Source organism: Peromyscus leucopus, chromosome 4 (assembly GCF_004664715.2).
Source record: "Peromyscus leucopus breed LL Stock chromosome 4, UCI_PerLeu_2.1, whole genome shotgun sequence".
Classification (NCBI taxonomy): domain Eukaryota; kingdom Metazoa; phylum Chordata; class Mammalia; order Rodentia; family Cricetidae; genus Peromyscus; species Peromyscus leucopus.
The window spans coordinates 128,992,547-129,062,933 of NC_051066.1; the positions used below are offsets into that span (position 1 = coordinate 128,992,547).

The following is a 70,387-nucleotide window of genomic DNA, read 5'->3' on the forward strand; positions in this document are numbered from 1 at the left end:
GACACTGTCTTCCCACTAAGGAATTCCCAGCTCTCTCTTGGGGTAGAAAATTGGCTGAGGACTGTGGAAAGACACCCAAGGACACATAGTAGAGAAGGATGGAGGGCAGGAAGGGCCTCCCAGCTGGTGCCCAGTGGACCACAGCCCCCCCCCACATCTTACACTACTACCCCAAGGCTCCCATACACACCCCACAGTGACCACCACCTCCCCAAGCTCCCACACCCCAAAGCTCATCATCACCACCCCAAGGCTCCCACACCCTGTAGCTTCCCACTACTGCCCCATAGCTCCCACTCCCCATAGCACCCCACCAAACCCCAAGGCTCCCACTCCCCATAGCACCCCACCACACCCCAAGGCTCCTGTGCCCCACGGCTCTGCACCATCACCCCACACTTGAGTTCTAATGGGGCCATGGGTGGGGAGTCCACATTCAGACGCCAATCAATAGTTCTCCTGCTGAGCAAGGGGCAAGCTGACATGGTACTTCCTTGAATTTTTGTCCCGAAATAGTATCCTTGAAGGAAAATATCAAAGTCCTTTGGGCTATAATCAAGGCAGTTGCTGATTATGAGCAATTGCCATAGTTTAGGAGCAGATTTTTCTCAGACTGAAAGTAACTTGTCCAGAGTTTTATTTCTAGGCCAAAAGAACAGGGTAGACACCTGAGATGAGGTGAGAAAAACTGGGCTCGGTCTGTTCTCCATACTGGAGCAGAAGCCGCTGCTCACTCTGGCCTCTTTCCTCACACTTGGAAACCTGTAAGCTCACAGCCATCTCTGCAGGAGGGTTTGGGAATGGGCCCATGGGCATTTACCGTTCCAGTTCCCAGGCTGCCTGGAGAGTTCCTGTCCCTAAAGAGATTTAAGCCCTGAAGTGCCTGTCTGCAGTCTTCTGGCCGAGGTGGTCTAGTTTCCCTTTGCCCACCTGAAAGCCCCTCCATGTAGAACGGCCATGTAGGACAGCCAGGGCTACACAGAGAAATCCTGTCTCATTTTTTTAAAAAAGCAAACAAACAGGGAAAAAAAATGCAGTAGAGTCTTAGGTAATGTAAACCTCCAAATAAGACTCCAGCCAGGCCGGGAGGTGGTGGCGCACATCTTTAATTCCAGCACTCAGGAAGCAGAGCCAGGCGGATCTCTGAGTTTGAGGCCAGCCTGGTCTACAGAGTGAGATTTAGGACTGGAACCAAACTACATGAAGAAACCCTGTCTCAAAAAAACAAACAAACAAACAAACAAAAAAAAAAACGGGTTGGGGATTTAGCTCCGTGGTAGAGCACTTGCCTAGCAAGCGCAAGGCCCTGAGTTCGATCCTCAGCTCCAAAAAACAAAAACAAAAACAAATGACCCCAGCCAGTGGAAGGGGAGTACTAGGTGGTGACTTCCAAAAGGTTTCACTAAAGAGGTGAAATGCTTTTTCAGATGTGCACAATGGTGCTGGGAAACCTTAGTGCAGCAATAAAACCAGCCATGTAGATATCTGGAGAAGGTTCCAAGCAGAGGAAACAAAGCAAGACTATGGCAAAGCTCAGGTTTGGAGACAGGTGTGGCTGGAAGGCTGTCTGAAGGAAGGTGAGCCAAGATCGGGTCTTAAGGGTCTTGTGGGCTGTGCAGAGCCAGTTTGCTTTTGTCATGTAAGATCTGAGCCCCAGGAGGGTTTGGAACAGAAGGACATGGGCTGACTTAGGTATAGAGAGCCACTCTAGATGCTGTAGCCATGGAAACTCCCAAGATACAGTAGGTATTCTGTAAGTGCTGGTGGCTATTGGACCCCTGAGCTGAGGACAGGGACCTGAACAGAGAGAGGGTGTTAAAATGTGTAGGTAAGTGCTCGCTTTGGCAGCACATATACTAAAATTGGAACGATACAGAGAAGATTAGCATGGCCCCTGCACAAGGATGACACGCAAATTCGTGAAGCATTCAAAAAAAAATGTGTAGATAAACAAACATGTTAGAAGCAAGAGTCCTGTGGGCAAGGCTCATGCTCCACAAGGGCAGGGCACGTGGCTAAGCAGTGGAAGGGAAGCCTGGCACAAACTAATAGGTAAAGCACATGTTTCACTTTAGTGCCACTGCCCAGGAACTGGGGGCACAAGGCTGCTAAGCCCTAAATTAGGCAGGAGCCAGAGTATGCCTGACAACCAGCAGGCACAATCAGGCAAATCCCACCAGCAGGCACAATCATCAGGCAAATCCCACCAGCAGGCACAATCATCAGGCAAATCCCACCAGCAGGCACAATCATCAGGCAAATCCCACCAGCAGGCACAATCATCAGGCAAATCCCACCAGCAGGCGCAATCAGGCAAATCCCATGGTGTGCTGGTCCCTACAGTGCTTTCCTCTGATTTCCAGCAAGGACATGTTTAGGGCATAAATGAGAAACCCAGATGGTGGAAGCCAGCCAGGTGCTAGTGCCAGCGTTTATGATGGACTTGGGAGGTGGTAAGACTGCTGTGAGAATCACCAGTGGTGGTGCACACCTATAATCCCAGCGCTTGGGAGGCAGAGGCAGGCAGATCTCCATGAATTTGAGGCCGGGCTGGTCTACAGCTCAAGTTCCAGGATACCCAGGGCTGCACAGAGAAAACCTGTCTTGAAAAACCAAAAAGTAAAAAAGGTTTCTGTGGGAATCATGGAGACTTCCAAGAAGAGCTACAGACTGGTGAGGATCTGGAATGGCCCTGTCCTCTCCTTGCTTCCTGGCTGCCCTGTGAGCCACACCTCCCTCCAAGCCACACCTGACACTCCTCATTGCCATCCACAGAATAAAGCTTCGGCCTGGCATTCCACCCGGCCCTACCCGTCTCCAGCAGGCAGTTGTGTTCAATACACTGCATTTCCACATCAGTGTCTGTACACTTAGGCTGTTTGCCCTGCTAGAAGGTCCCTTCTCCAGACTGCAGGTTTTTGTTGTTGTTGTTGTTGTTTGCATAGCTGGAGTGGAACCAGCGCCTCACACAAGTAGGTTCCTAAGGGCTCTCGCTGAGCTACAGCCCCAGCCAGAGCTCTGCTTCTTAAACTTCTGCCTACTGCCCCAAGGCCACCTCCAGGCCAGGCATGGTGGTACACACCTTCAGCCCAGCACTTGGGAGGCAGAGGCCGGTCAGATCTATATTAACCAGTCCCAGGCAAGCCAGGACTACATAATGAAATACTGCCTCAAAAGTTCAAACCAACAGGCCATCCCCAGAATTCCTATACCAGAGAAGTGTCCCGCCTCCTATTGCCTTCAGCTGGGGTGAACTGCTAGTCAGGCTGGACTGAATTAGGTTCTCCCTTGGAGGGAGCGTTGTGTACCGTGTGGCCTCTCGTCTCGGCGATTTCTGGGAGTGACTCTTCACTTGCGTAGGTGTTCCAGTGGGATGACATGTGCACAGGCAGCTCCCATCATCCTGCCCCTCTCCACCCCGCTGCCGTCCTCGGGGCAGGAGCCATGCCTCTTCTTTATCCTGTCAGAACCTCACCACAGCACTCCAGCACGCTCAGACGAGGCCACTCATCCTGCTGATGATGGGGCCTGTTGGACAGTGACCCATGTGAGCAAGACAGCAGATGCACCCCTGGTCTCCTGATTCATGGGAGCAAGGGAAGAAAGCGAGCAGGAAAACACCATTGTAGAGTTACATGTAATAAAGCAAATATAATATCTCCAAGGTAGTTGCAGGGAAGGTAGAGAGGGTATCTGAGACTTGAATAAGTTGAAGGAACCAGATCTGCATCTGAAGAAAAATCCAGAAAGAGGGAAAAGCAAGTGCAAAAATCTTCTCAGGAGTGACAAGATGTGTGTGTGTGTGTGTGTGTGTGTGTGTGTGTGTGTGTGTGTGTGTAAGTGTGCATTGGGGGAGGGGGAGAAACCAATGAGCTGAGGGAGGTGGTGGAGAGGCCACAAGAGTCAGCAAAGGCAGGGCTTGGGCAGCGGTGATAAGGATTGGGAGGTCCATGTGTTTGCCTGTTCGTGAATAGAAGCTTTTAGAAGGGGGATTAACATGGTCTATTTCCTCTAGATCGAAAGGTTTTTACTCCTTATCATTATTGTTGGAGATAAAATGCCACAAATCCTCTTCTGACTACACAGTCACCTAGGAACATGTCTCCATTTGGAAACAAAGATATCAGTTGCAATGTGGTCTGCAGGGCCAGGAGACCATCCATTCCAGGGTCCTTCTAGGGGTTATTCCCACAGAACACAGTAACAATGCCCAGCATTAAGTCTTGCAGAATCACCAGATTCAAACTGTATCTGTAAGGTGAAATTATAGCACCAGGCCACAACTTGATAACAACCGTGAATAGTCACAAATGTCCAAGTGCTACAGAGCGGTTACAGTGGCCATCTTATAAATGTCTTCAACTAAACAAGCAGGCCTGCACAGCTCAATTTCCTAGTAGGAGCAGAGAAGGAGATGCATGGGTCATACTCAAGAGGTGCAAAATGAAAAACACATTAACTTTCTGCCCCTACAAGCTCATAACTGGACCAGAAAAAAGCCCCAAAGTGACAGTATTATGTTCCTTCTAATTTACAGAATATATTGGTGAATCAAAAGAAAAGAGAGAGAAAGAAAGAAATGAAAGAAAGAAATGAAAGAAAAAGGAAGAAAGAAAAGAAAGAGAGAAAGAAAAAGAAAGAAAGAAAGAAAGAAAGAAAGAAAGAAAGAAAGAAAGAAAGAAAGAAAGAAAGGAAGGAAGAAAGAAAGCTAGCAAAGCCTGAGGGTTCTCCATCCCCATTTATTTTATGCCTCCAGGTCCTAGAGAGCAGAAAGTAAAGCCTTTCATGAGATAGAGACAACCTGGAGGAGACCCAGGGGCAGGGCAGTTTGGCCTTTTTTATTTATAAACCCACAAGGGGCGGGGGTAGCAGCGGCAGAGGGGATACTGGAGTTTCTTTAAAAGAACACAGTGTAAAATGAAGTGATTAGCTGTCCCTGCCCCAACCCTGCACTGCACACTCTGACTAGTCTAAGTCTTGCAAGGAGCAAGCGGGCACAGAGCATTGGCAGCTCAGAGATCAGGGCAAGCGGGCACAGGGCACTGGCAGCTCATAAGACAGAGTCTCCCTCTCTGGACACAGGCAAATTCAAGAAAGTGTCTCCTTAGCTATTTGGAAAAAAACTGCTTTTTCAGTTATTCATTTCAGAGTTGTCCCACTAAAAACCATGTGAGATCTATGCCAGTGTAAACAGGCCACATGGCCAGAAGGCCACATCTCCAGCAGCTGGCAAACAGGTAGGTGTAGGAAAAGCTGATGAAGAGTCAGGCTTCTGGAAGGACTCCCATCCTTGCTTCTACCTTGAGCACATGCCCAGATATTCCAGCCTGGTGCAATCTCTGGAATTAGGAGCTCTCACTACATTGGCAGGTGGCCCTTACGGACCTGAGAGCAGGCAACAGGGATGATGGTGGGCTGGGCAAAACTCAAAAAGGCTATGGCCAGGCATGGGTGAGGCACAGCATGGGTCTTCACAAGCCAACAGCAGTCTATGAGAGGGGCACACATAGGATAAGAAGAGAAGGGAAGATCAAAAACAATACACTGACCACAGATTGAGGCTTGGCCTCACCCATGTCTGATCATCTGGCTGCCCAGGCTGCAGATGCCCAACAGTCCAGTTGGTAGGGATTGCTCTGTGGTCCTGAAGCCATGGGCTACCCCAAGTCTGGTTGACCACTAAGACCAAATGTACCCACTTCATCTTGGGCGATGAGACTCAGCGGCGGTCAACACAGTTGTGAAGGCCAGCATATTGTAGCTTTGAAGCACTAGCCCTCAAACAGGCACTGGTCCTTGTGAAGCCTTGTAGGTAACGGTACCAAGTGAGTAGAAAGGCCACGTTTTACAGGCGGACCCAGGCCACGCATACAATGGCAGTACAAGTCCATAGCATTGGGTGCCCATTATCAGTGCAGTGGCATATGAGAGCACAGCATGAAGGTCACAGCCTTGGCCCTGAGTCCACCAAACATGCTGAAGAACCAGAATTCATAGGAGAGCAGACAGCAGAGCTCTGGCCTGAACGTAAGTAGGTTCACGGGTAGAGGAATCCTATGTAGGCACCATGCATTTGAGCAGAACTTAGCCAGACTGGAACCCATAGGGCCTAGGTAGAGCCTCTGGTGACCACCTTGCAAAACCTGGTCTAGCTCTGCAGGGCCTTTGCCCCAGTAAGTAGTGTTGCAAAGGGTTGGGCCACAGGTCATCTTTAGTTACATGGGCTGCTCTGTCAGCTTCTGCGAGGCTATGCTGCGAAAATCAGCTGAAGAAACTTCGCATGGTGTCCCGGTTCCTGTGCACCAAGGCCGGGGATTCCTGGCCTTGGTGCCAGCGGATGTGAGTGGCAATGGGCACCACCCTACCTGAGGATCTGCATTCGTACTCCTTCACTATCCTCTCATTTCGGAAGTAGGGGTTGCTCCCAAACAGGAACTTGAACTTGCAACCTGTTCTGGTGTGTCTGAGCTCCCTCACCTCCAAATTCATCAGGTAGCCAAGCATGTCTTCATCCCTAGGGCTGATCATGGTTGATAGCTGTGGAGGGTTCAGGAAGGCAGTGACCCAAAAGCCCGGAATGTTTTGGATGATGAAGCTCCTGCGGGCTAGGTGCAACCTGTGCATCCTCTCAAACTTGCGCTCCAGCCGGAGGTAAGCTCCGTCAGTCTGGGCACTCATGGCCTCTAGCTCCCATTAGATGGCCTCCAGCGGGTCCATGATGAGGGCCCCTAGGTCCAAAGGCCTTAGGCTCACCTGGGCCTCCGCGACCCCCTCCAGCTTCTCCCCCACCTACGGGGCTCTTCCTCTGTCGTCGCTTCCTCGGCCTTTCCTCCGGTATCCACCTGAATCCCCCAGTCCTGCATACAGCCCTCCGGGTTCAGAACGCTGGAGGTGGGGGCCTCTCCAGTGTTTTCTGGGGCAAGCAGTGTGGTCCTAGGCGCTGGCTGCGGGATCGGAGGGCCCGTGTGCCCCAGTGCCGAGGGCGTTAGACGCCGGAGCCAGGCGCTCATCTTGTTCTTGCCCGGGTAGTGGGTGCGCAGCTGGCTCCAGAACCCCAATTCCCTCTTCTGCCATGTCCTGCTGAGTCTCTGGGGAAAGCACCAGCAGGACTGTGGTCTGTTGAGGCAGTAGGGATGCTGGCAGCAGGCGGGGTCTCTTCTCCGGGGCGAGCTCCGCCCCTTGCACACACACACACACACACACACCTCCCCTCAGCCGCATGTGACTTGCTAGGGTCCCTCCACTGCAGGGGACGGGGAAGACCACCCGTGTCAAACAGAACTGGTTCCAGGTTAGTAGGGCAGGTGACGAAATGCAGGGCTGATGTGGACTAGGCAAAAGGACAACTGGGGCGGGCATCGGGGACAGGCCTAATCCTCAAACACAGTTATAACCTTCCATCCACAAGCAGGGGAGGACTGTTACCCTTGCCGGGCTCTTTGCAGCTTTAGAGCAGGCAACTAGGACACTTGCAGCCTTGCAACAGGATACTGGCACAGGCAGAGGGCTGCCAGATTCAAACTGGGAACTAAAGGTAAGCATAATTGTCAGGCAATCAAGCTGCTGGAAAGGAAGGCCCTAGAAGGACTTGAAGGCCATGAAAGATCTTAAATTGCTGCAAACCAGGAAGCAATCGTCACTAGCCTAGTTCCCAGAGGAGCTGGATCCAGCCTTGCTTCACATGGCCCAGGCTCAAGGCTCAGTGCCAGCCATTTCATAGAAGTGGATTTTAAAGGATACATACATGCTGGGCAGTGGTGACTCATGCCTTTAATCCCTACACTCAGGAGGCAGAGGCAGAGGCAGAGGCAGAGGCAGATGAATCTCTGAGTTTGAGGCCAGCCTGGTCCAGGACAGCCAGGGCTATACAGAAATTCTATCTCAAAAACCCAAGGGGGGCTGGGGGGTGGGTATGTACAAATTGAGGTCTTGACTCAAACAAAACAACAAAAAAGGGCCAAACAAGGTGCACTACACTCAGGAGGCAGAGGCATGGCATCTGAGTTCCAGGCCAGCTAGGGTTACATAACTGTGGTAGCTAATCTTGGCCATCAACTTGACACACCTGGGAACTTCAGTTGAGGAACTGCCTCCATCATACTGGCCTGTGGGCATATCGGTTGAACACTTTCTTGATCACTAATAGATGTGGATGACACAGCCCATCATAGGGGGTACCCTCCTAATCAGGTGGGCCTGGGCTGTAAGAAAGGTGGCTGAACACTGGGGAGCAGAGGAAGCCTTGAGTGAATGTGTGTTGCCTCTAAGGACCAATGCATCAGATCCACAGGAACTTCCCCTGGTCCTGTGTGGGAATGCTGACAAAGTTCTGAGAGCGTCAGCTTCAGCTTCCTCCTCCCAGACATTTACAGCTCGAGACTTGAGACTGCTCGCCACGGACCTCATACCAAGACGAGCTAGCCCTTCCTTCTCATGCTGTACATAATAAAAGCACTGAGGTTCCGACTGCTGCAGCTGGTTTGGCTCCCTGTGAGGGAAGGCCAACCTAATCCCAGCTTTTCATCATGTGTCTGTCCTTTCTTCATTCTGATTCCCTCATCTCCAGTCTTCCTGGAAACCCATTTCCAGGACCAAGTTGCTCATGGTCTCTCAGTTCCTGCCCTGCTTGAATTCTTACTCTAACTTCCCTCACTGATGGGTGGTTAACCTATATGATGAAATAAGCCTTCTCATCCCCAAGCTGTCTTTGGTCGCTGTTTTATCAAAGCAACAGAAAGCAAACTAGGACAGGGACCCGGTTGCTTACAAAAAAAAAAAAAAAGAGGGACTCGGTGCCGGGCCTGGGTGGAACTGCTCCTGTGCTCCACAGGCCTTCAAGTGTGGCTGCATTCCTGTGACCTCAACTCCCAACTATGGAGGTCAGTACACCAAATGCCTCCATCTCTGCCTACAACATCCTCCAGAAAGCCTTTAGCCTCATCCTGTCAAAGACACCACAGCTCCTTCAGCTGAACCCCCTAGTCCAGTGGTTCTCAACCTTCCTAATGCTGTGACCCTAGTAATTTTGCTACTGTATGAATCACAATGTAAATAACTGATATGCAGGATATCTGATATGCAACCCCTGTGAAAGGACTGTCCAACCCACAGGTTGAGAACCCCCTGCCCTTGACCTCTCCTAGATTGAATCCCTTGGGGTCCTAGCTGGGTGGGCAGTGGATATTTGTCAAGGGAGAGGCTAAAATAAAGGACCAGCCCCCTGCCTCTGTGTACCAAACACCTGCACATTGATTCTTCCTAGCCCCATAGCATCTTGGGCTAAACTCCCAAGTAACTGTTTGGCTTTGGACACTGGCTCCTAGATGGGAAGATGTCAGTGCAAGGGGTGGGGCCTGGGATGGTGAAGACAATCTGTTAAGAGACAGGCCAAGCAACAGTGTCTTACCTCAAAGACACTCAGTTAAGACCCACTGTTTGTCCCACCCTCACCAGCATCACCTTGGATGCTAAAGACGCCTACAGATCCCATTCTTCACAGTCTCAGGCTCACTCCAACCCTTCCCAATAAACAGGTTTGAAACTGCAAAGCACGTCATTCAGAAGTTTTTAATAAACAACTTCATTATAAAAACTTTTTTTGAAAATTAATTCTGTAAAACATTGAAAAAATCTACTTTAACAAAGATATGCCCTGTGCATTTTCTAATGGCACTTATATTTTACAATTAAAAACCTTGTTTTATATAAAGCCAAAAATACTCCAAGAGGTTATTCACTGTGTTTACAAAGTGCTAAAAGGTTTTTGTCTTGTAATTTTTTTTCTTTAAATAATCTGGCATTAAGAAAGAGCGGCTCCAAAGCTTCAACCAACTGGGAGTGAGAGAAGGGTGTGAAGTAGTGTTCAGGAATTCTAGTGCCAGACGCGCAGAGGCTGCGCATGGGAGAACTGGCAGATGACGCCAGGCAACACCTGAAGCAAGTTGATAGGAACAACTCCACACAGTCCAAGATTACACAGTGAACACCCTTTCCACACCACAGACCACACTCTCCAGTGGTGAAAGTCACAGCCACTTCCTTCCACAGCAGGTTCAGAGCTCCAGGAGAGGCCAGGGTGAGGTCCCAGAGAAATCTGGACTTTTCTGGCCAACACCTGCCTAAGGCAAAGTTTCTTATTACATAAATATCCTTGTTAAAAAGCAAAATATTGATCCTGTATAATACAACCTGTTGTTTTTTTTTGTTGTTGTTTTTTGTTTTTGTTTTTTTTTTTAATTCGTGGAGAAGGGGTGGGGAAAATAGCTACCAAAAGGGGATGGGAAACTTAAAAGGGTCCTAAGGGAGGTTTAGGGAAATTTCAACTTAGGATAATATCTACGAACAAAAGCAATCACACCTGCTTCCCCAGATTTGTATTAACAAAACACCATGTAAAGTCGGGGAGAGACACATGGGTGCGCCCTTCCCTGCCTCCCACCTGTTAAGACGGTGCTAGGATCCTCTGAGCTGACACCCGGGCATGCTAGTCCCTGGCCCCAGGACAGTTCCAACTCTGACAAGCTGCTGTGCAGGCTGAGGGGCACTTGTCCCCGGTGCCGTCAGTGCATTGCTGACAGGCTAGAGTACGTGGCAAGGAAAGGGGACATCATTCTTTTCTGGTCCCTGATTGGTTTGTGCCACATGCCATGGCTCCTGTCCTGGGCAGATGCCCCTCTGGCTCTCTTGGCCTCATAAGGGGTACTTCAATGAGTTTGGGCACCGAGTACAGAATAAATTATTCTTATCCTTTTAACAACTGGCCAAAAAGGCTCTTTTGGGTGGTAGGTTGGGGAAAGGTTTAAGAAACTGCAGGGTGGTTTGTGGTCCAAACAAGTGAAGGCAGATAACCAGCAAAGTTCACAGTGACAGGAAAATTCCTTAGAGTGAGGACACTGGAAAAGTCGAGAAACAGAGAGGATGATGAGAAAATGCAAGGAGAAAAGACTGGAGGTGGGGAGGTGTAACTGGACAAGGCCCCAGTTACAAGGTTTACGATAGGTGCTCTGCTGTCCTATGAGCACCAAGGGAGGGACAAGCTCAGGAGGACAGGGCCCCTCCAACAGCCCAGTGCACTGTATCTGGGGCTGGAGGCTACTGGTTTCTGAAAATGAGGCAACAGGGAGGTGGCAGGCAAAGGGAGAAGGGCCTGGGTCTAGTGAAGACCAAACACAAGGAAAACGGCAGCAGTGAGTTCCACTTGGATTCTCACAGGCCCCTTCCTGTAATACGAGTCCCAACAACATGCATAGCATGCAGGAGATGGTTGCGTACCAAGGCAGACGCTTTTAAAAACAAACCTTAATTAGTCCCTGGGACTCACTGAAACTAATCTTTAGAAGCAAATCACCTAGTCTGATTCCAATCCTGTCAGACATAACTTATATCCAGTTTTTTTTTTTTGTTTTTTTTTTTTAAAAAAGGTATTCCAAGCTACCTTGCTTACTTAAATCAAAACATCTTATTCACTCCACATTGCTTCCAAACAAGGGCCAGGGAGTTAAATCTGAAGGCTTTCACCTCAAAAAAGGAGTACTGGCCTGGGCTGAAGCAGGAGTCCAGGTCTTGGACCTGCACAGTTCCCAATGATAAACTGAAGTGAATCTAGACAGAGGGGAGGGGCAGGGAAGAACTGGTGGGAGATTGAGGCAGTTCCTAGGTAGTCTGTCCTGAAACCCTAGTGGAGAAGCCAGCAAAAGGAGCCACTAACAGAAGTGCCCAGGCTGCTGGCTACATCTGTAGGAGTTAACAGCAAAGAGGTAGAAGTGTGTTTCTGAATCAGAGAGGTGTCTCAAAAGGTTCCACAATAGTGGTCCCTGAGCTGCCTCCCTTCCGTGCATGGGAAAAGCCCATACAGAACCGAGATGAAATGGGATTAGGGATTCGGCTGTGCTCTCTGTGGCAGGGAGCCCCAAGTCAGCAGAAGAACTAACAACTTCTTTCAAGAAACACTGCTAGATACTAAGGGCAACTGAGGGGACCATGACAGGTGGAAGGTCCTTACCAGAGAGCAAAGAAGACAATGCACAGTGCCCAGAGTCCTTGGGGACTGCGAAGCAGGGAAGGCAGAAGGGACACTGTAGGTAAGAACATTTTGGTATGAGAGGCAACAATGATTTGATAGATTAGGACTCAACTATCTGCCCAATCCTAACTTTCTAGAAACTCTTCTGACAGTTCCATTATGTCCTGGAAGGACAAGCAGGAGGAAACAAACCAAGGGTGAATTCCCTCTTCTCTGCTATCCAGCCCAGAGCCCAGAACCCTTCCTTCCAAGACAAATAATAACAGCTCATGATGTCCAGGGTGGGGCTGGGGATTGGGGAATGGTAGATATTGGTGCCTTTCATTTCTTCCCCTCTCCAGTTCAGGAGAACGAAGGTGTCATGATGTACTTGGAGAAAAACAAAATTGCAGACCTGTGAGAATGCTGCTCCAATCTTCTTGCCTATCTCCTGTGGACACTGCCATGGAAGGCAGGAATAGAAGCAGTCATGGAAGATGGCAGAAATTGAAGCAGTCCAAAGTCAGTTTATTTCCCCACGGGGGAAAAATGTGACCTCAAGTGAAGAGAAGTCAGCAAGACCCGACTCCGCCTTGTAAACAGGGCTCCAGTTAACACCAGGTACCTAGTGGTTCAGGCTGGTGGCAACTGAAATGGACTGGTGGGAATGGATTCACGGTGTGTAAACAGTGTTCACTGCAATTACTCTAAGGCTAACAGTGTGGCAAGGGAGGTGAAATGGTGTGTCTGAGGAGAATGTGTAAACGGTACCGTTGCTGGACAACACTGACTGAAGTAGAGCTGCTGGTAGAGTAGGGTGGGATTGCTGAGAATAGAGGCCCTCTGTCCTGCTTGGTAGCTGGAAGCAGGTAATAGTCAAGAGATCTTCCACAGCAGGGACTCAACAACCAACTGCTGGAGGGTCTGCAGGCTGGGACCAGAAGACGGGCTTCTTAAGCTATTTCTCTTGAGGTCATACAAGGTGAAACCCTCTGTCTCCAAGAGGCTTCCCCTTCTCCAGATTGAAGGTGGTTCTGACACTTTGGAGAGGCAGAGGGCTAAAAATAGCTCCCAGTTCAGATCAAAAATAAAAGTAAAAATACCTGAAAGTCCTATGAAAGTTCACGGGGCTGGGTTCAAGGATCCCTCTAGATTGATCCTGGAGCCTGAGCCCCCAAACCAAGTGCTCCATATAGACACTGGAATTTTCTTTTTGAACCCAGCTCTGAAAGCTCAGCTGCCTTCATGGGGGAGGTGGATGGGGTGGGCACTTAGGCTCCCTTGCAGAACCAAAAGACTGAGTGGGGGACCTCCGTGGGGGCTACTGGAATGCTTGGTGGAAACGAGGCAGGGTGGTGGTACTCAGGCCAGAGGTGAAGACAGGAGGCAAGGAGTGCAGAGGCCCAAAGTTCAGGGGTCCCCCAGCTCCAGGGGAATCTTGAGGCTGAGCTTGCAGAGTGGTGAGCAGAGGCTGTGCCTCAGCTTGGGAGTAGCCCATGACCAAGCCTCCTGTGGCCCCTGGCGGGTTACATGGGGGTAGGTTGAGTGGAAGGAAGCCCAGTAAGTGAGAGAAGTCCATATTAGCAGCGCAGAGGGCCTCAGAAAGGTTGGCGGGACTCTTGGTGAGCAGGGCTTCGTCTAGGAGGGCTGCAGCTGCCGCCGCCGCCGCCGGCTGAGGTGAGGCGGGCTGGGGTTCAGCTGATGAGAGAGACAGACTTCCAGGAAGCTCTGCCAGAAAACTATCCACCTCCACTTTGGGCAGTTTATCAGGCAAGTATGAGGTAGATCCAAGCTGGTATTTTGGAGGGAGCTGAGCTGAGGAGGAGATCGGAGAAGATTCCAGAGGGTAGCTCATACCCATGGGCAGCGTGTTGTGCACCAGGGAGTGTGGCACGCCCGCACTGGGCATGGTAGGGATGTGGGCACCATACATACCCATGGGCAACATGCCAGGGAAGGCCTTGGCCCCCATCACGTCCCGAGAGGCCATGCAGAGCACAGGGCTCAGCTCTTCCTTCACACTGACTGCGGAGCTACAGCTGAGTAAGCCTAACATATCCACTGGCTCTGTCTTGATCTTGAGCAGCTCCTGTGAGTGGCTCTTCTTGACATGCCGTGTCAGGTGATCCTTGCGGCCAAACCTCTGGGCACAGTACTGGCACAGGAAGTCTTTACGACCAGTGTGCACCACTAGGTGCCGTCGAACATCCTTCCGAGTATAGAACCGCCGGTCACAGTGATCACAGGGGTGCTTCTTCTCCTTGGCACCTCCTGCTACCCGGCGTGAGTGAGCCTTCAGGTGCTCCAATAGGGCCTGGGTACTCTCAAAGGTCTGCAGGCACACCTTGCAGCTGAGATCACCACTGCTGGCAGCATGCATGGCCAGGTGGCGGCGGTAACCCAGCTTTGTATTGTAATTCTTACCGCACTCAGAGCAGTGGAGGGCCTCCTTGTTGGGGTCGTGGGTCTGCAAGTGGTTCCGCAGATGGTCCTTTCGGTGAAACATCTTGTCACAGTACATGCACTGGTGGGGTTTCTGGGCCGAGTGGGTGGCCATGTGCCTGTGGGTAGGGATGGAAGATGGGTAGAAAGCTGGAAGTTCAAAAGGGCTAACTAGACAACCAGATGTCTACAAACAGGAAACTATATATAAAAACCAATAAAGCAATGCAACAGAATACCATATCGACTATATTCTACCAATATCCCTACAAAATCATGTATGTATTGCCATGCTTGGCAGCATTGGTTTTAGTAGCAAAAAATCAAGAACAATCTGAATTTACTAATAGGGAACTGGTTATACAATTGCTAAGTCTGTAATATAACTCTGGTATTTAAAAGGTGAGCTTTATATGTACCTTCAAGGAATAAGCTTCTTAGAAACATTAAGAGGAAAAAGTGGGGGGGGGGGCAGTGGTGCATGCCTTTAATCTGAACATTTGGGAAGAAGAGGCAGGCAGATCTCTGAGTTTGAGGCCAGCCTGTTCTACAGAGCAAGTTCAGGCAGTCAAGGCTATAGAGAGAGAAATTCTGTCTTGAAAGAATTTTTTTTAAAAAAGAGGAAAAAGCAATAGTACACAAAGAATGGCATTTGCTACATAAAAAATAACGTATTGCTTGTATGTGCTTGCAATAAGAACCAGACATCACTGGGGGGGGGGGGGGGGCAGAGATCCAAAAATCGGAGTTTATAAATGGACTTGATGGAGAACTTTCATTGTAAGCCTTTTAATACCTCCTGAATTCTGTGTCATGTGAATGATTTCCTCTTCAAAAGTTTACATTTAATTTTTTTAAATGTTACAATAAAGGGAAAAATGAAATATGAAATGTATGTAAACTTCCTGATCTGTAACAAGTTCCCAAGATATACAAAGACAAGTCAAAAAAGGAAGTTCAACAGTGCACATAATACAACCCCCTTTGAAAACCAAAAGGAGAATACACATTTGAATGCCTCGAGGATTCCTAAGAAATGAATCCCACCAGCTGCCTTTGGGAGAGAAATAGTTGTGATGAGTATGAGAACAATTCATTATTCACTACAGATCCTTTTGTATCATTTCAACTGCTTAGTTCCTCATTGTCCCTTAGCTCACATGTCTCCTGTCTGACTGGAAAACAGCCCAGAGACCAGGAACTGGATCCATAGCTTCATATACCTTCAGAATCAACTCACCAAAACTTTAAGGCCTACTATTTGCCAAACTGTGGGTGAACTGTCATTAACAACATTCTCCAGTTAAGGACAGGAAGCACCAGGTAGCCCCACCCATCAGTCAGTCAATGGCAGAGGCTGTATTTAAACACTAACCCTCTTGAGATAGCACATCATAGCTGTGTTTAGTACCCCATGACCTTTTCTTTTTTTTTCGTTTTTTTGCTTTTGTTTTTTCGAGACAGGGTTTCTCTGTGTAGCTTTGCGCCTGTCCTGGATCTCACTCTGTAGACCAGGCTGGCCTTGAACTCAGAGATCCGCCTGCCTCTGCCTCCCGAGTGCTGGGATCAAAGGCATGTGCCACCACCGACTGGCGCCATGACCTTTTCTATATAGAGAATCACCTTGTATTATGTGTGTGCACTCATATTTATGGGGTCATTATCAACCTCCTGGCATGCTGACAGGATGGCACATTAGAGGCCGTGCTGAAGGACTCAGTCTGTTTCCTTCATGTCTCAGGTAGAAAACTAAGGCCTAAAGAAGCCCAGAAACTCACCAAAGATCATGTCAGGGCTCTTACCTCTTGGACTAGGATTTTTCTATCAGCCTCCCACTGGTACTCAGACCACCACAAAGGAGTCCAAGAGGATGTCCCTGACTAGGGTCCCCTAAGAATCAACACATTCCTAGGTCCACACAACCCCTGATACCTATCTTGGTTCCTTCCTACCAACTGTTTTCCAGATGAGGAACTAGGGCTTTCTGTGGTCATCTCACTGTATTTATGGGTTTGCTGTCTGTCTTCACTGTTGAGAAAGTATACTCAAAAGTTTTCACTATGTGTAAAAAACAAACAAACAGCTAGCCCCTCCACCCTTCTTACTCACTACCCTGCCCCTAGCAATGAGCACTGTTTGTGGTACATAGCAGGAGATTAATAAATAAGAGATAGATGAATGGCTAGATGCACCAGGTTAGTCTACCTCATTTGATCAGGACAAGTTCATGGTTCCTTTACTGGCAAGGCAGGGGATCAAGTAAATATAGATGGTTCTCCTCAGGTCCTTTCCCTAACAGAGCTGCTCTTATCTGCCCTAACAAGGGCTTTCACATTCTCTTTCACTTTAAGTAAGGGTTCTTGGGCTTACAAATTTCAGGAAAGGAGCTGACCCACTGAGCAGCAGGGACTCTACAGACAGAGAAACAACCCTCTGATTCGCAGGCTGAGTCAGAGCACAGCACTGCAGGACCAACACTCTGGTCCTGGCGAAGTCACAAGAGCCCCAGCTGGACAGACCAGACCAGAGGATCTCCTTGTCCTTCTAAACTTCTAAGACCAATTTCTAACTTCTGGCTAAGATTCTGATAATTTACCTGACAGGAATGGAGAAAGTACTGAAAAAAATGTTAAGTCTAATTTGTTCATAGCTGCCTTATACTACACTCATCGGAGTCTACTGTCTCAATAAAAATACCACCATTCTTGATGAGGAAGGAATTTTTTGAATTCTAGGCTAACCTGGGCTACATAAGGAACTCCTGTTTCAAAACAAACATACATTAATTTTGTTTGTTTGCTGCTAAAAAAAATTTGGGGGGGGCGGGCGTGGGGGGTTTCAAGACAGGGTTCCTTTGTGTATCCTTGGCTGTCCTGGAGCTAACTCTGTAGACCAGGCTGGCCTCAAACTCAAAAGACCCACCTACCTCTGCCTCCTGAATGCTGGGATTAAAGGCATTTGCCACCACTGCCCAGCTTAAACAAAATTTTATTACATTTATTTTGTGTGTACATGTATGAGTTTAGGGGCCAGAGACAACTTGCAGAAGTCAGTTCTCTCCTTCTACCATGTGGGTCCCAGGAACTGAACTCAGACTGTTAGGCTTGGCAGCAAGCACTCCAACCCACTGAGCTAGCTCAATGGGCCCTAAGTGGTTTGTTTTCAAACAGTCTCACTCTGTAGCCCAAACTGGCTTTGAACTGGTGTGATTCTTCTGCTTCAGTCTTATAAGTGCCAGAATTACAGGCATGCGCCTCCATGCCAAGCTAAACACTATTATTACTTAGTAGTGACTTCAAATGGTTAGAGTTCAGAGTACACTTACAGGACAATTTCGTCTTTCACTCTTTTGCTACCAATAAAGACCCATACTCAGCTGAGTCTCTGGTTCTATCCTCTGGGAAGCTGGGGGCTAAAAGAGGTATGGGAGTGTCACCTACCTATACAGCTTGTACTTGGAGGCAAAAGCCTTGCCACAGTGCAGCTGAGGGCAGCTATACGGTCTCTGCTCCGGATGGGGAAGGCTATGAGGCCTTAGCTTCTCCCCATTTGAGAAAGGTGTCCCCGAGATTTCACATTGGCACTTCACTTGACTCTCTGCCTCCCGGCCCCGAGGCCTGGGAACTAGTTTCCAGCCCACTTCCTCCTCCTGCTTTGCATCTTGAATCCAGGGAGGGACGCTGGTGAAAAATGTGGTCATGGCAAGGCTAATGGCAGAGGGCCATGTTATTCAGAAAGCCTCCCCATCAGTTCACATAGGCTCTGCTCGGTCACAGCCTCCAACGCAGCCTTCAGAAAACAGTCTCTTCACCTGAAACAGAGCACCTGGTGTTAGGAAGCCCCATACCAAGAGCACACAGGCTCCGCAGACAGCTCCCAAGCCTACTCCCACCCTTCTCCTCCCACTCACTAGTGGTGTGACTTTCAAACAAGCACTTGCTTCCCTGACCTGCTTCCTTATTTACAAAACAGACACAACCTCCAAAATCATGTTTTAGAGGTCAATGCAGCCATATGTATAAAGCTTCCATTGGTGCTTACCAGTGCTCATCGGGGTTATTACTGGTAACTCTAGACTAGAAGAGACAAAGTAATCTGAAGAACTAAAGCTCAAAGCACTAAACTTTCTCTTCGTTTTTTACATCCCTCCCTCCAAGGTTAGATAGCTTTCCTCCTCCTCACCCTACTTCCCTCCATTTGCTGTTATTCCCCTCACCAGAGGTGCTAAGGAACAATAAAATATCTAAAAGGCAACAGAGTTAGAACCTTTCCATAGGAAATTCAGACCCAAGAGCCAGGCCCTGTGCCACCTGCATTTCTTAGCAGAGCACTAACATCAGGAGGTTCCTTCTAGAGAAGCAACTGTAGCCTCCAAGAATTTTCCCTAAACTAGTGCCAGTCCCATCCTGACCTCCACCACCTTTCTGGATCTTTTGTTCTCCATGGTTTTTTGTTTTCTTTTAATCCATAAAACCCCAAAGTGCTGAGTGGTTCATCCTACAGACTCAGAGGACACACATGCAATTCTCTACTAGGACAGATAACATTCTTGACTTGAATGTAAGTCTTCTCCACCTGATGACCCTCTGAGGGATCCTTCTGTTTCTCTTTCATTTCCATATACCTAACATCTAGAGAAGGAACCTCAATTTCCTTTTAGATGAGTAAATTACTCGTTAAACTCAAGTTGATTCTCAGGGGCTTAACTTATACTCAGAAGCTCTAGTTTAAACTGGTTCTCCACCCTCCAGAGAAAGGAGCCAAAACCTGAAATCTGATCCTTCCCCTTGTTGGTGAAAGTGGTATAGTAAGGAGAGGAAGACAGAGCAACAGAAACACGACCCCTTCCTGACACCAACTCAAGAGACAATCCCAAAATTCAGTTATGAGGATTTTCCATGTAGAGAGCAATGATGGTGTATCTGGGGATTGGCTACAAGACTCTGGGGAGAGCTTCAACTGCACAAACTAGCTGTGGACCATGGAATGCTTGCTCAGCTAATTAGCACCTGCTGCTTACAGTGACCATTCATCCAACAGACTGGCCATGAACGAGATGATAGTATCAGCGGGTTCATGCCCCAGAGAGCTTTGCTCATCATAACATGAGCTACATCCTGTTCAGGAACCATTCCTTTTGTTGAAGAAACATTGCAATGTAATATGACAAACATTTCTCCATCACCAGTGGGGATTTGCCTAGAATCATCTGCACAAAAGTGGCAATATTTTGTACTACTCATGTACTGGAAAGGGAAAGAAATTACTGAAAACTGGACTCACTTGAGTTATCCTGGCACATCTCTGTCATATCTGCCTGCTCTCTATACACCTTAAACGCCTCCTCCGATGGCTGGCTTTCATTGTTCAAATTCCGCCCCCTTCTGCACAAGGTGGAATTACCTGTTTATAATACCAGCGATTACTACGTACCCTGGAACTGGATAGAGTGAGCTCCAAGTATGCATGTCTAGTTTAGAGAGAATTCCCCATACCTTCAAAGTCAAATTCTGCTCCCACTTCCTATCTAAATCATGCATCTTAGCATTTGGAAGTTGGGAATGGCAGCTAGAGGAAAGCAAGTCACATCACTCTGGCTGATGTGAGGGGGAGCCTAGCTCTGGAAATTCCGCACAAACTCAGAAAGAGAATGGTACATCCCCACCTCCCACACGTCCACCTCATCTGTTCTGTTGAACATGCACAAACAAGACACAGCAGTTTAGCTACTGAAAGAGTGAGTAATGGGCTTCTAGGAAACAGGCTGCTAGTGGCTAAGAAGAGCTCATGAGGATGCCCCGATAGAACCAAAGGAGGAAGGAGAAAACCATGTGCTTCACTTGATCAGCATTCATGAGGTTATGGCTTTAGAAGAGCCAACACCTTGATCCTACTCACCTAGGCCTCTGAAAAAGCACAGCAAGATCCTTACCTACAATCAGTGGCCACCACAGCCACAGTTGCTGGTGTTACCTAGGAATCTTTTGGGGATCTAGTCTCACTTCCTGTGTCCTTTGTCTGCATACTTCTCTGATCCAGAAAAATTCCTGGGTTTGATTCATACAATCAGACCTATTCCTTCAGACTTCCTGTCAAAACTGTGAAAGAATTTTGCTTCTCTTTCAAAGCTGTTCTTCTAGTCTCATAGTCTAACCGTAGCTATGGAGAAGCTGACAGAACCTGTTTCCATAAAACAAACACAATCCCTCCCAGTTACTGGTATAAGTCAGTGTATTTTCAGCCCAAGACTCTTCTGGCATCTGATCTGAAGGGGGAGGCAGCACGGAAAGAACCTTGGACTTGCTATCAGAAGAGCCACCACTCACTGGCTATGAAACCACAGGCAGGTTACTTTACTTCTCTGAACCTCACTCTCCTCAATTTCTGAAAGAGATTCATTCTCTTAACCTGTAAATATCTCCTAGAGGATGAAGTGAAATGGTACTGTGGAGAGTGACATAAAACATGAACACACGAAGCCCGTGAGGGCAATATTGCTGCTGCCACTCTTCAGCAGTGCCAAGTATAACTTCTCTCTCCCTCTTAGTGTTATTTCTCATGCCTCAAAGTCAGTTTCCTTCCCTTCCCAACATCTCAGAACTCAGCCTTCCTCTTTTCCCTCACTGTTAAGCCTCAGCACAAGCCCTTTACTTTCCTCCGGTACATCTCCTAGGCCAGAGTTTTCTCTTCCTGGATGGCCACTTTATTACACTCTCTTCTATTATTAAAGCTCCATACCCAAAGTAAGAATGCTTGCTCAGTACTCTGTATGGCCTTTGGAAGCTCCGGTCTGTCTTCTGTAGTGCTGTGATGTAGGCTGTCCTCTGATGAAACTATAGTTTTTATGGTGTTACATCATCTCTATAGAAACTGCGTTCTTTCTCCATTATTAGCCTGTTTCCTCATCTGTAAAGCTAAAAATACTTACCTCACAGTCTGGCTGTAAGGATTATTTTAGTCAGGTATGCAAAAAGTTCAGCATGGGGTTTGGCCTGCTCAAAGTGCCCAGCAAAAGAAAGCTATTATCTTGGTCTTTGTACTGAATTTTGTGTTCCCACCTTCGGCTGCCACAGTCCAGTTTTCCCAACTCTCCCCATCAAATAATGTTGAGCTAGCCGGCGGTCTCTACAGCAAGGAAAGGGTTAATCTCTGAGTGTTCTTAACTAAAGAGACCCACAGAGGATTAACAGCTCCACTTCAGTGACTACCCTAAAATAGCTTTTATCCTTCCTGCCCAAGAGCTACTTGGGGATCTGAAGAACTCAATTCAACACCTGCCTAGGAGGAAACACACCCAGAAAGGTTCTTGGAGGTGGAATCTTCCCTCAAAAGAACTTAAAATAGCAACTGGGAAATTATAAATAGTGTTAGAAGGGGAAAAAAAAAAAAAAAAAAAAAAAAAAAAAAAAAAAAAAAAAAAACAGGCCTTGACCTGGGCAACAGAAACAAATCCAAAGGCACACTGGTCGGCTGGAAAACAGCAAGGAGGGAATGAGGAATGGGAATAGCTGCCCACTTCCCGAGGCCAGCGCACACACAACACTCCGGAATGGTGGGAGAATTAAATTACAGGGAGGCCTGAGAGTCTCAATGACTTGCATCATTCCAAGAAACATCAAACAGGATTAACAGGGGTAGGATTTACTCTCGGGCTGCTAGTTCTTCTGTCAGTGTAGATGGGCCTCTTTGGAGTCCCTTTGATTCCCTATTTCCTCAGATTCCCACTGCCTCCCACCCCTGGGGAGGCCTTGAGCAAATGGCTGCAACTCACTCCAGCTTCATTTTCACCTACCCGCCCTCCCCCCCCCCCCCCAAGCCGCCTTTCCTTGAGAGAAGAGGGCTAGAAACCCAAGGCCAGACTTATCACGGCTCCAGGCTGACAGGTGGAAAAACACACAAGCCAGGAGTCAGGGTATGCTTGCAGGTGAAAGCACCATCTCGCCGCAGCGGCCAGGACCCCTTCCCCTTCTGTCCCAGGGTAGTCCACAGCATGGAGCTGGAGTTGTAGGAAACCGGTCCGGCCCTCAGGCCAGCCGCTAGATCACCCCATTTTGTGGTGTGAAATGTTAAATTCCCCCTACGACTGGAAGGTGGGAATGGAGAATGGGGAGAAAAGACGTGAATTCAGAAAGAAGTCTAGATAGGGTCAGTCTAGACGGGAAGAGCAAGCATGCACGGTAAAGAATCATGAACACACTATTTGGGTCTCCAAGAGACCACCGCGAGAAAGAGGCAGGGAGGTTCTAAAGGTCGGAAGAGGCTGGGGGTGGCGGTGCTGAAGACTCGAGTGAGTTTCAAGAAAGTCTAGAAATGAGACCCTCGCGATGGAAAAAAGGTCTGAAGTTCACTCAATATGGTCACCGGGGAGGCAACTACAGGTAGGACCTCATTTGGGGTTCTTCATTGAGACGGAGGTATTGGAGAGAAGCCTCAGAGTAAGTTTATGAAAGTCTGGAAAACGAAAGAGCGAAGAGAGGACTCTTTGGAGCAGGAAAGGGGGTTATGTGGGTCGGGGTAGGCGTGTCCGAGGGAGGGAGCAGGTGCAGCTTATCTATGCCCCCCAGACCGCGATCCCAAGGAAGGGCAGCAGCGTGTTATCTGGGTCTCCAGGGAGTCGGGGGGGGGGGGTCGACAGCGGGGGACCCTCAGGGCTGAGTCTCCAAGTCTAGGAATGGAGTGAGCCTAAGGGCTTCTTCCGGTCCCCCGGGCACAAGTCTGAGGTCCGGGGAGCGTTTTCGTCACCACAGGGCCTATCCGGGGCCCGGCTGGCGCAGAGGGGGCCCCCCGTCAGGGGTGTGGGCGACCGCGCTGGGCGGCCCGTGGTGAGGGGCGCCGCCGCTCCGAGTGCCGGGCGTGTAGGCACAGCGCGACGGCCTCCCGCCCCGCTCCCCACCATCCCCCAGGACCCTCGCCGGCACTCACTGCGCTCGGGACCCCGCGCTGCGGGCCGGGCCGCGCTCGGGCTCCGCCAGGCCCGCTCAGGCCCCGGTAGTGGCGGCGGTCGGGCCATTGTGCGGTGCATTGTGGGAGCCGCGCGAGCGGGCGCTCGGGTCGTGGAGGGGGCGGTGCCGCGGGCTCTCTATGGTCCCGCCCGCCCGCGGGCTAGAGCGGCCCAGCCGGCGCGCGGGCGGCGCGCGGGGAGCGTCGGGAGCGGGGCGGCCACTCGCGCCTCTGCTTTTTTTTTCCCCCCCTCCCCGCCTCCCAGCCGCGAAGCTCTGGGGCTCTGCCGCCGACATGGGCGCCGCCGCGTGGGCACCGCCACACCTGCTGCTGCGGGCGTCTCTCCTGCTGCTGCTGCTGCCGCCGCTGCCGCTCTGGGGGCAGGCGGCGGGCTCCTGGGACCTGGCCGGTTACCTGCTCTACTGTCCCTGCATGGGTAAGGCCTCCCGAGCCCCCTGCTCAAATGGAGAAACTGAGGCCCGGGAGGCGGAGCCACTTTTGCGAGGCGCCTACTGACGCCTCGTCAGGTCCAGGAGAGACCTCCGGAGCGGGGCAGGGCATGGCATGCTCTTCGCTGCCCTAGTTGCATGGGTACATTGGGGCCACCGGTGCTCAACTTGCCATTCGTCGGACGGGAGAAGCTAAATGACTCCTCACTCGAGGTCTAATCCGACTCCGAGACCAGTAAATGGAGGTTGTAGGGCAAGACTTGCCCGCGCTGTCTCGTGGCAGTTCTTACATTCATTCAGCAAATATTTATGTGCCACCTTTTTTTTTTTTTTTTTTTGACCCAGGCGCTGCCTTCCGTGCCAGTGGTGAATGAGACAGATAAACCTTATACATACCCTTGTAGATCTTTCATTTTAGGAAGACAGACAATAAAACAAAGTGGTTTTTTTTTTAAGTACATGAATAATTTGGTACAAGATGATGAAAACTGAGGTGATAAAAGATAACAAGGACTCTTAAGAACCAGTCCAGGGATGCAATTTAAATGGAATAGTGGATCATCACTGTAAAATTCAATCCTTCTTATAACCCTTCAGTGGCTTGCATACCTGACCATGGCCGTCATCTTGCATGATTTGGCTTCCTCTCTGGTCTTCTCCACACCCCTTCTCCTTGGTCCTCCAGCTATAGCCACACTAACCTGCTTCCTTCTGTTCCTCACAAACACAAAGGTCTATGACACCTTCCTCTAATTTTTGCACCCCACCCCCACCCCCTTCTCATAATTGAAGTCTCAGCATACTTGTCACCAAAGAGGACTCCATTGACCTCTACTCAAGTAATTTCCTTAAGTTTCCCATCACCAGACATTTTCATTTTCTTTCTTGCAACTATCATAATCTATCGAAATGAATTTGTTTTCATGTTTAGTGTCTCCTAACCTGAATTAGGACTGAGCGCCTGGAGGGCAGAGATCTTAACCTTGCTTGTGTTTATATTGTAACAACATCTAACATTTTATATTGTTGCACCTGGCACATTTTGACCTTGAAGTATTTTTGGAATGAATGAATGGATGCCATATTGATGACAGCTAAGTGTGGTTGCATACAACTTGAATCTTAACATTGGAAGCCAGAGATGGGTGGATTTCTGTGAGTTTAAGGCCAGCCTGATCTACATAGAGCACTCTAGAGCAGCCAGGACTACATAGTGAGAACCTGGCAAAAACACCAAACAACCAAGAAAGGCCTTGTATGTGAGATATTCACAGGCTGAATAAACAGCCAGTGCAAAAAGCCAGAAAGTGAAGAAAGACATTTGAGGGGAAATGGCAAATGTAAATAACCCAAGTTGTGGGTATAGCTCAGTGGTAAAATACCCAGCATGTTCCAGACCCTAGGTTAAATCCCCAGCACATAAATAAATACGTAAGCTGATTACACAGCTGTAATCCTAGCACCTAGGAGGTAGAGGCAGGAAGATTGTTACAAGTTCAAGGACAGCCTGGTCTATAGAACAAGTTCCAGGCCAGCCAGGACTACACAGACCCTGTCTCAAAAAGAAAAAAAAAAAGTAACTCAAATCCATGCCGAGAGCAAGAGAACTGGATAGGAGTTGATGAAAGTGTCTTAGCAAATGAGGTACCAGGGTCACCCCCCTTCACGTGTAAGTGGAAACAGAAACAGGTCAAAGGACACTCCTGGCAAAGAAAATAAGTAGAATAGAGATGATTGTAGAGCATGTTAGAGAAATAGCATGGAATCTGGGGTGGCTAAGGATTGTCAAACCTGGAAGTCTAGACTTTCTCTTAGGTGCCAGTGTTACTAGCTCACTTTGGTGACTTGCTGGGGGGCGGGGGAGCCCCCCCCCACTTCCTGGAGGCACATCTTTTCTGAGCCCTTCATACACCGTGCCTTTAGTACCCCAGGCCACTCTACCTACAATGTACCATTTCTAGGGCGCTTTGGGAACCAGGCCGATCACTTCTTGGGCTCCCTGGCATTCGCAAAGCTGCTGAACCGCACCTTGGCTGTACCTCCCTGGATTGAGTACCAGCATCACAAGCCTCCTTTCACCAACGTGAGTACTTGTGCTGACTTCGGCCCCTGTCCACCCTTCCCCGTGCTGGCTGATTTGCTTGACTCCAAGGCCTCTGGGTTTTTCTTCCACTCTAGGCTTGTCTTGTTCTCTACCCAGAATTGTCTTCCTTGTAATGGCAACTTTCTCACCCAACACCTGCCATGTGCTGGCACTGTCTGAACACTGCATGAGGATTAGCTCATTCTTTCCACAGCTCATCCTCGAGGAAATGGAAACCCAGGTTTAGAGGAGTGAGGTAACTTGCCCGAGATTGCACAGCTTCTAGGTAATACTTGAATTCAATCCCAAGGCTGTCTACTTCCGGAGACTGTGTCTTAAAACGAAAGCCTCCATTTCCAGTCCTGATTACCCTACCTTATGTCCATCCGATTGGTCAGTAATAGGACCAATAAGTGCTCTTATAGTTTTAAAAGAGAGACTGAGGCATGGCTTAGTAGTGTGTCCAAGGCTATCAGCCCAGGCAGTCTGCTCCAGTGCTGCCACTTGTCCCATTGAAGGCCTCCCTTGGCATGATCTCGTCGTCGCCATCCTCTGATACTTAGCTTATTCTTTGTGTCTTCCAATGGCCCTCTGTTTCCTTTTGTTCACTGTGCTGCCAGAGACCTGGATGTAGGAACTTAGTATTTAATGAATTGACTTTAAAAGTTTAAGTAGTTAACAAAATTATACTTGGCATGAACAAAACACCATATTTAATTCCAATGCTTTTTCTCTGCGTATATTTTATTTTCTGCTTTGCAGGCATACCTCTTTTTGGAAAGGCTTCCCCATTCCCTGCAGTGCTATGGATTAGACCCAGGTCTTAGGGAAATGTTCTACCACCAAGCTGCACACCTGTCCCTGAACAGCTTATTAACAGAAGCTAAAACCCAGACTGCAACTTAACTTAGCCATTTCCTAATTGTATAGCCTCACTATACACAGAAAGATACTTAACCTTTCTGTACCTCAGTTTCCTCATCTTTACAGTAACCTGTGATGACTGGCTACCTCTCATGATGAGGACTGAATGAGTTATTGATACTAAGTACCTTGACCCTGCCTCATGCCTTGCTTTTAGAATCAGCTGGGCTCCTCAGTATACAGAACTAGGACACAGGAAGTTCCTCAGCTTTTGGGATCCTTGGGTCTGACTTGTTAAGCTTTGCTGATACATTTAAGCCTTGCTCGTCTGTCTGTCTCGCTGGCTTGTTGCAGCCTAGCCTGCTCAGCTAATTGTCCTACTGAGTCTCCACTTCTTTGCCTTCTATGGGTTTCTCAACCTGTCTCAAACGAGCTTCCAGTTCCTAAAGTGACTATTCTCACTGGGTCACCAGCGACCTCAAAATTGCCAAATCAAGGTTCATTTCTCAAGCTGTGTCTTACCTGACCACCCAATGGCTCCTTATCCTATGAGCCTCTCTTTTTCCTGAATTCCCCTCCTCCCCTGGCTTCCAGGACATTGCTTCTTCCTTCTGCAGTCCTGACCTCAGCGAAGTACCATTTTTTTGTACCTCAGTCGGGGCTCCTCTCTTCACCCACAATGCTGCTGGTGCATCTCTGTGGCTCAAATGAGTCAAATGAGCAGATCCTTATAAAAGACTGAGTACAGCACCTGGCACTAAGTCAGCACTCAGTGAGTAGTAACAGCTGCTGTTACCATTACCTTGCTTTGTTGTAGGTTCCTACCGACTGGCGTGGCATTAACTATTCTTACATCTCCAGTACACCTCCGGTACAGGTTCTACTCTGACCACAGACTTGTGTTTCTTACTTTTAGACACTCAAGTCTGCTTAGTTGTCACAGATATCTCAGATTCCGAAAGCTGGAACTGAACTTGCCATCCTTACCCACAAACCTGTGTCACCGTCTGCAACTCCAGCCTCAGCCTACACCGTCTCCATTCCCCCAGGCACCAACCTGGGACTCGAGATTTCAGCCTGAGTGCCGCTCCTGAATACACACTCAGCCCTCAAAGCCTCAGCCGCACCTTCTTTGCCATCTAGACCACTTTGGTTCTCACTTAGACGTATAGGAGGTACATATTAACTGCACGCTTACTACACTGGATATGGTGCTTCATGCCTAAAATTCTGGCTCTTGGGAAGCTGAAGTAGAAAGATTGCTTTGAGCTTACGTCCAGCCTGGGCTACATGGAGATGTCTCCAAAAATGTTTAAAATACAACTAATCGAATAAATAACGCATTATTGAACAAACACAAGGATCATTATAGTAGTTTCGTAATTCCCTCCCTCTTCTGATCTTGAGTAGTCAGTGCATTCTCTTCTCTGTCAGCAGATCAGTTCTTCCAAAAAAGGCAAACCTTGGCAGCTGTGATGAAGGCCTGTAAGTCTCGCACTTGGAGGCTGAGGCAGGAAGATTGTAAATTCAAGGCCAGTCGGAACTACATACAAATACCAGGCTAGCTAGAGATATATAGTGAGACCCTGTCTCTTAAAAAATTCCTGTCTCGTTTCAGAAATGCTAGTTCCAATTCCCATTCTCCTAAGCTTTTAGATTGAGAATACACAATAGCACAACAAAGGCCCCGAGAAGTCCTGCTGCAGTAGAGAAGCCGGTTTAAAGCAGAATTTCCTAGATCTCTTCAGCTCTGGAACCCTATGGATTGATTGATTGATTAATTTTTCAAGACAGAATTTCACGGTATAGCCCTAGCTGTCCTGGAACTCAGTGTGTAGACCAGGCCGGCCTCGAACTCACAGAGACACCTGTCTCTGCCTCCTGAATGCTAGGATTAAAGGCACGCACTACCACACTTGCAGCTCTGGAACATTTTTACTGCAGCTGAACTATTGGGATATGCTTGAGAAACCTTGACCTGTAGAATGGAATCCAAATTTTGTTCCATGGTGTTCTAAGAATATATTTAAATTAAATTTAAATTTCTTTTTCTTCTGTTTGGGGTTGGTTTGGTTTTTTTTTTTTTTTTTTTTTTTTTTTTTTTTTTTTTTTTTTTTTTTTTTTTTTTTTTTTTTTTTTTTTTTTTGAGACAGTCTCATATAGCCCAGGCTGACCTCAAATTTACTATATAGGTGTGAATGACTTTGAATTCCTGCCTCTACCTCCAAAGTGCCAGGATTACAGGTGTACACCACAACTGACTCACAATTTTTTTTTGAAAAAACTAAAAAATTATGATGATGAATATAACCATCATCCATGAACCCACTTGATTAGAAGTAGTCCTCATGAGCATATTCCTCTTCTTCTTGCCTCATCATTTCTATTTTTTATTTTCCTTTCTTATTTTTATTTTCTGAGACAGAAGTTTATAAAGCCCAGGTTGGCCTCAAACTCTGCTCTTTCGTCACTATCTCCAAGTGGTCAGATTACATTCATGCACCACCATGCACGCTTTTCTGATTACATGCATGCCTGGTTTTTCTGTTAGGAAAAGAAAGCATGAATTGCAGGTAAATTCAATGAGAAGTTTGCTAACCCTGGTCTTGGCCCTGGAAGCAACTACCCTCATGGCCTTTCTGATTTGACTCCTACTTCTTTCCTGTGCTTCTATTGAGTCACTGAGTGTTGACATCCACGTTTCCTGTAGAAAGTATCAGAGCCTCTCCAGGGTAAATCCTTCCATAGAAGGAGCACGTGGTATGGACACCAAGTAGTTGTCCCAAAGCAGGCACTTCTACCAGCAGCCATGTACAGAGGTCCATAGAGCTTAGTTTAGTACATTTGTTCCAATGATGAGAGTTTACTTTAAAATTCTGCTCTTATGAAAGAAGTAAAGCCCTTAGCTGCAGCCTACCTTTTCATAACTACTGGGAAGGCTGCACGTCTTTTGAATGTATGGACTATCTGGGTTTCCTTTGCTGTGAGATGTTCACCATATCACTTGCCTCTTTCCTTGTAGATCATCAGGCATTTTGAACACCAGAGATGTTGCTGTTTGTTCTTGAGCTGGAAGCCAGCTTCTCTCAGTTTGTCTTTGTCCTAACTTTGGTGTCTTGTGGCTGTTGTAATGGGGATGAAGCCTAATGCCTCATGCATGCTATGCAGACACTCTGCCACTGAGCTTGATCTGAAGCCCACCACGTGTCTCATCTCACGTAGTCTGGGTCTTGGAGTTTATAGTTTTAGTGATGAGAGTACTATGGAGATCTGTACTCCTCCGTTTTCTCCTTTAGCTCCATGTGTCCTATCAGAAGTACTTCAAGCTGGAGCCCCTCCAAGCCTACCATCGTGTTGTTAGCCTGGAGGACTTCATGGAAAAGCTGGCACCCACCCACTGGCCCCCTGAGAAGCGGGTAGCATACTGCTTTGAGGTGGCAGCCCAGCGAAGTCCTGATAAGAAGACATGTCCCATGAAGGTAGGACCTGTTCTATATTCTCTAGGCCCTTGAGGTAGCAATGTAGGGCAAGAGGGAATTTCGTCTGTTTCTGGCCTTTGTTAGTAGTGTCACCTTTGGCACACTCTTCTCTGAGCTTTGTTTCTACCTGCTCTACCTGGCTCATAGAGAGTAGGCCATATGTAAGAACATCTGGGAACTAGCTGGGCAGTGGTGGCATATGCCTTTAATCCCAGCACTCAGGAAGCAGAGCCAGGCGGATCTCTGTGAGTTTGAGGCCAGCCTGGTCTACAGAGTGAGATCCAGGCACCAAAACTACACAGAGAAACCATGTCTTGAAAAGCAAAAAAAAAAAAAAAAAAAAAAAAAACAAGCACCTGGGAAGTGAAGTGCTGTCAGTAATAGTAACTACTGCCCACAGAGCAGTCCCACGTGCCAGATACTCTGCTGGCAGCTGGATGCACATTCACTCCTTTACTCCTCAGAGCGCTCCGTGAAGAAGGTGCTGATGATGTCCTCGTGGTATAAGGGAGGCATGGCCAGCATGGTATAACTTGGCTTGTTGTACACTCTCTTAACTTGAATGCTTTCCCACTTCTCAGCAGTGAGACTAGGAGCTGTCATGGATAATTAGTAGAAATTTGCATTTCTGGTACTTTGTATGATTACACCCCAATATTTTTTGGTACAAGAGGTAGAAAAGCTATAAATTTTGAAAGCGCCTAGCTTGTATCCCCCTATATATTGGTTGCCCTTATCAGCTGTCTGACCTTGGGCACATGTCTTACCTTCTGTAAGTCTGATTCCATCTTGAAAAGTAGCATACTATATTAGCTTAAAGCTCTAGTTCAGTGGTTCTCAACATGTGGGTCACAACCCCTTTGGGGTCAAATGACCCTTTCACAGGGGTCCCTAAGACCATCAGAAAACACAGATACTTGTATTACGATTCATAACAGTAGCAAAATTACGTGAAGTAGCAATAAAAATAATTTTGTGCTTAGGGGTCAGCACAGCCTGAGGAACTGTATTATAAAGGGTTGCAGCATTAGGAAGGTTGAGAACCACTGCTCTAGTTCATAGTTCCAGCTCAAGGTCTTCTTTGCCCCACCACTACAGGGTTAGTGGAACATGACATGGGAAGAATCCATTTCTTCAAACATAGCTGGAAACCAAAAGAGAAGCAGGAGCACTCCCCTCAGCCCTCAGCCAAGGGGCCATCCCATAAGAACTCTTCCCCAGGTGTCACACCACCCATCTCCCAGGGCCCTCTCCCTGCAGTTCTCTGGCCTCACACCCCAGTAGCTTCCCTCCTGTTGAGTAAGCTTTCCACCATTCTCTTTTTGCAGGAAGGAAATCCCTTTGGGCCGTTCTGGGATCAGTTTCATGTGAGTTTCAATAAGTCGGAGCTGTTCACAGGCATTTCCTTCAGTGCCTCCTACAAAGAACAATGGATCCAGAGGTACTTGGAGGGGAAAGCAGTACTGAGTTTAGGGAGGGCTGGAGCTCAGGCATCATGCTCCTTTTTGGCCTTGCTGCCTCTACTCCACCTTCTTGTGAGAGACCAAAGGTGCAAGCACTGTGTTCTGTCTGTTGAACTTGGGATCCTATGTGATCTGTTTCCATCTCATCGCCTGACACAGCGGGATGTTGACCTGCCCCAAAGTTGAGCAAGAGTTTCTTGGCTGATAAGGGATGTCATAAAAAGAACATTGTTCAGTCACATGCATGTCGATTTCCTCCTCCAGGCGTGAGAATCACTCCCCTGTTGTCTTCCTTTTCACAAGGTGAAAACTGGAAGCATTGCCTAGAGAACAGCTCAGGTGCAGACTGAGAAGTGATGTCACCCTCATAATTACTAGCTAGGCTTTATTAATTGTGTGCCATAGGCCCTATTAAAAAAAATAGGTTAGCAGGACACAGGCACAAGCAGTGAAATATTTATGGAGCGTCAGTCATGTGTGAGACATAGTATTCAGAGACCAAAGGTGTATGTAAAAATGAGGATGGCCCAACCCTGGTCTTTGGAGAACCACAGTCTACACAGTCTAAGATTGATGAACTTAAGTGAGGAATCTGTCATTGGTGCTCTAGCATTGCAGAAAAGAGCCTGGCTTAGATATCAGAATGAGGGCTGCTACAGACCTTGCCTAGCATGTATGAGGCCCTGAGTCTGTCCTTGGAACTACTACCACCACCACAAAACAAGTCAGGTTAAAAGCCAGGCATGGTGGTGCATGCCTATAATCCCAGCACTCGAGGCAGATCTCTGAGTTTGAAGCCAGTCTGGCCTACAGAGAGTTTTTCAGAACAGCCAGGGCTACACAGAGAAAGCCTGTCTTGAGGGGGGGTGGAGAGTGGGGAAGCAGATTAGGTTAGGAGGTAAAAGGAGCATGTGAATTCAGAGTGGTCGTTTAGTAGGCCTGCAGTAGACGTCAGTAGAGACAGGAGTGAACACTGTGAGCTCAGACTCAGCTTTGCCTCTTTCTTGAAAGATTTGAGGGGCTGGAGAGATGGCTCAGCAGTCAAGAACAATGGCTGCTCTTCCAGAGGACCTGGGTTCAATTCCCAGCACTGACCATGGCAGCTCACAACTGTCTTTATAGACATCCTTTAGTTCCAGGGGATCTGACACCCTCACACAGACATGAAATACAGGCAAAATACCAATTCACAGTAAAGAAAAGAAAAGAAAGGAAGGAAGAAAGATTGAAAAACCATTCCAGGTCTCTGGTCCCAGTTTCTACCATGATTTAAAGAGCACTAAAGTATTTGCTTCCTACCATAGAAAGTGTATGTGCATACTAAGCAACCAGTCAGCTGTCATTCACATGCTTTATGTTAATTATGTCTATAAGAAAGTTCATGAAATGGCTATTATTATTAATTTCATCTTGAGAATGTTGGGGGTTAGTCTCAGGACCTGACACATGTTGGTAAGCCCTGTACCACTGAACTACCCATTTCTTCAGTCCTCAGTTTTACAGAAGGAAGCTGAGCTCCGTGAAGTTCAGTAACCTACCCGAGGTGGTAAGGCTGGCACATAGCCAACTTGGGTCTGTATGTGAGTCTTCAAAATATAAGAGCTAACACATATTTCATGCCTGCTGTATGCCACATGTTCCTAAGCCTTGGAAGGTTTAAACTCGGGATTAATGAGTCTTTGGGATATATTGTCATTTAAGATGTACACATAGAAGAAGCAGAGAAGAGTGAAGTCACTTGTCCAAGGTCATAAAGCTTGAAGTAGCAGAGCTGTACAAGTTTGACTCCAAAAACCCCCCCTTTTTTTTGGTTATTTGAGACGGGACTTCTCTGGGTAGCCCTGGCTGTCCTGGACCTCTCTCTGTAGGCTAGGCTGGCCTCAAAATCACAGAGAGCCGCCTGTCTCTAACTGCTGAGTGCTGGGATTAAAGGCATGTGCCATCACTGGCTTGGACAGTTCTTTTGGCTTGGGTTGTTTTGTTTTGGGCTTATTTTCCATTTTATGGGGTCTCTGCTATACAAAGTTTAAATCCAGGTTAACGTTTAATATCTTGGAATGAGTGGTTTAGAATATCCACCACAGACTAGATAGTTTTTGGAGTTTTTGTTTGTTTTGTTTTTAATAAAGAAACAAATTGCCAGGCATGGTGGATCACACCTGTAATTCTCACATTCAGAAGGCTGACACAGGACGATCAGGAGTTCAAGGCCAATATGAACTATGTCAGTAAGTTTAAGGCCAGCTTGGGCTACACGAGAACCTGTCTAAAAACAAAATAGCAAAATTAAATTTATGATCTCACTGCCGCAGGAGCACCATTAGTCCTTTAGTAAGTGCATTTGTCCTTCTGCATTTTTATATCCATATACACATCTACATATATTAACAAAACTTGCCGTTTGCTCAGGCTGGTCTTGAACTTGTAAATAGTAATACTAGCAGGGTCAGTTTCAAACATGAGAGTTCAAAAGAGTGACTAGCATTATATGTATGTATATTTATGTTGATGGAGTTTTTTGTTTTTGTTTTTGTGGGTTTTTTTGTTTGTTTGTTTATTTTGTTTGTTTGGTTGGTTGGTTTTTGGTTTTCCGAGACAGGGTTTCTCTGTGTAGCTTTGCGCCTTTCCTGGAACTCACTCTGTAGACCAGGCTGGCCTCGAACTCACAGAGATCCGCCTGGCTCTGCCTCCTGAGTGCTGGAATCAAAGGCGTGTGCCACCACTGCCTGGCTGTTTTTCTGTTTTTATTCTGTGTTTTTGAGACAAATTCTGGCCTGCAACTCACTATGTAGACCAGACTGGCCTCTAACTTCTGATGCTCTTCCTGCCTCTGCCTTACTGTGCTAGGATTACACATGTGCACCACCACGCCCAGCTCAATGAGTTTTTTTAAAACCACGGTAAGTGTACAGCTCAGTGACACTGTGCGTCGCAGTGTGCAGCCATGGCAACCCTCAGTCTCCAGAGCTTTTTCCTCTTCTTAACCAGAGACTCTACTCAGTAAAGGCTAATTTTCACTCCCCACTTCCTCTGCCCAGTATAAGTGATTCTACTTTCAGTCTGAACTCACCTATTCTAGGAACCTCAGGCATTGGATGGACAGTCATGTAGTATTTGCTGTTTACGTCCAACTTGTTCATATAGCATATTGTCTTCAAGGTTTGTCACTACTGAAGCATGTGTCCTAATCTCACTCCTGCTAAAGCCGAATGGCACAGTTTGATTAACCATTCATCTGTTTTGTCTCCCACCACATGGATTCAGAGGATCCTTCCAGCTCTGCTACTTCTCAGTCTGTGGATCTTGTGGTAGAGCTTCAGTTTGACAGATAACGTTGTATGTTTATTTGCTCTTGGAAGTTTGTGGGCCATCGTGTTAAAATTATCCTCATGTATAAAGAGCAGGTGTCTAAGTATATGGTGGTAGCTTTCTATCCTGTGACAAAAGCCTGAGAAAATAAAGAAGGAAAGGTTCATCTTGGCTCATGGTTTCAAGGGTTTTGATCCATTGTCACTTGGTTCTGCTACTTCTGCACTTGTAATTATAGCATGGAGCATGTGATGAAACAAATCAGTTCACATGGTGGACAAGAAGCAGAAAGAGCCAAGGAGAAGGACCAGGAACAAGACAATACCCTTAAGGGCATTCCCTTTGTGTCCTACTTTCTCTAATTAAACCATGCCTCCTAATAGTCCATTCAACTATGAGTCCGTTGGGAATTAATCCATTGATAAGGTTGGCGATCCCATGTTCTAGTCACCTCTGGGCAGTGCTGCACTGGGACCAAAACTTCAGTACATGAGCCTTTGAAAGATTTCCTATCCAAACTGTAGTACATTGCTGGTCTTTCTCCCAAGCTGCAGCCTCTCTGAGAAGACATAGAGGTCATATGTTATTGGCAGGGCCTATGTGGCTAAACCTATGAAGACCTGAAGACTAACCCAGACCTGCCATGCAAAGAGCAGGAAGGAAAGTGTCTTTCATAGCACGGACTTTGATAGCAAGACCCTGCCTTGTTTGTGTCTCCGTGTCCTCTGTACTCAGCCTGGCATCATCTACTGGTCCCATAAATATATGTTGAGCCTAGAGGAACTCAGCAGCCAGGGTGTGATGGTGGTATACCCCTGAAGTTCACCAGGTCCAGCAGCAGGAAGCTACTAGCCTTCTTCTGCAATAGTGGCCAGGTTAAGACTGACCTAGAGGAAACGGTCAGGTTGGCTGGTGGAGTTGGTCAGATTTTCTTTGCAACCTAGACCCTCCTCCAGCTCTCCTTCTGATCAGTTCTCCCAGACAGCACTGAAGGAGAGTGAGCAGCTGAGTCGTGACCTGTTGCTGCCTGTTAAGCCACAGCTGATGTGGTCCCACTGAGACAGCTTTGTGCTGGCCCAGGTCCAGGGCACAGGGATAGACATTCCAAAACTGAAATTCAGCAAGGGTCACTTCCAAGCTCTTCCCAAGAGAGCAGGAAGGCATGAATCCCAGTTTATCCTAGTGACTCACCACCCATCAGATCAGAAAACCTCTTCCTTTTGGAGGTCCCCGAGGTGATGTCTGAAAACAGCTTAGCCTAGGGCCTAACCCATAGTAGAGTGCTCAAGCAATATTAGTTTCTTCCTCCTCTACCCACTGCCGTCAGCATGCCCTGGTATTCTTATAAGGCCCCTGATCCCTCACATTCAATTCTAAAAATATTTATGGCACCTGCTCCCTGTGCTAGGGGCTGCAGCTCAGAGAAGGAAGCCTCATTCCCTATGAGGAGGTGCTCTGGACTGGGTAGAAGATGAGAGGACAATTTAGGAGTCAAGAACACGGCCAGTAGGACTGCTTAAGAGCACTGGCTGAGCCAGGCATGATGGCTCCCAGCACTGGGGAGGCACGGGCAGGAGGATCTCTGTGAGTTCAAAGCCAGTCTACATAGTGAGTTCCAGGACAGCTGGAGCTGCACAGGGAGGGCTGTCTAAAACGGAAGCACGTGGCTGCTCTTGCAGAGAACCCAGGTTCAGTTCCCAGCCCCCATATCAGACAGCTCACAACTGCCTATCTAACTCTAGTTTCAGGAGATCTGGCACCTTCTTCTGTCTTTCACAGGCACATGCATACACATGATATACATGCATACACTCAGACACATATACATACACATGCATCTTTAAAATTCACAAAACAAAAACAATGAGGCAGACTGCCCGAATGCAAACCCTGCTCCACCAGTTCCCACCCTGTGACTTTGCATGTCATTCAGCCTCTTTGTGTCTAGTTTCTTTATCAGTAAGATAATAGTGGGCACACTTCCCTCACGAGGCTCTTGTGGGAATTAAGTGAGTTAATATTGCAAGTAAAGCAATTGCTTCTCACATAATATGACTCAGTACATTATTGCCATGCATTATACATATAAACAGAATCAACCACACACCATACAGAGCCAGGCTGTGGAGGAACACTTGCTTGCTGCTTCCACAATGTAGGCCTCTGACCGGTATCTGGGGAAATCATGGTAAAGAGACTGCTAGGGCCGCTGTCTTTAGTGCTTTCCAGTTCTGACAGCAGAAACGATGGCTGTTGAGCAGCATGTCAGCATGCAGAGGACAAGGAGTTGAGGCCTGTGAGAGGGGACCCATCTAGAGAGTTGGAAGCCATTTGCTGAACAGTGTTTGGGTCAGTGTGAAGAATGGGTGGCAGGTGCATTGCAGTTCTGTGGTATGAGTGGAGGACGAGACAGCCTCGCTGGCTGACAGAGGACTTACTCATGCAAACTGGAAATTTTCAAGAGATGTCATCATGACCCTGTGATCTCCACGATCAACATGGTCCAATCACCAAACATAAAGTTAAATTTTTTAAAAGTTGAACTAGATTATATGCAACATGACGATGATGTATAGAATTTTATAAGACCTTTCTGTGTACCAAGCACTGCTCTAAATGTTTTACATAAACTAATCCACTTAATCCTCTCAATAGCCCTGTAAATGGGTATATTAATTAGCTTGATTGTGCTAATCATTGCATACAGAACATCATGTTGTATACCTTAAATATGTAGTTGTGTTTTTTTAATAGCATTGTGAGATAGGACTATTCTCAGCTCTGTTATTCAGACAAGGAAGTTAAGGCATGGATGGATGGATGGGTGGATGGGTGGATGGGTGGATGGGTGGATGGATGGATGATGGATAGACTCATACATGAAAACTGTCTTCAGGGAGGGAGAAGAAAAGGGAAAGAGATGGTGACGTAGTGCTTTTATTTATTTTTAATTTACTCTGGGGTGTGTGTGTGTGTGTGTGTGTGTGTGTGTGTGTGTGTGTGTGTCAGAGGACAGCTGATAGGAGTTGGCTTTCTCCTGCCTTCGGTGTGGACTCCAGGGAACCAGCTGAGGTCCTCAGGTTTGCTAACAAATGCCTTCACCCTCTGAGCCATCTCGCCAGCCCTAGACATGTATGCTTTTTAAACTCTGAAGCAAAATACAATATTAGTGTCTCTCGATGCTCTGTATTTATTTTAGGGTTTACAATATTCCATGATGTTTTACATTTCTTCTTGTTTTACTTTCATTACATTTATTCTTTTGTTTGGAAAGGCAGCACACAGAGGACAAATTACTGGAGTCAGTTCTGTGCTTCTATCATGTGGGCCCGGGACTTGAACTGAGCTCATATGGTTTGGTTGGTAGGGACCTTTATCCCATGGGTCATTTTGCCAGCCCTTTCATAATTTTTGTTTGTAAAAATTTTTAGGTGATTGTAGATCCACATGCAGTTGTGATGAACAGTACAGAAAGATATCATCATATACCCTTGACTCAGTATCCTAGCCAGGATTTTGACAGTGATGTAATCCTATCTGGTTCAAATAGTCTTAAAAAATTATACACAACTCTGTGTGTGTGTGTGCGCGCGCGCACGCGTGCTCGCGTGTTTGTTTGTGTTAGTTCCATGTAATTAGTGTGGGTTTATATATCCAGTACACAGTTAAGATCCTGAGTGGTTCTTTGAATGTAAATATCTTTGTATTGCAAGCTTATTACTGCACCTGCCTCCCTAAACACACACCATTCCTAACTCTAGCAGCAATTGGCCTCTTCTCCCTTTGCCCTTTCAAAGTATGTAAACGGAGTCATATGTTTGTACCCTGTTGGGATTGGCTTTTTTCACTTAGAATAATCCCCTTGAGGGCCTTAGCCTGTGTTGATAGCCCATGCTTTTTATAGCAGTGGCAGTTCATAGTGTGGATGTGCTGTTGTTTCTTCCTGGGTTGTTTCCAGTTTAGGGCAGTTGGAGTAAAGCTGCTGTGAACATTAGTGTACGTGTTTGTGTGTGAATTACGAGCTTTCATTTCCCCAGATGAATGCCCATAAGTGCTGTCACTGGGTCATATTATAATTGCATGTCTGATTTCATGAGAAACTAACTACAAATGTTTCCAGAGTAGCTGCACTTGGTTGTAATATCTAGAAGGGAAGATGTTTCAGGGGGAGACAGATGCAGAAGTCTAGAGTCAGAAAGTGCATTGCAAATTCATGGGCAGCAGAGTGCTTTATGTTGCTTTACTGGAGTCTGGGTTGAGCTGAAAAGGAAACACAGGTTTATTACTCTTTGACTTACTGGAGCCTGGCCTAACAGAAGAGAAGATGTAGAAAAATTGCAGAAAAGATTTTGTGTGCTATGTTTATCTGCAGACCTTTGGTATTCCACATAAGGGTAGGGACCATGCTGGTCTCATTCTTCCTGGGTCCTAACATAGTCAGTATTTGCTAAGTGCTGAATGACTGGCCTGATCCCATGTGTACAGTCCTTACGAGTGGGACCAACATTGTCTGTGTAAGCAGCTTCATGTCTCAGTCCCGCCATGTGGGTAAAAGGGCAAGGCTTGGTCCAGACACCCCACCCTGGAATGAATTACCACACCACAGATTGGAAGCCAGCATGATATAAAATGTTGGAATGCTCTACTGTAAATTTTTAATTGTTAAACAAGCAAAGAAGGTTGTAAATTCTGTGCAGCAGGAACAGTATTGCATATTGTGCCTTCTGTCTCCACCAAGGTTTCTTATCAGCCCGTTGAGATTTCACAACCTTTGCGTCTCTTGCATGTTATAAGGGCCTCTCCACAGGGTTTCTGGGTCATGGTGCAATGCCATCCTTTTTCCCGCGGGGGTAGCAGCAGGGCTCTCTGTGTGTTCTGTCTGACTTCCCCTTGTCCATTTTATGCCTAGATTTTCTCCAAAGGAACACCCAGTGCTTGCACTGCCAGGGGCCCCAGCCCAGTTCCCCGTCCTGGAGGAGCACAGGGCCCTCCAGAAGTACATGGTGTGGTCAGACGAGATGGTGAAGACCGGAGAGGCCCAGATCAGCACCCACCTCATCAGGCCCTATGTGGGCATTCATCTGCGCATTGGCTCTGACTGGGTAACTTCCTCTTCTCTTTCTGACTGACATTTGTCTAAGCAGAGCCCAGGCCTGTAGTGATTGGTGGAAAGTCTCAGCCTGGAGCAAAGGCAGCTAACTCCACCAAGTCTGTATCATATCTCATGTTGTTGCTACTGCAGCACATATCAGAAGTATGTATCTAGAGCACCTGCTGGAAAGCTAGCATTTAATAGCTACCATTTGTACCCTTGTGTTTGCAGATGGGTAAAATGAGGCATTAAGTCAGATCCCAAACTAGGCAGAAAGCTAGAGAAAGGCCCTTGGCCTAGGAGTTCTCTGTCCCACTTTAGTTAGCCAGTAGATGGCTGTTGAAAATGAAATGTGGCTGGGTGGTGGTGGTGCACGCCTTTATTCCCAGCACTCAGGGAGGCAGAGGCAAGAGGATCTCTGTGAGTTTGAGGTGGGTATACAGAGCTAGTTCAAGACAGCCAGGGCTACACAGAAAAACCCTGTCTCAAACCACTCCCCCGCCCCCCAAAAAGAAAAGAAAAGAAAAAGAAAGTGAATTGTGGAGCCTGGTGATGGTGGTGTACATCTTTAATCCCAGAACTCAGGGACAGAGGCAGCAGATCTCTGAATTTGAAGCTGTCGTGGTCTACAGAGCAAATTCCAGGACAGCCAGGGCTACACAGAAAAACCCTGTCTTAGGAACAACAGAAAAGAAAGAAGGAAGAAAGGAAAGAGAGAATGAGAGAACGAACTGTGGCAACCACATGGGTCTCCTCAAAAGTTAGGGTGTTTTTATCCTTCCAGAATTTGGAATCTGTGTAAATGTGTTAAAACCTCATCAGATTATCATTTATTCAAAACCTCAGAACCAGTACGAACAGTCTCTTTCATTTATCTAGGGAGATAAATAGATGTGTTATGAGATGCACATAATTAAAGAGGGAAAGGTTCTGAAACAAAAATTAGGTTAAGTTCATTAATAGGACTGGAAGTATGGCTGAGTGGTAGAGCATTTGACTAGTAATCTCACAGTTAATCTCTACACTCTCTCTGGCCCCTCTATAAGGAAAAGAATCCAAGGACCAGGCTCAGAATATTCTGTGAGTGATCTGAGCCATGCACATGTTCATATATGTGTAAGGAATAGCTACTATCTGTATTTTCCTGGAACATAGAAAGATAAAAGATGCTTAAGACTGGGGATGTAGTTTAGTGGTAGAGCATTTGCCTAGTATTCACAAGCCCTGGGTTCCATCCCAGCACTGCCAAAAAAACATGTGTGTAAATGGACATTTCTTTTCCTGACCACCTGTTCCCAAATATCCAGTAGCCACTTCCCAAATTACCACACAGAGACTTAATTATAAATGCTCAATTAATAGCTCAGGCTTATTACTAGCTAATTCTTACAATTAGCCCATAATTCTATTTATCCTTTGCCACATGGTGGTACTTTTATTAGCATGGCATGTTCATCTCCTGTTTCCTCTGCCTCTGGCTGTCAACTCTTCAATCCACCCTTCTCCTTCCCATCGTCCTTTGGTCACCCCACCTATACTTACTGCCTGACTACTGGCCAATTGGCATTTTGTTAGACCAATTTGAGTAACAAATCTTTACAATGTACAAGAGGATTATTGCACAGCATTTCCCCCTTTTTGTCTAATTTTTAAAAAAAAGGTTTTAACCTTAACATAGTAAGATTATGTACAACAAAAGCAGTTGTCAAGTAAGAATTATAATTATAATATCTAGTCTACTTGTATTTGGCAAAATTAGAGAAAATACTCTATTATCAGTCTTATGTGGATAATTTGGAGAAATCATCAAGCAGATGGGTTGATGTGGAGTTGGAGAAGAAGAACCACTCCTCCCAAGCAGTTCCAAGCTGTAGTACACTGCAGTGAAGCTGGCAGTAGATGTGTGACATTCAAAACCACAGACTACACAACAGCTACTAAATCAGATCAACTGTGAATTGGAATGCAAAACTAGAGAATGCTGCCCAAAATCCACCATATTCTAAAAGCCAGTCTGTTTTGCAGCAGTTTTTAATGTCTTCCACAACTTCTCGAAGTTATATCAGCTGTCTCGCACATAACCAAGAAGCATGCATGTATCCCAGTAATTCAGATTCAGCTTCAGAGCTACTTCCGAACGTCAGGAGTTATAGAACTCCTCAGATCTCTATTTCTAATATACATAATAGGACCGTTGTGGCCTCACAGTCTTCAGTAGAAAGAGTCACGTGCACAAATGTTAAAGGAGCCCAACAACCAAACCACAAACTGCAAATAATGTCTTCAGGAGTTCCACAGAATGTCTGGATGAACTCACCAATGAGGAATTTTACCCCTTCTCATACAGAGCCAACCATATCCCATAAACCTGATGGAGGGACTAATATGCTTTATATGCATGCACCACAGAGTCAGCTTGTCATATCGGGTACCTATTCTGTACAACTACAAATGACTCCTTCAAATTCTGTAAGAGTTCCTATAACTTACCAAGGAAATCAGGGACTTCACCACCCAATACCAGATCGGCTGGTTGGCTGGACACAGTGCACATCCAATGAATTCACTTACCCAGATTATAGGCCACCTCCAAAGCAGTATCCTTATTTACCACAAAGCTTTGTGTAAGACCCTTCTGTTCAGAAACAAAACTCTGCGCCATCTACATCATTACAAGTTAAAAATAATCGGCTTCCACCTTCTACACAGACCTTACAGTCAAAGCATCCTATACTGTGTCATCAGAGCAGTACGCTGCAGAAGCCAGCAAAAGACTCCCTGCCCGCCTCACAGCTGTAGCTGTGGAAGCCAACATGTGCAAAATTCTCAGCTTGTTTCTAGACACTTGCCTCTGGAAGTTGCTCAGAGTTCAGAAATGTGCTCCTCTGAAAAAAAGAAAGCGCGGTGGCAGAACACTAATGAAAATGTCAGCACCATTGGAAAATTTTGTGAGTTGAAAATAAATACAAAACAGTCTTACGATGACTCGGTTAGCTCTTCTGGGGGTGGTGTACACTCTTGTTCAAAATAATCAAGAGAAAAGAAAGTATTCTTGCAATCCAAGTACAAATCAAATACTAGACACAAATGTCATAAAAGAAAAGCTATTGAGGAATATTAAATTACTAGTAGAAATCAAAAAGTTTTCAGAACTTGTAAGAAAAATTAAAATTAATAAAGGTCTTTTTTGATGGCAGCTGGTTGTAGTAAAACAGCGAATACCTCTTATACTGAACAAACTCAGCATTCTGAATTTCCAGCAAAAGAAAAGTCTGCTAAAAGTGACAGTCACTGCTCCATGGAATTGCTAGCAACATGTCTTTCTCTTTGGAAAAAACAACCTCCAAAAACCACAGAAGAAAATGTTCCTAAACCTTTAGAAGAAAAACTGTGTCCTGCATCAAGAACCAGCACAACAGCAGTTGGCAGTTCAAATCCCACGGATGAAGTTCATGTTAAGAATTTTTGTTCAGGTGTTAGAAATTCTCAGAAAATGACCAGCTCGTCATAGTCATGTCCATTCTCACACCGAGTTACGAGTTTTCAGATGTAGTTGTAAAAGGAACAGAGCTTCACATTGCTGTGGTGTCTCCTCAGTTCTTTTGAATATCAATACCTTACCTGGGAAAAGAGCACCTGAAGTTTTACCTGAAACTGTGTATCCAGTTGTTAAGGAAGGCAGTGTTTGTACCTTACAAAACCAGCAGCCAGAAAATACAGCAGTAATTGTGGCTTTACCCTTTGGTGTAGCAAGTCCTACTATATAAGCCGAGCTTTCCCTGCCTGTGCATAAGGAAAAGAGCACAGACCAACACACAGGGTAATCTAGACACACTCTCTCCCGGGCACTGAAGCTTTGCCTAACCCTAGGGACAGCACCATTGTGATTGGGCCCATGGTGCAGACTGAAAATATCTGTTTTCTTGCAGAAGGTGATGTATCTTAGAATTCCCAGGTAACAGAGATAGTCAACTCAGTACAAAATGAGCCCCAGAAACCTTTACCTAATCAGCAGGTAATTAGTAGTCAACAAGAAGAACAAGTATATAACTCCACTGAAAATAAAGACTTTGGTTTTCAGAAAGATATGTGTGTGCAGTGTACAGATGTTCCTCATGAAGTCACGGAGCAGCCAGAGCCGCTGCAGCCTTTAGAGTCAACATCTCGTGAGTATGTTGAAGCAATAGAAATTCTAGAGGAAGGCAGTAAGAATAGTGGTGGAAAGAAACAACTAAAGATGATGGGAAGGAGAAGGGCAGAGTCAGGAGATGCCAGCCAGAGGCAGAGGGAGCAGGAAATGAAGGTGCCATGCTAATAAAGGTACCGCCACATGGCAGAGTGTAAATAAGGAATATGGATTAATTTAAAATGTAAGAGCTAGTTAGTAATAAGCCTGAACTATTGGTTGAGCATTTATAATTAATATAAGCCTCTGTGTTTATTTGGGACTGGGCAGCCAGGACAGAAAACATCTGACTCTCTGTGTGTGAGTGTGTGTGTGTGTGTGTGTGTGTGTGTGTGTGTGTGTGTGTGTGTGTGATATTTTTTTTTTATGAAGCTAACCTAAACCAATACCAAACAGATAAAATTTCTTAATTGATAAGCATAGGAGCACAGATCCGAAGTAAAATATTAACAAGCAAAGTCTATCCCAGGAATTAAATTCATTGTTCTAATACCCAAAGAAGAAAAACCATGTAGTCATCTCATTAGAGGGTAAGAAAGAGCTTGATAAAAGTCAAGTGCATGAGAAAAACTCATAACCAGCCAGAAATAGCCTGGACCCACCTTAACCAGATAAAGCCTATCTCTCTGGAACCATAGCAAACATGTGCCTCAGGGGAGTGATCAGAAGTCCCACCTCATCAGGAATCAGATAAGCCTCCCCTTATCGGCAGTGCTGAGCTCCACTGAAGCCCCAGATAACAATGAGAGCAGAAAAATGCTTTTCAAACCCTACTCAGAAATAACCAGTGTTGCTGTCTTCGAATGTCCCCCATTCCAGGGTCCCGTGTAGCCCAGGTTGGCCTCAAACTCACTGTATATCCAAGGCTTGCCTTAACTTCTTGATCCTGCCTCCTCCACCTCCCAAGTGCTGGGATTACACAGCCTTGCCACTCCTGGGTTTTCCCTTAATGCTATTAATATATATGTATGGGGGGGAGGGTGTGGCTCAGTGGTAGAACATGGTGCTTAGCATGCACAAAGCCCTGGGTTCAGTATACACATACACAAGTGCGTGCTCTGTGTGTGTGTCCCAGCTAGACTCCTCCTGTGTAGTCTTTTTACCCATTTCTGTGTTGGGGTCCAAACAGCTGCTTCTCTGACTTTCCGCTGCCGACCTCTCCCTGTAGAAGAACGCCTGCACCATGCTGAAGGACGGGACTGCAGGGCCACACTTCATGGCCTCCCCTCAGTGTGTGGGCTACAGCCGCAGCACAGCGACCCCCCTCACCATGACCATGTGCCTCCCCGACCTTAAGGAAATCCAGAGGGCTGTGAAGCTTTGGGTGAGGGCACTGGATGCCAGGTCAGTCTACATCGCCACAGATTCTGAGAGCTATGTACCAGAGATCCAGCAGCTCTTCAAAGAGAAGGTATGTCTGGCCTGGAGGGAGCAGGGCGGGGAGGGAATAAACAAGGGTCTGGTAGTCCACGGCTCTAATACCTGTTTCATGCTCCCCCACCAGCCCTTTGCCTGGCTGCACACTCCTCTCTGATTCTTAACCTTCTTCTGTCCACAACTCAAACATCTCTGAGTTCTTTCCAATTTTCATTCCACTCCAGAAGCTCCTGCATCCCTCCTGGAGCCTCCCATGGCCCTTTCTTTCCTTGAGACACTTCTAGACCATCCAAGACTACCACTCTTCTGTTCTCTGAGGGTTATCCTAGTGCTCTGACCTCTGGAGGCTATCACCTGCCTCATCACGGTGTCTAAGACAGTGCCTGACACATGGTGCAGATGTTTTGTTGAATAAGGACACAGTGGACTCTGAGAAGGAATACACAATTGCTGAGAGGTTAAGAGCATATACTCTGTTTTGGTTTGGTTTTATTTTTGAGGCAGGGTCAGGTCTCATGTAACCTAGACTGGCTAAAAAAAAAAAAAAATGTGATATGTAGCTGAGGATGACCTCGAACTCCTGATCTTCTTGCCTCCACATTTAAGTGCTGGGTTACAGGCCTGCACCATCATACCTGGCTTAAGAAATATCCTCTGGAGACTTGAATTCTACTCACTGTGCAGCTTTGCAAAAGTTACCTGAGCTCTCTGTGCTTCTGTTTCCTCATCGATAGAGTGGGACCAGATAGCACCTGTCTCTGAGAGCATTTGTAAAGGTCTGTCTTTGCAAAGAAATGGTGGCGCTTCCCACTCTAAAACAATGCTCAGTAAGTTAGCCCTTGTTAGCTAATGCTCAGTAAGTTAGCCCTTGTTAGCTAATGCTCAGTAAGTTAGCCCTTGTTAGCTAATGCTCAGTAAGTTAGCCCTTGTTAGCTAATGCTCAGTAAGTTAGCCCTTGTTAGCTAATGCTCAGTAAGTTAGCCCTTGTTAGCTAATGCTCAGTAAGTTAGCCCTTGTTAGCTAATGCTCAGTAAGTTAGCCCTTGTTAGCACCAGAAATGAATGAGGGGGAAGGTCTTTTGTGCTTAGTGACTGTTTCAGGAAGTGCTGTCCAACAGCAGAACTTGCTTGGCAGATTTTTCCAGTACCAGGGAGCAGCAGACGATAAGTGAGTGTGCCTCTGTGTGGTGGCTGAGTGGCACGTGAGCATTCAGGAGACCAGGGTGGCTGAGGACTTCAGATGCTGGGCAGGCCTTAAGAGGAAGATGGTAGAAAGATGATTTTTTAAAAATGTGTGACCAAGAATAATTTAGAGGTTGCCAGGGACTTACGTAAAAGTGTCGTCAAGTCTGACCAAGAACTCCAGCAGGGCCTTAGGAGAACAGTGCTGTTTGATGTTAGCCATTCTGAAGTTACTAAAACTCCATGGCCTACTTAGAAAGAGGTTGCAAGACAGACAAGGAGAAAGAGAACAAAATAAAGAATGGTATGAATCCCTATTTAACTGGTCACCGTGGTTAACTACCCTCCTACCAGCCTTAGCTGGGCCCTTAGTCCTCTTACTGTTGGCTCTGTCCTATGGTTCATATATAATTAATACCATAGTCAGGTTTACCAGAAAAAAAAAATGTATTTCCACAGTCCAGCTGATGATTTTAAAACAACAATACAAGCCTGTAAACTTAGAAGAAACATCTCCAGGATTTGAGATGATGTACTACTCAAGGGGGGACTAAGAAGGCCAGGCAAATACTATGACAGTTAAGAACTAGGCCTCAGTTCTTGCACTACTAGGCCTAGGCCAACCCCCTGCCTGCCCCGCCCCCCCCCAAACACACACACACACACACACACACACACACACACACACAGGTAATAATAACCAAATAAGGACAAAGCCTGGGATTTGTTCAGACTTGCCCAAGAGTGGAAAAGCTATAGCCTTAGTCCACCCCTGCTGGCCCTAACCAATTAGAAACGTACTAATATGATTGCCACTTGTGTGAACCAATCCTAGATAGAATGCTCACCGCCTTAGGAATTCCTTCAGCTGTGTATAAAAGGAGCCTTCAAGCTTCTCTCAAGGTCCCATTTTGCATTTTTGTCAGACATGTGGCATCATCGGGCTGGTACTTTTACTCTAGAGATAATAAACACTCTTGCTGATGGCATATGTGGATGGTGGTCTTTTGTGGGATTTCTTCAGGACCCTAACAGAAATAGATAGGAGGAGAATATTTATTTTATTAATATGAATGTTGATATCAGGAGCTCTGGCCTTATGTCACTGGGTGCCTTTCTGTCCTTTCACTCGCTCCACCCCAAAAAAAAGATGCCCCAGCCAATGAGGAAGTGTGGGGCCAGTGCCTTCTGGTCTGCCCTGCCCATTTCCTAGATAGAAAACCAGCTGGGAGACCTCAAGTCCTCTCACTGTACCCCTGCATGCTGTGCTTGAGGAGATCTGCCCAGAAGGGGCAGAATTTACCTACCAGGTCCCAGAGCCAGTTGTGGCTGGAGTGACAGAGCGGGTAAGTTCAGGGAGTGGGTGGGATTGTTTGGGGGGTTTTGGCTGAGATTACAATGATAGTGTCTTTACTACAACCCAGGCAGCAGGGCTCCCGATGTCAGAAACCTTGACGAAGCATCAGGGCACTCCCAGGCAGCTCTGCCCACCCCTCACCTCCACAGAGCCGAGGCGTGGAGAGTCCCAGGGAGTTTTCATGAGCTTTAGGGTTGATGCACTTGTTAGGCCTTGAGCCTCTTGATATTTCCTACTTCCTGTTCCTGTGCTGGTGTTCTTGCCCCACCCTCACCCCTCAGCTTCATTTTCTGTGAGCTCATTGCCCGCCCCACCCCCACTCCCCGGCCCCATTTCCCATGGACTCACATTCTACTCTCCTCCTCCTCCCCATTTTGATGTGTGACATTTGCATGTGTGACCACACACTGCAGAGGTCAGAGGACAACTTCAGGCAGTTACCTTTTGTTTTGAGACAAGCTCTCCCAACTGGCCTGAAACTCACCAAGTCGGCCAGGCTGGCAGGCCAGCAAGCCCAGAACTACCTGTCTGTCTCCTCTCCCAGTGCAGGGAATTTTGCTCACACATTACTAAGCTAGCTTATTTTCTTTTTCAAAAAAGCAAAAAACAGTCTCATTGTGTAGCTGTTGCCGGTTTTGAACTCAAGATCCGCCTGCCTCTGCCTCCTGAGTGCTGGGGTTAAAGGCACCAACCGGGTTTAGCAGTGCTGATTTTTAAATATGCATTCTGGGGGTGGGGGGTTGAACTCAGGTCTTTCTGCTTGCAAAGCAAACATTTTTCTGACAGAGCAACCTCCCCAGGCTCCTTTTTATTCTGAGTGATGCCTTACACCTTTAAGCTGGGAACCCAGATGAATGAGATGTGGTCCTGCTGTCAGGGCCACAGCCTAGACTGGGAAGACTTTGTGGGTTCTCAAACAGGAGTGAGGACAAGGTTTATTCAATCAGTGTCCGTTGAGACTGAGCAGCAGCAGAGGTCCAGCTCAGGTCCAGCAGGAGAAGATGTTAACAGAGAACCACTGAGGGGTGAGAGCTACAGATAGCCATGTGCTGGGGTCGGGAGAGAGCACACGGCTCCAGCCTGGTGCGCCTTGGGAAGGGCTTCCTCAGAGGTGGGACACATGATTTGAGAAGTGAAGGGTGATCGGGAGTTACCCAGGTACAGACAGGTTTGTCCCCATGTCTTAGTTACAGTTACTAGTGCCATGATAAAACACCATGCCCAAGAGTAAGTTGGGGGTGGTATTTGGCTCAAGTTTCCACACGCCATAAAGGAGCAGTATTTGTAGAAGTCCTGAGGAGGCCGGGCGGTGGTGGCGCACGCCTTTAATCCCAGCACTTGGGAGGCAGAGGCAGGCGGATCTCTGTGAGTTCGAGGCCAGCCTGGGCTACCAAGTGAGTTCCAGGAAAGGCGCAAAGCTACACAGAGAAACCCTGTCTTGAAAAACCAAAAAAAAAAAAGAAGAAGTCCTGAGGAGAAACAACAAGGGAGGGAGCTTGGCAGCTGGTAGCTGTCGCTCTGAGGACAGTGTGGAATGGGAGAGCCAGCCTGAGCAGGCTTTATCAGGTGCATTGGTGACATGCCATCCTTATCTGAAAGCTCCAGGGCACCTGCAAAGGGTCTGCAGTCTGGATAACATGAGGACAGGGAGATGGGTGTCTCAGAAGTTTCTGTAGTGACCAGACCAGAAGAGACAGGGAAGAGGCCATTGAAGTTGGTCAGGCCCAGGGAGAGGTAGCCCCTTACAGGAAGTGACTTGCCTTTGCAAAGGTCTCCGCTTGGTAGATTGGACAGGATGTCGGGCCTGGGAGTGCTGCTTGAAAGAGGAGGGCGTCTTGGCAGCAGAACGAGGTGGTTGCATGTCCCTTGCTCCTGTGTCCAAGCAGGCAGCAGCTCGAGGGATTTCTTGGGAGGATTGTTTGATGCTGGGGGTAGAACCCAGGGCTGTTTACTGAGGTCATACTGCACACGTGAGTACACCTCCAGGCCTGGGCAGCCTTTTAATGAGTTGTAAGGACACGGTAGGGTAGGCAGAGGAAGGACACCAGCAGGAACGGTGCTCAGGGAGCTGGGCTGGAAGACAGGGCTCAGGTGGGCACACTTCAAAGACACCAACTTACGTCTTCATCCTCTCCGATCTTCCCTTTGTCTGTGAAAGGTTTCTGTACCCTGATACTGGGTTTCTCCACCGACGCAATAAATCAGATCAGATTTAATTAATAAGGTTTAATCTGAGCAGAGCAACTCCTGGATGACTCTCGGGGAAAGGAAGCAGGAGAGAAATCACATGGCAGGTCGAGAGACCATGTCTTAAATACCCTGTAGGTGTGGTCTTGAGCATCTCTGGGGGAGGAGCCGCCCCTCGGTGTGCTTTCTGAGGGGCGGGGTCTGGAATGAGAGTGGTGGGGCAGTAAGGAGATTCCCAGCAGTCCGAAACTTCAGTCAGGAGAGGACCATTGAGACTGTGGCCTATTGGCCTTGGCTCAGCTGCCCTTGGCCTGAGGCACCTGCTCATGCTCTTAACCTTCCTCTCTGCAGGTGAAGGTGGTGAGCCTGAAACCTGAGGTGGCCCAGATCGACCTGTACATCCTTGGCCAGGCTGACCACTTCATTGGCAACTGTGTCTCCTCATTCACTGCCTTCGTGAAGCGGGAGCGGGACCTGCACGGGAGGCCGTCATCCTTCTTTGGCATGGACAGACCCTCTCAGCTGCGGGACGAATTTTGATCCCACCTGGAGCCCCCGGCCAGGTGTGGCAGCTAAGGGTGCTCTTGGGACTGCAAGCTCCTCTTCTCTCCTGCCAGAGATGGAGACCAGAACCAGGGACTTCCTAGAAGAAGAAAGCATTCCATCCCCAGCACGGGCTCCACGGCCCTCCAGAGCTGCTCTTAGCTGCATGTACTTCCCGGGAACACATACACACAAAGCAGCCCACCTCTGGCTTGGGGCCTGCCCTGCTCTGTGCAGCCTGCAGTGCTGAACTGTCTCTCAAGCACTTCCTTTATAAAGAGGAAGATTTTTTTATAGGGTTTCTTGGCTTGGGGGTGGGGGGTCAGGGAGGGAGGAAGGAGTGAGGTTAAGATGATCTCATAGCCAGGCTGGCCTTGAACTCCTGGTCCTCCTGCCTCTACCCCTAAGTGCTGAGGTTACAGGTGTGTACAAGGACACTCAGCTGATCGCTATAGTTTTGATGCAAAGCCATGACTACCTGAAACCCCCCCCCCCCTTGTTTTTAAAAACCAGTGGAATCCCTTAGTACAGATACCTAAAGTGACCTTACAAATACAGACAAAGCCAAGGAGCAGGTGGACCTATTAGCCACTTTTCCAGGGATCCCCCAAAGGACTCTTAGACTCCTCCCCACTGCCAGACCCAGCCACCTTCAGCCCTGGGCTCCTCTGGTGACCACTTCAGGCTGCAGTTAGTAGTCCTGTTGTGTAGTACTCTGCAGCAGGTAAGTGCTCACACAGCCAGGGACGGACAGACGGACACTGTTAGGGCCTCAGCACCATCACTGAGCTGGTGGGGCTAGCTAGGCAAGCAGGGTGCTCTGAAGGCTGCTGCCTGTAAGATCCTTCTCCCAGCCTCTGCCTGTGGTCTCCGTCCTCACATAGCTATTTATTCCCCCAGGACTGCTCACCAGGCCTCCATTAGTGCATAGAAGCCTTGTGAAGCCCCAACTTGGAAGCAGCAGTGTGGTGAGGTCCTTATGAGGCTGCAGTTCTCATTCCTGAGAGTCTTGATCGGGTAGATCTAGATCCTGCCTACACAGGGACACTGAGAGACTGGGGCTTCAGTGGGTGGCCGTGCTGACCATCCTGACCGGCACAGGATTCCTGAAGAGCAGGCGCTGGGGCTCTTGCCTGTGGCGAGCACTGTACTCTGTCCCAGTTTCTCCCCTGTAAGTGTTGCGTCTGACAGGTTATAAGCTTCTAGTCAGCTAGTGTGCGTTATAAACATGAAAGAGACCATGTCCCCTATGTGGCCATTGTGGAATTTTACTGCTGCTTATTGCTGGCTAGCCAGGCCAGGCACTGTGCTGGTGCCTTATGGGCATCCTCTTGTTTACTTTGGCCCTGGTATTTTCCCTCTCTTTTTGATGAAAGAGAGAATTATTCTCCCAGGGGTGCACAGCTGTGGATGGTAAGCCAGATCTGACCTTAGGATTGCGTTCTCTCCACTCCTAGACTGTTGCTACCCAGGACACTGCACTGTAGGACACCTGGGGAAATGGTGGGTCACCCTGGCTGCTGCTGCTGCTGCTGCTGCTGCTGCTGCTGCTGCTGCTGCTGCATACCGCATACCTGCTGTTGGCTTCTGCTGCCAGCTCCAGTAAGAGACACAAGAAACAGGAAGTCCACCAGCAGCTTCCAGCCCTTGGGGTAGTTACCTGATTTCATTCAGGAAGTGTTTACTGATCACCTACTGTGTGCAAGGAAGGAGGTGTGCAGCAGAGAAAGCCTCAAAAGAGGGTTGCATTCAGAAAAGAAGAGAAGTGCTGTGAAGAAAAGCCAAGGGTATGGGGACAGGGAAGCCATTTTAAGTAAAAGGAGAACTTCCTCAGCTCAGAACATTCCCAGCAGCAAGCATGATGCCTGCCAAGGCCCTGAGGAGCGAGCGAGACAGTGAGGGAACAGCGGTAGACAGGCAGAAAGGACATCCCATACACGGACTTTGGGGCCACCGGGCCTCCCCATGGGCTTTGGACAGAAGGAGGATCTGGCCTGTGTTTATGAGGAAATGGAGGAGAGGAGGGGCCGAAGCAGAGCTGGTGCTGGCTTGAGTGGGGGACCAGCCCATTGGCCTGGAGGTGGGAGAAGAACTGCATTCTGAGTGTACCGAGTTGTTTTTGTAATTCACTTTTTAAAAGGATCCCAATCTACATGACCAGGCAGTATATTCTGTTTAATGTCAGGTTTTTACTTAACCACACATCATGTTTTCACTGTTCACACATAGCTGAGTAAATGCTTTTGATTATGTAAACTTCCACCATTTCCCATAGTTTGTGATTCACCTATTATGAGACATTCAGTGTGTTCCCAGTTTTTACTATTGTGATTTTAAAATAGCTACCTGCAAAGCTTTTTCTTTAAGATACAAATTAGGAGCTGAGCGGTAGTAGCTCATGCTTTTAGTCCCACCCAGCACTTGGGAGGGAGAGGCAAGTGGGTCTCTGAGTTTTGAGTTCAAGGCCAACCTGATCTACAGAGCAATTTCTAGGACAGCCAAGGCTACACAGAGAAACCCTGTCTCAAAAACAAACAAATTATGATAAATTCCCAGAAGTGAATTTGTTCAATATAAGACTTTATATCATAAGAATATTCAATTGTGCACAAAAATTGTGAATCTAATAAACTGAGCTCACAGTATTAAACAGTTGTCAGTATTTTACTAGCTAGATTTTTGTTGATTGTTTCATTTTGTTCTCTGTGGGAAGGCCTTCTATCACCCAGGCTGGCCTTGAACTCGATGTAGCCAGGACTTATGATGAAATCCCAGTCCTGTCTCAGCCTCACAAGTGCTGGGATTATAGGTGCCCCAGTCCCCTGGCTCCCCTTGAGTCTTTGAATGAATCAGCATGGATGCCCAGTGAAGCGCCAACAGGATCTGCTGAAACATAGTGAGGAAGAGGGAAAGAAGAGCCTCCCCGCTCCTCAAGGGCCCAAGCCACGGGCTGAACTCGCTCATATTCCATCTCCAAATTCCAGGCACTAAAGCAGTGGGTATCCTTTCTGTGGAGTCCTGCAGGACCAGGCCCTGAGTCCACTCACATCATTGGCCCCAGAAGCCTAATCCTCTGGAGGCAGGAGGGGCTTCCTCCCCAGGCAACTAAGCTCTCAACTTCCTGTTTGCTCTCTGGCAACAGCTGGGAAAGATGGTCTCACCTTGAGCAAACAGTGTGGGAAAGCACAAGAACACTTCTGGAAGGCAGTGCCCAGCAGGGTGACACACTCCCAGGACTGCTTCAACCCCTTCTGAGGCCCTCCCAGCCTCCCCAGGCATTTCAGGCAGGATGGCTTGATCTCTCTGGCAGCCCTGTGCCCACTGCTCACAGTTGAAGAAACAGCTTCAGAAAGGCTGAGCAGCCTCCTGGAATGGCGATGCTGTGGCATCACCAAGCATCTGTGATGCATTGGCTAGGACTGCAATTTCAGTGCTCACAGTGACCTGGCAGGCCAGAGTGGAGTGATGTCACACAGGCTTCACGGGCTGGGGCGGCGTTAGTATGTACGATTAAAGATATTATTATTATTATTATTATTATTATTATTATTATTATTATTATTATTACTATTATTATTATTATTGTGTATGTATGATGGGGGAGGGGAATGGGAGCATGTGTAAAGGCCAGAGGACAGTTTGTGGAGTCACTTCTCTTTGGCCCTTACATGGGATGCAGGGATTAAACTCGGGGGTTCAGGCTTGGGTGGTAAATGCCTTTCTTTACCTGCTGAGCCATCTTACTGTCTCCAAGTATAATTTTTATGTTCCAATACTATTAAATTCCATCTGATTGGGGAGATGGGTCAGTAGGTGAAATTCTGGCTATGCAAATATAAGGACGTGAGTTTGAACCTCAGAACCCATGCAAAAAAGCTGGGAAGAGGCCTGGAGAGATGGCTCAGCAGTTAAGAGAACGGGCTGCTCTTGTAGAGGACCTGGGTTCAATTCCCAGCACACACACATGGTGGCTCACAACCATCTGTAATTCTAGTTCTAGGGAATCCAAAACCCTCTTCTGTCTGATGTGGCATGCAGACATACATGCAGGCAAACACTTACACGTTAATATAACAACAATAATAATAAAGCCAGCAAGCACAGTGCATGCCTGTAATCCCAGCACAGTGCAGGGGAGTCAGGGACAGGAAGGTCCCCGGACTCACTTGTCAGGATATCTAGTTTAATTGGTGAGAGGCTCAGTGAGAGACCCTGTCTCAAATAACAAGGTTGGAGGATGGGCAGGTACTTCGGTGGGTAAATCTGTGTATAGTACAAGTCTAATTACCTGACGGGATCCCCAGGGCACTCCTAAAAGCTGGACACGACAGCACTTGTCTGTAACCCCATTGTGCCCTGTAAGAAATGGAAGGGGTTAACAGGAGAACTCCCCGAAGTTCTTGGGCTAACTGGCTGGGCATATGCAGTAGTGAACAAAAAGAGAAACCCTGTGTCAAACAAGGCTTGGGTTCATCCTCTGACATGTTAACACACACACACACACACACACACACACACACACACACACACACTTGTAGGTAATAAGTCCTTTTTGTCCCACCAGCCAGCTCTCAAATAACAACACAGAGACTTACAGTAATTATGAAAGCTCAGCCTTAACTTAGACTTGTCCCACTAGCTCTTATAACTTCAATTAACCCATATATATATAATTTTTTTAAATTTTTTGAGACAGGGTTTCTCTGTGTAGCTTTGCGCCTTTCCTGGAACTCACTCAGTAGCCCAGGCTAGCCTCAAACTCACAGAGATCCACCTGCCTCTGCCTCCCAAGTGCTGGGATTAAAGGTGTGCACCACTACCGCCCGGCCTTAACCCATATTTTTATTAATCTACATTCTACCATGTGGCTTTTACTTCTCTCCCATTCTATGTGTCCAACTCTTCCATGTCTGGCTAGCTTTTCTGCCTCTCTTCTTCCCAGAGTCCTTTCTGTGCTTAGAAGTCTCACCTATACCTCCTGCCTAGCTATTGGCCATTTAGCTCTTTATTAAACCAATCAGAAGGTGTCTTAGCAAAGACACATCTTCATAGTGTACAAAAAGATTATTCCACAACACTTATATACATCACAAACACATTATACATATATTACACACACATTATACTTACACACACATATATAACATACATTATACACATATGCACACAAATCAGGAAGAAACTAAGATTCCCAACATTGATCTCTGGCTTATACACACACACACACACACACACACACACAAACATGTATACATATACCATGTATACATGCAAAAAATAATTTAAAACAGGGAGTGGTTTAATCCCATGGGACACCTGGGAAACAGAGGCACATGGATCTTTGAGGCCAGCCTGGTCTACATAGCAAGTTTAAGGCCAGCTATGCTACATAATGAGACCTTGTCCAAATTTTTAAAAATTGAAAAAGTTGTGAATGCAGAGCCGCTGCAGCCCTCTGGGAGGCAGCCAGGAGTGAGCCTGGGCTGCAGAGGATTGCCCAAAGCAATAAGAAGCATGAAGATCTTCCTAGTCTCTCCCTGTAAGCTTCCTAGGTACCCTCGGTGAGGGGACCTTGGCAAGTGCCCAGTGCCCTTTGTAGGGATTATGTCCTTTTTCCTGTGCTGTAGGGCAGTGAGCAGGGTGCGGTGTGCAACCAAAGAGCAAACCTCTCCTTTAGGATGGACCCAAATTCATGAGTAAACAAAAGGAATCATTTGTTGTTGTTTTAATTTTGCATGTATGCATGTCTGTGCACCACAGGCATGCCGACTATCCACAAGGACCAGAAGAGGTGGTTGGATCCCCTAGGACTGACTGACAAGAGGATGGTAGGTAGCAACTATGTGGATGCTGGGAATCCAACCCAGGTCTGCCTGTGGTGCCTTCAGCTGCCGAGCCATCTCTCCAGCCCCAGGGGAACACAGAAGGGGTGGTGCAGAGGAAGGAAAAAGGAAGAGAGGGGAGAAGGGACTGAAGGAGGGCTGAGCTCTTCTCCCCACTTCCCGCTCACTTCGAAGAAGCCTAGCGTACAAGCCCACTGGTGGTGCCCACTGGTAGTGCCCACTGGCCTGAAAGCAAAGCTACCTTCCTCCTCCTCCTCCTCCTCCTCCCCCTCCTCCTCTTCCTCCTCTTCCCCCTCCTTGCTTCTCACCGGAGTTGGGGAGTGGGTGGCGGTGGGGGATACTTAAGGTTGGGAACCTGATAGGGCAGGGCCATGATCAGGCGACCACGAATTCTATGTTGTGAGATTTTATTCAAATCTCTGCTTGGGAACTGATTCATTGAGGATTGGGACACTTTCTTTGAAATGCTGGCTGCATCAGTAGGCAAGAAAGGCAGGTTTCCACGTATAAGCCTTTACTAATTAGCAGTCCAGGGCTGCAGGCATCGCCAGGTAAACAGTGAGGAGAGCGGCAACAAAAGCCCTTTCCCAGAAGCCTCTCTCCCTCGGGGCGTGACTCAGCAGACCTGGAGGAGGACCACTGTCTAGGAGTGGTGGCCTGGGGAGGGCAGCCTAGTATTTCTGAACCTCCCAGTCCGGGTCTGATAAAAATGGACCACGTTGGGCCGTTTGATTCCTTCAGATGTTCAGGGCTGGATGTTTTCACTTCTCTGTGTTTTCACGTGCTGTGGGGAGAAGGCGCTGGACTTAGATCTGAATGTGTGGACTTCCACTCCAGAGCTGATGTTCCTGGCTAGTGTAGCTTGGGAAGCTTCAGATGAACCCTGGGTCAGTCACTGGCTAATGTGAAACTCAAGTAAGTCACAGCCTGTGTCTGTAAGGAAAGGATGTCTTTGGCAGACACCCACATCCCCTTAAAGTCAAGTCCAAAACCATTAAGACAACATTTATCTTGTTTCTTAATTTGCTTTTTTGTTTTGTTTTTTAGTTTTTTGAGACAGGGTCTCATTATGTAGCCCAGCCCGACGTGGAAATCATTATGCAGGCCAGGCTGGGCTTGCCTTGCAGCAATCTGCTTGCCTCTGCCTCTCTAGTGTATTACCACACCCAGCTTCTTGTTTTTGTTCTTTGGGGTGTGTGTGTGTGTGCCTGCTTTGAGTATGCCTGTGTGAGCATATCCAGAGGCTAGAGAAGGGCATCCCATGCCTTCCTCTGTGGAACTTGGCCGAATTCTCTCAAGATAGGTTACCTCAGTGGCACTGAAGCTCGCCAATGCTGCTAGACTGGCTGGCCACTGAGCTCCCAGGATCCATCGGTCTCTTTCGCTTAAGACTGGGGTTAAAGGCATGAGTGGCCTTGTCTGACTTTGTCTGTAGGTGCTGGGGATTTGAACTCAGGTTCTCATGCTTGAACAGCAAATGTTCTTATACACTGAGCCAACCAGACTGGCCTCAAACTGATCTGCCTCCAGGGTGCTGGGATTAAAGGAATGTGCTACAACACTCTACCAATTCAATTTATGTATTTTTTTTTTAACTTTACTATTATATTTTACTTATTCAGTGTGTGTGTGTGTGTGTGTGTGTGTGTGTGTGTGTGTGTGTGTATAGCATGCTTGTCAAGCTTAGAGAACAACTTGGAAGAGTTGATTGGGTCCCAGGGATCAAACTCGGGTCTTCAGGTTTGGCAGCCAGTGCCTTTACTCACTGAGCCGTCTCCCTGGCCCTTGAATTTGTTTTCAACACACAAAAACTTAAAAATCGTACATACTAACGCGGCCCCAGCCCATGAAGCCTGTGTGACATCACTCCACTCTGCCCTGCCAGGTCACTGTGAGCACTGAAATTGCAGTCCTAGCCAATGCATCACAGGTGCTTGGTGATGCCACAGCATCGCCATTCCAGGAGGCTGCTCAGCCTTTCTGAAGCTGTTTCCTCAACTGTGAGCAGTGGGCACAGGGCTGCCAGAGAGATCAAGCCATCCTGCCTGAAATGCCTGGGGAGGCTGGGAGGGCCTCAGAAGGGGTTGAAGCAGTCCTGGGAGTGTGTCACCCTGCTGGGCACTGCCTTCCAGAAGTGTTCTTGTGCTTTCCCACACTGTTTGCTCAAGGTGAGACCATCTTTCCCAGCTGTTGCCAGAGAGCAAACAGGAAGTTGAGAGCTTAGTTGCCTGGGGAGGAAGCCCCTCCTGCCTCCAGAGGATTAGGCTTCTGGGGGTCCAGCTCAGAGGGCCCAAGGCCTGCAGTCAATGATGTGAAAGGGATAGTGAGAGGTAAAAAACTCCTTGCTGGTAACAGGCTCTGTCCACTCTGTACCATTGTCTCTTCTTCAACTGTGAAACTGAGAGTCTGAGGCTGGATGATCCTTTGGAAAGGACACCAGGCTTGTAACCCAAAGGCTTGTGCACATGACCCAGCTTTACCACTAACCAGTGTGTAACCACTTACAACTGGCTTGATGTTCTCATCCATACAAAGTACAGGGCCAAGGAAATGGCTCAGTAGTAAAGTGTCTGCTGTGTAAGCCTGAAGACCTGTGTTGGGATCTCCAGCCTCCATATGGGAAGGCCTATGTATGGCAGTGGTCACCGGTAACCCCAATGCTAGACTTGTGAAGACAGGTGGTTCCCTTGCTGACCAGCCAATGTAGCAAAACAATGAGTTTCAGGATCAGAAAGAAAACCTGTCTCAAAAATTATGGAGAATGTCCACCATGGTGCACATCTTTAATCCTAGCACCTAGGATGCAGAAACAGGCAGATCTCTGACAGTTTGAGGGCAGTCTGGATTAAACAGTGAGTTCTAGGCTACCCAGGGCTACATACTGAGATCCTATCTCAAAACAGCAACAACAAAAAATTAAATGGAGTGTAGCACAAATTCTAATTGATCTTAATAATAAAAACCTGGAGCCAGATATTGGGGGGGGGTGTAAATGCTGAAAGATCAGAGAAGCAGAGCAGCCAGCCACTAGAAAGATTTACAGAAGTAAGAGAATGGGAAAAGTCCAAAGGCAAAAGGCAGACAGGATAATTTAAGGAAAGCTGGCAAGAAACAAGTCAAGTTAGACCAAGCATTTATAAGTAAGAATAAGCCTCCATGTGTGATTTATTTGGGAGCTGGGTATCAGGCCCCCAAAGAGCCAAAACGAACAACAACAATGATAGAGGAACACCTCTGGCCTCCACATGCATACATACAGGTTGAAAGCTTGCATACACACGTGCACGTGCACACACACATCACACACACACACACACATGAATCAATATGAATTAAGTCCCTGCTCCCATTTTTAATAGATAAGAAAGAGTTTGGAAGATTGCAAATTTCAAGACAGACTGAACTACGTAGTGAAACTCTAAAAAAAAAAAAAGAAAGGAAGAAAGAAGGAAGGAAGGAAGGAAGGGAGGAAGGAAGGAAGGGAAGAAGGAAGGAAGGAAGGGAGGGAGGGAGGGAGGAAGGAAGGAAGGAAGGAAGGAAGGAAGGAAGGAAGGAAGGAAGGAAGGAAGGAAGGAAGGAAGAGAAAAAGAAAAAAGGGAAAGCAACAAATGAATCATGTATTGTCTCTCAGTTTATGGCCCAGGGTCTGTGGTGAGGCCACAGTCAGATGCTGGCTGGGGCCCAGGCAGTTGCCTAGAGGCTTAGCCAGTGCCAGGAGCTCCGTTTCCAAGGACTCCAGCTGGTGGGCCGGAGCTGGCAATTGACTGAGAACATGGTTTCTTCCCCTAGGGCCACTCTGGAGTTTTTGCGGCAGTGGTCCAACTTCCAGAAAGTGCATGGCTCTAGACATCTAGAATAAAAAAATGACCAGCTTCAGAAGTCACACGCTGTCACTTCTGTAATTTTTCTGGATCCCTAGGCTAGCCCTGGTTAGTGGGAGAGTAGACACCAGGTCACAAATGCAAGGAGGCAAGGGTGGTTGTGGATCAGCTGAGAAGCTGGCTCCTACAGGCCATTGGTTTGTCTTAGTTGACAGTAAAATTCACCCTGTTCTCTTTCTGCTGTGTACAGATAGTTTTATGAATTTTCACACATGCGGGTTTGCATAATCAACACCGCAAACAGGATACAGAGCAGTTCTGTCGCCTGAAAGAAAGAAAAAAAAACCTCGAATTTCCCCTTTGTAGTGACACAGCCCTCCCACCCCCAACCTGGGCAAACACAGACCCATCGCTGTGGTTTCACTTTTCACATAAGCGACATCCTATGGAAGTAACCCTTTTAAATGTACTTTTTATTTTAGGTATGAGCATTTGCCTGTGTGTACATCTGTGTACCATATGCTGTGTGCAGTGCCATTGGAGGCCAGAAGAGGGTGTCAGATACCCCTGGACCTGGAGCCACAGATGGTTGTCACCATGTGGATCCTGGGGACAGAACTCAGGTTGTCAGGTTTGGCAGCATGCACCTTTATCTACTGAGCCATCTCTCTAACCCTTCTTTAGTTCCTCCTCCTCCTCCTCTTCTTCTTGTACTTTTGTTTTATTTTGTTTTTTCGAGACAGGTTTTCTCTGTGTAGTTTTGGTGCCTGTCCTGGATCTCGCTCTGTAGACCAGGCTGGCCTCGAACTCACAGAGATCTGCCTGGCTCTGCCTCCTGACTGCTGGGATTAAAGGCGTGTGCCACCACTGCCTGGCCCTTCTTATACTTTTTATATATTTTTAAACTTTTATGGTTTTTTGGGTTTTTTTTAGCTAGGCTATCATGTATCCCAGGTTGGCCTTAAATGTATGATGTTGCAAAGGATGACCTTGAACTTCTGATCCTTCTGCCTCCACATCACACTGCTAGGATTATACCTGTGTGCTACATCTAGTTTATGTGGTACTGGGTATTGTTTGTTTTTGCTCTTTTGGGGGGCCCACCACCCAGCTCCCAAACAAATCATACACATAGGTTTATTCTTAGTTACAAATGCCCGGCCTTAGCTTGGCTTGTTTCTAGCCAGCTTTTCTTAACTTAAAGTATCCTGTCTATCTTTTGCCTCTGGGCTTTTTCCTTTTCTTACTCCTTGATCTAGCTCCCTTCTCCAGATTTCTTCTATTTATTCTCTCTTCCTGCCAACCCCACCTCTATCCCTTATCCTGCCTTGCTATTGGCCATTCAGTTCTTTATTAGACCAATCAGGTATTTTAGACAGGCAAAGTAACACAGCTTCACAGGGTTAAACAAGTGCAACATAAAAGAATGCAACACATCTTTGCATCATTAAACAAATGTTCCACAGCCTAGACAAGTATAACACCTCTTAAAATAATATTCTGCAACAACTGGGGATTAAATGTAAGGCTCAGTGTATGCAGGGCAAGTACTCTATCAACTGAGCTGCATCCCTAGCTCCAGGGGAATTCTCAATTTCAGCATGTAAGTTAGGAGTCACTGACGAGAGCCCTTGAAGGGGACCATTGGTTTCAAGCCCCTTCCTACTTCTCATTCTTGCCTCCTGGCCACAAGTGCAGTTTTACTCTACCATGAGGTCCGGCCACAATGTGTTCCCTCAGCACAGCTCCCAAAAGCAATAGATCCAGGGACTTTTTGTTTGTTTGTTTGTTTTTTATTTGTTTGTTTGTTAAGAGACAGGTATTCTTTGTGTAGTCCTGGCTGTCCTAGAACTCATTCTGTAGACTAGGTTGTCCCGAAACTCAGGGATCCACCTGCCTCTGCCCACCTAGCCAGACTAAACTGTGAGCCAAAACGAACCTTTCATATACATAAACCGATTTATCTTGAGTATCAGTTTCAGTAATGACATTCTGCCCAATATGCTTCAGCAAGCCTCAAGTGAAGGATGACGGGCTGGGACATGGTGAAGGCCATGGAAGTCAGGAGCTGGAGCCGAAGTTGAAAGGTGGATCTTGAGCTCTGGTTTCTATAAGTTAAAGAAGAACAGGGCTGAGGAGATGGCTCAGTGGCTAAAGTGCGTGCTACACAACCATGAGAACCTGCGTTCAGATCCCCAGAAGCCATGAAAAAGATGGTATCAGGTTAGTGAGAGGCCTCATTGGTAAAGGCACCAGCCAGCAAGACCGAGGACCCGAGTTTGAGTCCTGAGACCCACATGGTAGAAGGAGAGAACTGACTCCTGCAGGTTGCCCTCTGACCTCCACATGCACCATAACATGCACACACCTCCCCATAAATGTGTGTGTGTGTGTGTGTGTGTGTGTGTGTGTGTGTGTGTGTTTGTACGCGCATGTATACACAGACAAAGTAAGCAAATTTGATTTAAAAGAGTTAAAAAGCTATGTGTGAGAGGTCATGCCTGGGCTGGTGCAGAGGTGATGGGAGGCTTGTGGGGAAGGGGCAGGGAGAGACTGATAAGTGGATCCCTACAGTCAGTCTAGCCAAACTGATGAACTTCAGATTCAGTGAGAGATTTTGGTCCCCGTCCCCCCACACACACACACAAAATTGTTGAGCCATTGAGGAAAGACACCTGATGTCTACCTTGGGCCTTCACATGCATACACACACACACACACACACACACACACAAAGAAAAAGGACAAGTGATATTTTCCACATGTGTGAAGAGGGGAAGCCCCCACCCTCAGATGAGAGACAGGATGTGGGGATACAAGGGGGTGATGAGAGCTGGGCAGGGAAAGGTGGCGTCTCTGGGGAGGGAGGGGCTTGTGTCCACAGCCACCCAGCTTCTCTTGGGCCAGGGGAGCTGTGAGAGTGGCCCAAGCTGTGTCATCTTATTTCCAAAGGGCACATGAGATGGAGCGTTTGGAGAGGATGTGTCACCCATGCAGATGTGGCTGTGACAAAGAGCCCCAGCTTCTCTCCTTTTGTGGACCATGTGTTTTGTATATTACCACAAATAAATCACCCCCAGCTCAGCAGGGAAGGCAACAAACAGTGCCTGGAGGGTAAGGGATCTGGAATCAGCCTTGCTGGGTGCTCTGGCTCAAGTTTCCTTTTTCTTTTTTTTAACATGTGTGTGAGGTTCTTTTGTTGTTGTTGTTGTTGTTGTTGTTTTTGTCATTTGTAGTGAAGATGTTGACTGGGGCAGGAGATCTACTTTCAGGATGCTGTACTCAATGGCTATTGGCTGCTGACATTCCAAACAGGCTGCTGTTCAGAGGCTCCCCTTCTTCTTCTTCCTCGTTTGGACCTCTCCGCAGGGCTGCTCCCAGCTAGCCTTTCCCATAGCAGAGGGTCTGAGAGACAAGACACCAACATGGGAGCTGAACTATCTTTGCCAACTGAACCTCACAAGTGGCTCATAACTTCATTTCTGCCGTATTTTATTGGTCACACAAATCATTCCTGGTTCAGTGTAGGAAAGGACCATGCAAGGATTTAATACAAGGTGGAGATCATTGAGAGCCGTCGTGGAGGCTGGCTACCACAATACGTTAATGTGTTATCAAACTGAAGTTATTCTGTAAATTTAAATGGATCACTGAGACACTCATGGGGGGAAAAGGACAAATTACCTTGTCTCTGCATGTGTATATGTGCATGTGCGTGCATGTTTGCGTGTGTGCAGTCATGTGTGAGCAGTTGTGTGGAGGCCTGTAGTTGACATTGGGTGTCTCCTCAATCACTCCCCACCATATATATCAAGGCAGGGGCTCGTGCTGAACTCTGAGGTCGCCATTTAGGCTAGTCTGGTTGGCCAGCTTGTTCTGGCTTTTTGCCTCCATCTCCCCAGCACAAGGATTACAGATTTGCTGTCATGGTACCGGCTTCTGTGTGAGTGCTGGGATCCAGATGCAGCAGGTGCTTTACCCATCTCTGGAGCCTTCCGCCTTCACTTTCCAGGTGGTCTCTCACTGAACATGGAGCTCACTGATTAGACTGGTTGGGTAGCAATCTCTAGGAATCCTGCTGTCACCATCCCAGCTCTGGGATTACAGATGGACCCTGCTTTTTACATGGATGCTGGGGATCTGAACTTGAGTCTTCATGATTTACAACAAACACTTCACCAATTAAACCATCTCTCCAGTACTGGGATGAAACCCCCTCCCCCCCCAAAAAAAAAAACAGCCACAGATACAGATTTTAAGGTTTATTTATTTATTATGTATACAGAAGAGGGTACCAGATCTCATCACAGATGGTTGTGAGCCACCATGTGGGTGCTGGGAATTGAACTCAGGACCTCTGGAAGAGCAGTCAGTGCTCTTAACCTCTGAGCCATCTCTCCAGCCCCCACACAGATACAGATTTTAAAAATCCATTTTAAAGTCTAGTGTGGTGGCCGATGACTTTAATCGGAGCAGAGGCAGAGGGATCTCTGTGAGTTCAAGACCAGCCTGGTCTATACATCGAGTTCCAGGACAGCCAGGGTTCTGTAGAGTGACCCTGTCTCAAAAAACAAAAACAAAAGAGAGTCCATTCAAAGCAGGGGTTCTCAACCCGTGGGTCTAACCCCTCAGGTGTTCAAATGATCTCTTCATAGGGGTTCGCCAGAGACCATTGGAAAACACAGATATTTATGTTACAATACATAACAGTAATAAAATTACAATTATGAAGTAGCAATGAAAATAACTTTATGATTGGGAGTCACTGCAACACGAGGAGCTGTATTAAAGGGCCACAGCATTAGGAAGGTTGAGAACCACTGATTTAAAGCAAAGAGCCAGGTGGATAAAACCCAAAGACACAGCAAAGGGTGCTCAGGTGCACCCCCCACCCCACCCCCCATTCCTCCTAGCTGCCACCCCAGACTGAGCTCCGTACCACTTCTCCTGGAGCTCAAATATCACAGGGAAACTGAGGCAGTTGGAACTTAGACTTCTTTTATTTCCTTTCAGCACCTGGAACCAAGCCCTTGAACAAGCATTTAAATAGAGGTTTGTTTGTCTTCCATGCCTAGTCCCAGAAAGGATTTGAGGAAGCTTACAGGAAAGCGTGTAAGAAAGAAGTCAGACAGTAAACTCTGCCAGCAGGTGAGACACAAGGGTGATTGGGAAGGAAGGACTGAACTAGTAAGCTGAGACCAAAGGGGAAGTTAGTTACTGGTCTTCAGCCAGCCTTAAGTAAGTGTTTGCCAATGCATGCCTGGGAGGGACGCTGCAGCTCTGAGCTGCTTCCCTACCTGGCTCTTTGAAAACTTGTATCTATTGTTTGAGAACTTCATGTATACATACGATGTGTTCTGCAAATGTGTTTCCACTCCCTCCCTTCCAGCTCCTCTTCACCTCCTCCTCCCTCTCCCTCCAAACTTCATGGGTTTTTCGTTTAACCCGCTGAGTCCATTTAGAGCTGCCAGTATGTCTGTGGGTGTGGGGACATCCGCTGGAGCATGGGCAACACCACCAGGGATGGCATCCCTGAGGGGAACGGACTCTCCTTCCCCAGCAGCTGTCAATGGCCAATAGCTGCTCCCCAGCTATGGGCGGCAGTTCGTGTAAACCTCACTCCCATTCATGCTGGGATTTTGGCTGGCTTGATCTCGTGCAGTTACAGCCCTTGTGAGCGCTTACGTGAAATGTCCCTGTCATGTCGGGGAAACATTGTTTTGCAAGGTTCCCCTGCATCCTCTGGTTCTTACAATTCTTTCTGCCCCTGTTCCTTGATGATCCCTGAGCTTTGTGAGGAGAGGGTGTGAAATCGATGTCCCATTTAGGGCTGAGCATTCCACTGTCTCTTATTCTCTGCATTCTGACCAGTTGTGAGTCTCTATCCGAATTGCCGTCTACTGCAAAAAGAAGCTTCTCTGATGAGGGTTGAGAGCTGCACTAATCTATAGCTATAAAGATAGCTATTATGTCCATTTAGCAAAATAATAGTAGTAGGTTCTCCCCTAGCGCCTATGACCTCGCCACCCATGAGTCTATATTCGATAGTAATATACATGAGTTCCTTTTCTTTTCTTTCTGGGGTGTGTGTGTGTGTGTGTGTGTGTGTGTGTGTGTGTGTGTGTGTGTGTGTGTGTGTGAGAGAGAGAGAGAGAGAGAGAGAGAGAGAGAGAGAGAGAGAGAGAGAGTTGTACCCCTGACTGGCCTGGAACTCACTATGCAGACTAAGCTGGCCTTCAACTCACAAGACCCATCTGCCTTGGCTTCCCAGGTGCTAGGATTGAAGGCATACATTACCACATCTGGTCTTGATTTCCTTTTCCTGAAGCCGGTAATAAATCCATCAGAAAGTGGTCGATTACTCCCATAACGTTCATACCGTTATTGCACCAATGGAGACATCTCTCCAAGCTAGTTGTTGTAGCTTCCAGGGTCACAGTTTCACAGCTGACTAAAACTGTTGATTACTTTTCTACCCAGCAGACCGTGTAGCACCTTTCGGCACCAAGAAAGCCAGCCAGTAGGGATGAAACTTCTAGGTCATTACCAACTTGATTTCTCCATATCCTGTGACACAAGTATGTGGTTATCTTTAGCAATAGGGTCTTACTGTCAAGTTCTGAATGGTAACCAAGAGCAGTGGCAGTACCTGTAATGCTTAGAAGCGGAGGTTGTCTATGGGACCTCCCTGGTCAACAACTCAAAGAGAGGTAATCCACATCTAACACTGATCTTTTTGTTTGATAGTCTCTGGCATCTGGGAGCATTAGCACCCTGTCCCCAGTATAGGGTAACTTCCTTTAAACTCTTTTTACATATGTTCACATTCATATATATACACATGCATACTTTACAAAGCTTCTGAAAAAGATCTTTAGTGTTTATCCCTCCTGATAGCCCCTTCTCTGCTCTGTCCTTCCATCCCCTTCCCAACTTAAACCCTTCCTTTCTCTCTTCAGACCACTGGTGTTTTACTATCTTCACCCCTTAAGAATACCCTGAAAAGTGCTAAGTAAGTGTTCACCATTTCAGCCTGGAAGGAGCTACATCTGCATTCTGTAATCTAGGTTCTCTAACTGCATTTGTTTTTGTTTTTAAGATCTGTATCCCAAGGCTGACCTCAAATTTGCCAGGTGGCTGAGAAGAAGATGGCCTAGAACTTCTGATCCTTTCGGGCTCCATCTCCTGAGAGCTGGAATTATAGGCCTGTGTCACCATGCTCGTTTTTTATGCTGTGCGAGGGTTCGATCCCAGGGCTTTGAGTATGCTCGGCAAGAGCTCTGTCAGCTGAGCTACATCTTTAGCTACCCCTTCCCAGGCTTTTGAAATCCCTCCCGACGACCTCTAACAAGTAGCTCCTGAGCCTCAGCTTGTATAAGTTCAGTGTGAGGGAGCCAGGACCCGGTCATTCCGACTGATAGGACTCCAGCATGGCAAAGTCAAATGCTTCTAAGAGCCAGGCAGGTGATGAGAAGAAAGGAGACAGACTGGGTGGGAAAACATCAAAGGAAGTGCACATTTCCTGCTTAGTGGGGCTATACTGCTCCTTTTTGCCACTGGCTGTCATGAGAAGCCTCAGGACCAGTGTAGCCAGGTTTAGGGGTTTGGAGTGTGTGTGTGTGTGTGTGTGTGTTAGTATGTGCATATGGATGCAGGTACCCATGGTGATCCAAAGAAGGCATCAGATCCCCTAGAGCTGGATCTGGCAGTTGTGAACTGCCTAATATGGGTGCTGGGAACCTAACGTGGGGCCTCTGGAAGAGTAGCCAATGTTCTTGTTTTGTTTTGTTGTTGTTTTAAGACAGGGTTCACGTGGGTGCCAAGTGTTGTTGTATGGGTGTCCGTTTGCTCTGGTCTGTGGAAAGAAGATACAGTGCACTTTTAGGATGTCTCTAGCCTTTCCAGCTGCAGGGGAAATCAGCCTCTCTCCAGACTGAGACATCTTCCCTCGGCCAAGGGCATTTTTATTGTCCTCCAGATTTACATTTTTAGCAAGTTGATTTCCATATCCCCAAAACACCTTGAGGAAACTTCCAAAGGGACAGTGTCAAACGCAAATTCTCAGTTAAGGAATATCACAGTTTGCTGGATTTTTCCCAAACAAGTTTTGCATGTGCTTGTACCCTTGGGAAACTCTCAGACAAGATTCACATAGAGAGCAACAAGAGAAACAAGGTAACCAATAAACAAAAGATGGATTAAGGCTAGGTGCTAGCGTTTTGGAGCCAGGCCAGGTATAACCCAATGGGAATTCTTTTATCAGGGTTTCCCTGTGTAGCCTTGGCCATCCTGGAACTTACTCTGTAGACCAGGCTAGGCTTGAACTCATGGAGATCTACCTGCCTCTGCCTACTGAATGCTGAGATTAAAGGCATCATGATTTTGTTTTTTTGTTTTTTTGTTTTTTTTTTTGGTTTTTTCGAGACAGGGTTTCTCTGTGTAGCTTTGTGCCTTTCCTGGAACTCACTTGGTAGCCCAGGCTGGCCTTGAACTCACAGAGATTCGCCTGCCTCTGCCTCCCGAGTGCTGGGATTAAAGGCGTGCGCCACCACCGCCCAGCATGATTTTGTTTTTTGAGACAGGCTTCACTTTATATGCCAGGCTGGCCTTGAACTGGCAATTCTGCCTTAGCCTCTTCAGTGCTGGGGTTCCATGTATGTGACACTCTGCTCAGCGTCTTACCCTTGTACTGACATCTCCCCATTCCTCTACTGTTGAACATGTTTCCCTGCTGGAAACTGAGGTCAGGATGGGGATGTAGCTCGGTTGGTAGAATGCTTACCTAGTTAGTACACATGCAGCCATGGGTTCGATCTCCGGCACTGTATTAGTGCCAGGTATGGTGGTGCATGGCTTTAATCCCAGCATTTGGGAAGTTGTGGGAGGGGAGCAGGAAGATCAAGAGTTTAAGATCAGCCAGGTGGTGGTGGCAGGGCCAGTACAAGCCTTTAATCTCAGCACTGAAGAGGTAAAGGTAGGTGGATCTCTGTGAGTTCCAGGCCAGCCTGGTCTACAGAGTGAGTTCCAGGACAGTCAGGGCTACACAGAGAAACCCTGTCTTGAAAAACAAACAAACAAACAAACAAACAAACAAACAGTTCAAGATCATCTTTGGTTACACAGAGATTTCCAGACCAGCCTGGGCTGTAAGAAACCTTGAGACAGAAAGAAAGAAAAAGTTGGAAGGAAGGAAAGAGGAAGCAGAGGAAGGAAGGAAGGGAGAGGGAGGGAGGAAGAAGGGACTGAGGTGGACATGTCTAAATCTTTGGGAGCATGTCTCATCGTTTTCTGAAAATAAAATCTAAAAGGAAAAAGGTTCAACTCCAGTGGCTTCTCATAGCTGAGTTTTCCTTACTGTCTGGGCCAGTTTCCCACTGTCATCCTCAGGGGACAGAAGCACTTCCCTCTCCACCCTTTACAATACTAATATGAGGCTTAAAAAAAAAAAGCTGCTGCCAAGAAATAAAGGATGGCTTTTTCCTCCTCTCCCTGAAGATCTGCCATGTAGTCCAAGCTGTAGTTACTCTTCTTGTTTGTGTGACCGACTATATGATAAAAAGGAACTTCAGGAAGGAAGAGCTTATCCTAGCTCATGGTTCAAGGGGACACAGTGCACCCCCGTGGGGGAGCGCCATGGTGGCAGCAGCAGGTGGTGGCTGGTCTCACTACATCTGCGGCCAGCAGAAACCACAGCGCTGCCCCTTATGATTTCTCCCTGTCTAAGCCATAGCTGAACCCTGGGGCGTCCCGACTCAGTCAAATCTTTCTGG

At 47.3% G+C, this 70,387-nt stretch overlaps 2 protein-coding genes, 1 non-coding gene and 1 pseudogene across 5 annotated transcripts; 2 read left to right on the top strand and 2 right to left on the bottom strand.

Annotated features, from left to right (window-relative positions):
- Positions 1-1,832: 1,832 nt before the first annotated feature.
- LOC114705607 lies at positions 1,833-1,939 on the top strand. Its single transcript, XR_003736415.1, has one exon. It is a non-coding gene; the product is annotated as a U6 spliceosomal RNA (small nuclear RNA).
- A 4,108-nt stretch (positions 1,940-6,047) lies between these two features.
- LOC114705579 lies at positions 6,048-9,050 on the bottom strand (annotated as a pseudogene).
- Positions 9,051-9,553: 503 nt separating this feature from the next.
- Plagl2 (PLAG1 like zinc finger 2) lies at positions 9,554-23,486 on the bottom strand. 3 transcript variants are annotated; one of them, XM_028887457.2, is made up of 3 exons: positions 23,366-23,484; positions 17,884-18,254; positions 9,554-14,562 (listed from the first exon to the last, which is right to left on the bottom strand). In XM_028887457.2, the coding sequence occupies exons 2-3, from the start codon at positions 18,141-18,143 to the stop codon at positions 13,323-13,325; spliced, it is 1,500 nt and encodes a 499-aa protein (XP_028743290.1). In that variant the 5' UTR covers positions 18,144-18,254; positions 23,366-23,484; the 3' UTR covers positions 9,554-13,322. The 3 variants fall into 3 exon arrangements, with proteins under 3 accessions (XP_028743290.1, XP_028743292.1, XP_037061204.1); XM_028887459.2 differs by lacking the exon at positions 23,366-23,484 and adding an exon at positions 19,727-21,823; XM_037205309.1 differs by lacking the exon at positions 17,884-18,254 and having other exon boundaries at positions 23,366-23,486.
- A 127-nt stretch (positions 23,487-23,613) lies between these two features.
- On the top strand, positions 23,614-53,620 carry Pofut1 (protein O-fucosyltransferase 1). Its single transcript, XM_028887447.2, has 7 exons — positions 23,614-23,819; positions 25,794-25,915; positions 30,076-30,258; positions 31,587-31,699; positions 39,940-40,132; positions 45,477-45,719; positions 50,762-53,620. Exons 1-7 carry the CDS (start codon positions 23,678-23,680, stop codon positions 50,948-50,950), a joined length of 1,185 nt encoding a protein of 394 aa, XP_028743280.1. The 5' UTR covers positions 23,614-23,677; the 3' UTR covers positions 50,951-53,620.
- The last annotated feature ends 16,767 nt before the right edge of the window (positions 53,621-70,387 follow it).

Excerpts from the sequence above, each read along its gene's own strand:
- Plagl2 (XM_028887457.2), bottom strand. The coding sequence starts at position 18,143 with ATGACCACATTTTTCACCAGCGTCCCTCCCTGGATTCAAGATGCAAAG. Across the intron at positions 14,563-17,883 it reads TCCAAGTACAAGCTGTATAG|GCACATGGCCACCCACTCGG; the intron begins GTAGGTGACACT and ends CCCTACCCACAG.
- Pofut1 (XM_028887447.2), top strand. The coding sequence starts at position 23,678 with ATGGGCGCCGCCGCGTGGGCACCGCCACACCTGCTGCTGCGGGCGTCT. Across the intron at positions 23,820-25,793 it reads GCTCTACTGTCCCTGCATGG|GGCGCTTTGGGAACCAGGCC; the intron begins GTAAGGCCTCCC and ends TACCATTTCTAG. Across the intron at positions 31,700-39,939 it reads AAAGAACAATGGATCCAGAG|ATTTTCTCCAAAGGAACACC; the intron begins GTACTTGGAGGG and ends TTTTATGCCTAG.